The sequence below is a fragment of the Equus caballus genome, chromosome 21 (assembly GCF_041296265.1).
Source record: "Equus caballus isolate H_3958 breed thoroughbred chromosome 21, TB-T2T, whole genome shotgun sequence".
Classification (NCBI taxonomy): domain Eukaryota; kingdom Metazoa; phylum Chordata; class Mammalia; order Perissodactyla; family Equidae; genus Equus; species Equus caballus.
This window is the reverse complement of record NC_091704.1, coordinates 69,198,203-69,270,291: the sequence shown is the minus strand read 5'-3', so window position 1 is coordinate 69,270,291 and position 72,089 is coordinate 69,198,203. Positions and strand designations below refer to the sequence as shown.

The following is a 72,089-nucleotide window of genomic DNA, read 5'->3' as shown; positions in this document are numbered from 1 at the left end:
TGTGTCATGTAAATCAATAACGATTTTCATAAATATTATGCATATAATGAATGAAAAAATAATTAAATATATCTTTGAGCACAAAGAGAGGACTTGGTAACAGACTTTTATAAAAATCAACAGCCTGCTGCATCTTACGTTGTTTCGTAAATTCTGATTTTCAGTTATGATATCAGATTTTTCTCAAGTGTGACACGCCTTCATTTCTCAGTATCATATAGAACTTTTCTAATTTTCAAAGAATGCTCAGGAGAATCACTTCATTACTCCCTTCAAACTGAAGCCCGTCTTAAAGACTGATCATTATTTTGTAATAATAGAAGCCAAAGTGCCCTTAAACTTTTCTTTTTTTTTCTTTCTTTCTTTCTTTTTTTCTTTCTTTCCCTCCTTCATTCCTTCCTTCCTTCCTTCCTTCCTTCTTTCTTTCTTTCTCTTCCTCTCTCTCTCTTTCTCTCTTTCCTTCATTTTCTTTCCTTTAAGCAAGAATAATGTAAAAGGAGCCCAGATCAGAACCAGAGTCAGCCCTTCATTTTAGGCTGTAGTTGGAGAGGCCAGTGATATTATGGCAAATCCATGATGACAGCAGAATGCAGGTTCAATATCAAGTCTGCTTAATTAGTCAGTCTTGTAATCTAAAACCTTTCCAACTGAAGAAACACTAGTTCATTTTATTATGTTGGATAAGAGTTTCCAGGCCTTCTGCCAAGGCGGCGGCAAAGGAAAGACTGTATTTGGAAAAGACATGGGTATTATTTGCATATATTTGTCTCCATAGAGTAAAGGGTTTTTCTTTCATTTCTAGGAAAATATCTGACCGCTGTATTTAAGAGTTCTAAGCCTTGCCTCTTATATAGGGCAAAAGTTTAAGTGATGTTGGATTTGAAGTTACAACAAAAAAGACAGAGAGAGAGAGAGAGATTGAAGCATTAACGGCGCTTCATTAGGAGAAAAAGCAAACCACTACCGAGTCCCTCTCTGATTTACTTACTAGAAGAATGACCTTCAGGAACAAGAAGGTCTCCATTTATCTTTTGTATATTATCCATTAATCAAATTAATTTGAAAATCTTCTTTCATTTTCACAGCCAGACCTTTACTTTTTTGCACCATAACAGCAAAGACACATCACCATCTCTGCCGTTCACTCTGGCTGTCGGCTCCTCTGCTAACAGCCTGTGATGTTAGTAAATAAGGACAGTTTTATTTAGTCATATGGATTTTAAGGTCTTCTTAATCTTTCTGTCTTTCTCTTTCTTGGTTCTCATCAGTCACAGAAAGCACCAAGTATAGCTATTATCGGATACTCTATAATTTTACCCACACCTCAAAGACTAAAGTGTCTAAGCGTATCCTGGGATGTGTAAATCTCTGTGTTTTATTTTCCACAGTTCACCTTTCCTTTGCTGTTTTCTTGGTGGGTGAAAATCAACATGAATATGAGCTCCAACTATTGATCTGTGTATAATACCTGCATACAGTAACAATTAGCAAATAATCTTTTATGACTCTGTTTGTACTTCTATGGTCAAATAGATGTGTGTGTGTGTGTGAGTGTGTGTTAAAACTGGAGAATGCTATTTCTTTGTTACTTTCAAAGAAATGCTGATGGATTTCATAACTCTCAGATGGCAGAAACTAATATCTTGACTTGGTTAGTATATTAGAAAATCGTTAGCTAGTGATGCTTAGGATCTGACTTGTGAATTAATAAATTCTTCAGAATTCACATATTTTGAGTCCAATAGAGCAAAATGATTAAGAAAATGTTTTGGCTCATGAAATTTGGTACTAGTGGAAGACATGAAGTGGCTTAGAAGAAACAAATGAGATTCAAAAATCCATGTCTCATAAAACCTTTTATTTGATATAAATATATTAAGGGCCTGTCTTCATTTTGCATCAAAGAAATCCAAATTAATTTGAAATACAAAAGAAATGCATAAATTCTATAAACTTACATAGCAAATTTCACACGGAAAATTAAAATTTTAACACTTGCTCATGCTCATTTCCTAAAAAAATAAATCCTTGTTGTCTGAAGATTAGTGTGTCAATTGTGTGTATTCCCAGGATTCATTGACTCAGCATTCCCAGAGAGGAAAGGAGAGGATGGAGCAGGCAGATATGCCTTTGGGAAGATGCATCAGATCCCCGGGTCACACTTGCTGGAGCTTCCCTTTCTAATTTCCATTTCATTTGGAGTGTGTTCTGCTCTGAAACAAATGACCCTTGTTCCATTAAACTGCTATGAATTTTACAACAAGAAATAGCCTCCGACAGAGTCGTTTTTGACCCATCCATTCTGATCTCCACCCTGTCCAGTGGCATGGGCAGGCCACCAGCTTGCATCCACAGCCCATGGAACTCATGATCATGAATAATTCATACTAGGAGATATCTTCTTTCGGTGATTACAGTGGCATTATTTTGCTAAATGGATAATCATTATTTTAGAATAATTACACTGTTTGGATGCTTTTAATATGTAAATTCCTGGATAAATTATCTTCTACTATATTCATATACAATACTTGCTTTAAAACAAGCCACAAATAGGGTAGCAAACAAAAAAAAGATCATGAATCAACATAAAAATATAAAGCTGTGTTGCTTTCGTAATTTTAAATCCTTCTTCCCACAATATGCTGAGCTTTTGCTTTGGTAAAGGGTGTGAAAAGGTGCTTCAGATAAAGTGACGAATTTTCCAAGATGAAGACTTCTATAGAAAAGCTATCATAAATATATCTCCCCATTGTAAGATTTTTTTTCCTTTGTAAGAATTTAAAAAAAAATTTATACCTTTAATAATATTGATAATCATTATGCTTAATTTCACTTTGTTCCTCTTTGGCTAATCACCATCCGTATGCAATTATGATTAAACTTAAATGAAATATTGAGCCTGTTTTCCAAAATGTATTATTACAAGTTTGGTTCTAGCACAGACCTACAGTAACCCCTGCAAATAATTAAAACTTTATTCACCTCACTTTCTGTATCCAATTTGTCTGTGAGTACTTTTGGTATCCCAGAAGGACCTGGTGATTTATTACTAAATTTGTTTGAGATCTTCTGAGCTTTCAATAGGGAGCTCTTTTTACCTATGTTCCACTACTGCTTCCCCCTTGATTTCTTTTAAAAACACAATGATTCATGGGACCGGCCCAGTGGTGGCATAGTGGTTAAGTCCACGTGCTCCACTTCAGCGGCCAGTGATTTGTGGGTTTGGATCCCAGGCACAGACCTGCACACCACTCGTCAAGCCACACTGTGGTGGCATCCCACATGCCAAAAGTAGAGGAAGACTGGTATAGATGTCAGCTGGGAGACAATCTTCCGCACCAAAAAAAAATAAATAAAAACACAACGATTCAAGGTGTCGAAATACACATGAATTACTAATGACCTCCACAAACAGAATACAGTCGATTTTCATAGACAGTCACGAGATATTTAGTGTGCTTTGAGGTCCAAAGCACCATACCAGGAAAACACACAAGCAAATAAATAAATAAAACATCCACATAGATCTTGTTAGTCAAGTAATAATTTCAATGTTGGATCGTACTTTATTTCCAAAATTTCAAACCTTATTTCTAATTGCTAGTGGCAAAATGCATTTGGCTGGGATCAGTGCCTCTCAGGAGCTTCAGATGTGCATTTCTAGCTATATAACCAGTAGCTTAAACTCATGGTCTGGAAATGACCCCAGTGCAGATGCTGGTCTTCTCCGGCATCCTCCTCCTCCGTGAATGGCGCCACCATTTACCCAAATACTCAGGCAGAAATCTTGGATTTCTTTGTTCATCGCTCTCCCTCATCCTTCACCCTGGACGCCCGCAGGATGTCTTCTCCGTTGTTGAGATATATTCCCAGGATAATCACTGCTCTCTTTCTGTACTGCTAAGTCCTCAGCGAAGCCGCCAGCATCTGACAGAGCTAGCCAAGAGCCAAGCAGCCTCCTTGCTCCTTCCTACCTTTGCCCATCCTTTAGAATGATCTCTTCAAAATAGAAATCACATATTTTAATCATATATGCTTCAAACTCTATAACAGATTTCTATTCTATTAATTATAGAACCTGAGCTCTTTAGACACCTTGTCTACTAACGCACGCGTCCCTAGGCCGCCTGTGACTCTCTCCTTTCACTCTTTTTGTTCACTTCGCTACATCCTCACCTCATTGACATTATTTTTTCGTCTTGCTGCATGTGGCCCTTATTCTTGCTGTTTTCTCGATGTGGAAAGCTGATCCTTCGAGTTGTGAGACTTCTAACTGCTCATGATTCAAGTTTTTGATTACCTGTATTTTCCATAGAGAGGCCCCTGATCTCTCCTCAGTATCATTCTTAGAAAAAGCCATTGTATTTGGGTTTGAGGACTGATTTCCAGACTTTTGTTATAATTTATATACAAACATATGAATTGATGCAAAGACGCAGATTTTTTTTAACTCAATAATTATCATTTAACAAAATCATTGGTAATTTCCTTTTCTCATTTAAGAGGTTATCTCGGAAATCTTTTCATCTTGACACATAGAGTTGTATCTCTTTTTTTTATCTTAGCTGCTTAATAGTATTTTTCAGTTTTCTTTTTATTTGTTTCTTTTCTTTTAACTACGCTTTTTTTGAGGGACTTGCTGATGGGTTGAGAATAAGAGTTGAGGGAAATGGATAGATTTAAGATAACTCAGATTCATCTCTTGTGAAGCAGTTTGTTGAACCTCTCTTGCTTCAAAGGCCATTCTCTTGCATAACTTTTCTTGCACATGTACAGCTTTGCCCTACAGTAAATGTCAAAACGTGAAATGCTCCATCCTAAGATATACATATTATCTTTAAAATACACTGCTAACTTAACCTCTAAACTAGGTGAGCCCATCTACACTATCAGCAGCGAAGTATGAGACCCTTTGCCTGACTTTATGCATTGAAATTTTAAAATTTAGCCAATTTAGTGGAGTATATAGTTCTTTCCTACAACATGATGAACACACATGAAAAGCTTTTACCCTAAATGTCATTCACAAAATAAAATGTTCAACTTAATAATTTAGGTAACTGCCCAAGAAAAAATGACCACATAGTTTCTGCTCCTTTAAAAGTATTTTGGAACAACTCAACACAAAGAGGCCATCCATGAGCTGAGAGAAGTACTCACATGTGAAGCGGTGCAGCAGGTTACCAGACTTCTCATCTTTTTTGATCTGCCTTTTGACAAATGAGTCAGTTCTTTTAGTATAGTGCCTTTCTTCTTTGTTTGTATACCATGGAAAGCAAGATTCCATTGGGTGATCCATCTAACACTTAATTTGTATTTACCTAAAGTGCTTCCATCCCTTGTGATTTTGATCAAGTCCTAAAATAAAGATTATTGATTATGGAGTACATCAAGACCTTTCTTTTCTTCTTTATTTTTCTTTATTTGATTTTTCTAAGGTCTATCTATTGCTTTAAGGCTTTTGGAAATATACGCACGAAGATTCATCATTTAAAGTAAATGTGGCAAATACAATTCTCTCTGAATATAAGGCTCTGAAGGGCTCACTAGGGAATCTCAGTCATGAAGGCCGAGAACGTATAAATCTCTCTGAGGAGGGATAAAATGTCAAAGAAGATACTTTTTCAAAGTGAATATCAGGAGGACAGTTCTCCTAAATATAACCCAATGTGGAATAGTCAAAGTTGGGACATAATTCCTTTAAAACTGCCTCTGCATGATCAAAAAAGATACTCCAAGAGCTGAAGCATGGAGAACACTGCCAAGAAACCCAGTCCGGGCTGGAGTGTGGAGGCTGTTTTGTTCTTGGAAAACATGGAAGAGTCTGAAGCCATATGTACTTCTTATAAATGTAAGAACGGGATCAGAGGCTATGGATTGCAATGTATAATTTCCACCAATCTATAGGTTATGACATGTGAAGCCCAGGCTCAGCTGAATGTCTTGAGCTTTGCCTCTCTGCCACTATGGTTTATCAGGTGTACACCTGCAGAAAGTAGGAAGTATATCATGAAGTGGGAGATACTTGTGAGGAAGTGGGAGATATGAGTCAGGAAATGAGAGATACATGTAGGAAGTGAAAGATAGGTGTCAGGTAATGGGAGACACATTTCGTCTGCCAGTTCTTTTGGAGGGCCCTGTCAGGGGTACGAATCCAGATCTCCTGCACAGTGTTGACCTATCAAAGCAATCAAAGAGCCATCTGGAGCCTTTCCTATGTCATTCATTCCATTGCTGTAATTTGGAGGAAGAATCCAGATGATCGTAATGGTCCTGCCATTATATTTTCCCAGCAAATATAACATCGGTGCCCTTTAAATCATACATCTCTGAAGAACACCAGAGAAACACCAGAGAATTAACGGTTGGAGCATCAGCTAGCAGGGTCCGGAGGAAGTGAAGGCCCAAATCCAGAGGTTCTCAACTTCAGCACTATTAACATTTTGGACCAAGACATTCTTTGTTGTGGGAGCTGTCTTGTTTATTGTAGGATATTTAGCAGCACCCCTGGCCTCTATCCACAAGATGCCAGCAGTATTCCCTCAGTTGTGACAAACAGAAATATCTCCCAATGCTGCCAAATGTCTCCAGGGTGTGAGACCAAAATCGTCTTGTACTGAGACCCACCAACAGAGACAGTTAACTTCATGTTTATCTAAACTCTGTTTCTGACGTCAGAGCTAAAGCCAGCACGCTCCAAAAGTTACAGGCTGAAGAGTTTCTCAGGAACTTCAAGAAATGCTGGAAGTTAAATATGTTGTACTTCGATTCCATGAATCTTAATCATGGTGTCCCTTTCCTTAATTTTTGGAGTTACGATGTCTAAATTTAACACGTGGGTCATATATAGGTTCTAGACAGAACGACTCCTTAGATTAGGGCACACAGTGAGTGGAACGTTATCCACCAAATCACTCCTAAATAAATTGTGACTTGTGTCAGAACAAAGAACCAGTCTGGAAATCCTAAATAAAATAAAATTTTACAGTAAAAAGCCCAGCACATAATTCTTTTTAGCTTCTGCATCTTGTGAACGCTCTGAGTTACATCACCTTATGCCTGTTTGTCCCTATAGGAGATGGCCTAAGCGAGTAAGGGGGCTTCTGCTCTTGTTTCCCCTGTTGCTTATTTTTCTGGTTTCTGTTGTTTTAACATAAAATTGATGAGGGCATTACATGAGAGTTATTTTGGAAATCATTGAAAGTACAAACTAAATTTCAGCATTGTGTTCTCTTTCACAAATAGGACAAGCAAATCGGAAGAGGTACAAAAACCAATGTCACAGGAGATAAAAAGAACCACTCCTCATAAAGGGGAAAAAATGGTAAAATAAATAAATAAATAAAATGTTTGTGTTGAAAGTCAGAGACTAGGAAATGGAACTTCTGGGTAAAAGTGAAACATGGTCAGTCTCAGCCAAGGAAGAATTCAGGATTCATGAGGAAAATAATGAGCAATTGTTCACTTTCCACACAATATGGTTCATTCTATTCCTTAAAACAAAAGCATTTCAATTTCATTCACGAAAACATTCACAGAAAGAAACTTCTGAATGTTGTTTTTGGGAGAGGAAAGAACATCCCCTCAGGCTTCTTAAATCATCAACACTAGGTTCAGTGACCTGGAGGAAGAGCAAAGGGAGGTTCCTGTCACCACGCTCCAAGCACCTGACAAGCCAGCATCGAGAGCAAGGGGCATGGCCAACAGGGCACAGAAGAGCATCGGTTCTCTCGTCCCCGGCCTCCTCCTTCACTTTCTCCTGGTGCTGCCTTATCCTCCTCCCCCTCCTCCTCCTCCTCCTCCCCCTCCTCCTCCTCCTCCCCCTCCTCCTTCCCCTCCTCCTCCCCCTCCTCCTCCCCCTCCTCCCCCTCCTCCCCATCCTCCCCCTCTTCCTCCCCCTCCTCCTCCCCCTCCTCCCCCTCCTCCCCCTCCTCATCCTCCCCCTCCTCCTCCCCCTCCTCCTCCCCCTCCTCCTCCTCCTCCCCCCATCCTCCCCCTCCTCCTCCTCCCCCCTCCTCCTCCTCCACGTCCTCCTCCCCTCCCCCTCCTCCTCCTCCTCCTCCTCCCTCTCCTTCTCCTTCTTTGTTCTTCTTTGTTCCTCCCCTCCTTCCTCTTTCTCTTTCTTCTCTTCTTCCTGCTCTTCCTCTTTTTCTTTCAAATTCTCTTTGCTCCGTGGTGACGTGTGTATTATACTGTTTAAAATTTTTCTATTTAAAATCTGTGCTTCATTTAACTTAACACAGTGTATCACACCTGTTCTTACAGCCTGGCAGTGTGAGCTGGTGGAGTCAACTATACTCCATCCCAAATTACCTTTCAAGCACCAGTGGGCATGGGGATGCAGCCGATGTGAGGGAGGGCAGAGGACACCAGAAATGTCCTGTCATGGCTGATTCCCTGCTGGGGCAAGGACTAGGTAGATGTCTTCTTTATATCTCAGACACTCATTTCTTTTCGTATCCATAAAATGAAATAAAATTGTTGTTTCATACCTTCCGTAACCAGTGCAAAATTTAATTTATGTTTGTAAAGATGAAGGCTAAGATCTATGCTACTATTATAAGAATGACACTTTGTACTTTTGCAAATGTCCTATAAGTCATTATGGGAAAAGTATCATGGCCTTCCTTCTTTTTTTTTAAGGTTTTTTGTCATTGTTTTGGTGAGGAAGATTGGCCCTGAGCTAACATCTGTTGCCAATCTTCCTCTCTTTTTTTTCTCCCCAAAGCCCCCAGTACATAGTTGTATATACTGATTGTAAGTCACCCTACTTCTTCTATGTGGGATGCTGCCACAGCATGGCTTGATGAGTGGTATGTGGGTCTGCGCCCAGGATCCAAACTGGCAAACCCCAGGCTGCCAAAGTGGAGGGCATGAACTCAACAACTTGGCCACAGAGCTGGCCCCTATAGCCTTCATTTTTAAAATCTGTAAAAGCAAAATATTACAGTGATCTTTTTCCATGAAATGTCATACTAACAACCAATATTAAAACATAATATCTTACTACAAATACCAAAATAATAAATTAAAAAGAAATTAAGCCACTATATTACTTACCTACAATTTAATTTTTAAAATCCAATTCAGCTTTAGATGATTTTCTGAAGTTCACAGTATAATGTAGTCACAAAGAATGCCAGTTCTGAAGCCCAACTGCTTAGGTTCAAATCCTGTTCAATGCTCACCACATTTTTAGGGGAAGGTAACCAATCTCCCCATGCCTCAGTTTCCTCACACCCAACTTGGCACTAAGGGTAGTAATTACTTCAGATGGTTGGTGTGAGAATTAAATAAGTTGACATATTTGAAGCATTCAGGCTACTGCCTGACACACAGATGTTCAACACATGTCAGCTCTGATTTTTACTAGTGGGATTGCTGTTGGATTCATGGCACAGGAACAGGAGAGAGCCTCCATAGCAGCTAGGTACACTGGTGTCACTATTAGCAGTAACTAGTGCATATCTAAATGTCTATTGTATGCAGCCAGCCCTAAGCAAGCCACATGTTTTGTTTCCAACTCTATAGCCCTAAGAGGAAATCAGAGAAGAGACGGCACCCGCATGCAGGTCTTCATCACACCACACTGCTCCCACTCATATCTAAACACCGAGCTGCCTCTTTATAATTTACGTGCTGCTGAAACCCCTTGATCCAAAAAATACTTTGAATTTTTGCTTAGAAACATCTAGCTTAAAATTTGAACTGCCTTGAGTTTAGAAACTAAAATTCAGTGAATATATTGAGAAGCCCAATTTCAAGACATTCATCCCAATCATATTACAGAAGGGCGTTGTTCTCTCACACAACACAGAAAACAAATAGCAGCTGAGAATGAGTGGCCATCAACGCATTATCTCAGTGTCAATGACGGAGTGAATCTTTTACCTTGAGTTAGAGTTGAGACAAATTATCGTATCACATGGCAGTGACAAAGAAAAATGATTTTAAAGATAATGTAACAAAACCCAACTTGCTCATTTCATCTCCTCTGGCCCTTGCTTCTCTCTACGTATCTTAGACAACAGTTTCGTAGGCTCAATATTATTTATTTTGATAAAGTACAACTTTTTTTTTTAATTGATGGTTCAGCAGAAAGGCGATTTCTAGAATTCAGTGTCCTGCACATAATCCAGGAAACTCTTTGCATCCCTCACTGTGCCCTGACAGGTGGGCCTCCTGGGTTTTCTGGCCTGGCTGACCCTCTGAGCCTGGGGGAAGGTGAATTTGCCTAGCGGTGGATAAATATTCTACCCCTGCCTTACCAGGAGCTGCCCTGTTGCGATCATAGGATGCCCTGTTGAGATCATAGGACCTCTATCCCTTCACAATCTGACATGCCAAAATGCAGATCAATCCTTAAGTTAGTAAGTGAATTAATCACCTTGAACCTTTGACTGCAGAGCGGTGGTAAGAGCTGCTTCGCTGAAGAGTACAGCGGTGCTTTGCTGAGGGAATTATGGAAACATTAGGTGGGGATGGTCTCTGCAGCTCCTGTGAGTCAGATTCGGAGAACCTTTTGATCTTTCTCTCGTTAACACCCAGCACTCCCACTGCAACATGAGAGACAAGATTATAAAGACGAAAAATATGTTGTATGTGCCCAGAATATTTCATTTCAGAAAGAAAAGGGGAGAACTCTTCTTATATTTTCCTCTCTCTTCTGCTTTCTCATACAGTTTTTTTTGTTTGTTTTCATCGTAAAATAAATAACTTTATCACACATTTTATTTTTCTTACCTGGGATCTTAAAGCAGTTAGGTTCTATTGCTTATTTGCTCAAAGGTTCAGTATGACATAAGATTTTTAAGTTTTGATGGCATTGTCCTTTTTGTCGCCTTCTACTTATGGCAAACCTCAATAGAATCCTGAGTATGTCAAAAATGATATAGCTTCACAAAACACATATCCCTAGGGTTGAATGTAACCGTGATGTTCACTGCTCTCACGTATATAACCAAACGGACTGAACTGGGGTGGGCATAAGCAATCTTTGCTCGGACTTCATCTTAGAAGAGGGTTGAGCTAGTTTCTGCCCGTTATAGACTCCCAGACAATTCAGGGTATCTGAGCCACAGCTGAAAGAGGATTTGCAGGCCCCACAGAGTGGCCCATGAGCACACTGCAAATTTCAATAAAGGAGAGGGGACACATGCTCTGCGTTTCCACTCTTAGTAAAATTGTATGAAACAATTGTTTGGGAAGTTTATGCAATAGGAAGTGTGGGGGTTGAAAAGCGTCGTATTTATTTGGATTAGATACCACACATTTTTAATTTGCCCCAAGAAAAATTACATTGGAAAGAGAAGAAGATTTGGAATGATTCCTTTAATAGATCTAAAGGATAGCATTCATTTTTTTAAAGCTGAAGAGTACAGAAAGAACACTCTTCCACCTTATTTATTTTTAATTGAAGACGCCATACAAGCGTTTGCCAAATTATTCAAGTGAGAGCCATAATTAGGCAATGTGAGTGGGAAGAGAAAAGCAGCAAGTGCCAACAATGAAACATCTATTTATGGATATTACTGCACAGAATGAAAGCAAAACAGTTGTAGCTGTGTATTAAATTTAGAGTATCATCCCTAATAACATTCTCCATGTGTGAAACAGTTGGCAGGAAGTATCAACATAAGGACAAGTTCATGACGGTTGGATGGTTGAGAAACTAGTGCAAATAATTAAAGATTAAATAAACAAAAGAACCGAACATGAATAAAAAAATAGCACAGCCTACAAGACTTTTTAGTACAAAGTGAAGCGGTTCTGTCCTCAATTATCTTTTTTTATCATTGCTTTGACATAATTGTCAATAGCTCCTTTGCGAGCAAAGCCAGATTCTTTTTCTTTAATATGACCAATGAAAATAGATGAGTTTGGAAGCAATGTTTTATTGCTTAAGCCAATAAAGAGTCCTGGGCTTAATATGTTAAAACTAATTACTTGCAAATTTAAGCATAGTGGTTATGCCACAATCTTTTCAGATATAGGTGGGATATTTATGCCTTCTCTGAATCTTAACTGCAATATGAGCTCGTGAAAGCATCCGCATTGATATACCCGTTGGATGTTTGTTCCTGAGTTAATGTCACTTAAGTCTGTTGGTCATTTCATGCATTCAGAAGAAAGTTGGCTCAAGACAAGAATGTGACTGAACTCAAGAAAGAAATGGCAGAGATGTATCTACATTCAGTTCTATATTTTCTTGTTGGCATAGGTAAACTTTTCACAAGATAGGAGCACAAGAATCCCTTAGAAATTTTAAAAATATGTATATATTCTAACATTGCTGCAGGAAATTTTATCATGGGCTCCAACTTCCTCATAACCACATTCTCTGTCAAAAATTACCACAATGACCCATTGAGAAGGCCCTGGGTCTCCAGCACACGTGGACAACATGAACAGGAAAACTGAGAGGGGCGGAACAGGAACATCACGTGAACTGAACCATCAAAGAAACAGCTGAAGAATCGAAAGAGACTCTTGCCCATGTATGTGCAGGGCGACACAGAGGCTGTAAGGCTGCCTGTGCCTCGGGGGCTGCTTATTGTTTTCTCACATTTTCCCAGCTGTCTTGGGTTATCTTTCTCTTTATCTTTGCACAATTTTTTGTCCCAAATTGATACTCTCTTCCAAAATAAATAGGAAATAATCCTATAAAGCTTTCTTACCTCCTATTAAAAAACAACAAAATTTGGGAAACACATTTTCTGTCAGATACCTTTACAGAAAAATCAAATGCAAGTCTCCAGGCTCTGTTGTCCATATTTCCTTTCATGTTTTCCAAATTCACGAGTCATAGCTTAAAAGGTTCTGGTAAAACTTCGAAGAACGTGCAATGTCTCTTTCAGTCTGTGTGACACCAAAAGTCTTCTAAATAGTAGGGTCTCCTTCCAGTTGGCCCCTTTCGTCCTTCTCCACAGAAGCAGAGCAGTCGCTTTGAAGCACAAATCAGACGATGTCATTTCACTGCTTGAACCCCGCAAAACAGCTTCCCTTCACAGAGGATCTTCCCTAGAACAGCAAACCCCACGCAGTCTGGTCCTCGCCAAAAATTATGACGGCAAGCTGTACCCTCTACTCTGGTTCTCTGGTGACACAGGCCTTCTTTCTATCACTGGAATAGAGGTGGCCTGTTCCAGTCTTTTGGACTGTGCTCTCGTTCTCCTTCAGAGACCCTCCACCTACCCCTCCTCCCTCACCTCTGCCTGTGCTCCGCTCTCAGCTCACAAAGTTACTTTCCCTCATAGGCCTTCTGTGACCACCCAGTCAACTCTCTGCGTCTCATCCTTTCCACCCCACAATTTGGCGGTATCTGCTACTTTCCCCTTAGGTTGATATTTCTTTATCATCTTGTTTTCTTTCTCCTCCCCAAGAATGTAAGGTTCGTGAGAGCTCAGGCCTTCCCTGTCTTAGTCCTGCAGTAGGTCCTGTACCTGACACAGTGCCTGGTGCCCAGAGGGGACATGGAAAACCTTTGATGAGCGGATGAGTAGATGAAAAATACTGAAGTGAAGGAAAGAGACAGTATAAGAAGTGGCAATAGAGGGAAGAACAGAGAGTAGATTTGATGGGAGGAGGTTGGTTACAAGTGGGGACTCAGTTTGGATCTGGTCAACAAACTTGGACTTTCTGGTCGAGGTTTGGAGACAAGTTTGGCAGAGACGATCTCATTACAGTTTGAGAGAGAGGGCCTAAGGGGAGAGAGCGCAGCTGCTGCAGGTTGTGGGTCCTGCCCTTGGTGACCTAGGGTGGAAGAGGACTTTCCTGTGCCTCCATTTGCCAAAGACCAAACACCAAACAAGCGTCTGGGCAGAAAGCATGTGCCCAGTCAGAGGCGCCTTCTGTTCTACTTCAGTCTCTCTATGCAATTGATAAACACTGTTTTATACGTGATATGACATGCGCTGATCCAGAGCATGGATTTCTTCCAAGATGTCTTTGTTTTTAAAAGAATAACTAATGTACCCAATAAGTTCCCCTCCCCCAAAGAGCTTTGCAAAAGATTGCTGTAGTGTTTCAATTTTATCATCAAATGAATGACAACTTTTTATGCTACAGCTCTGTGTCAATACATGCTCCACCGCAACATTCGCTTTTCAGTTGTCTGTTTGCTATTTGCTTTGTTTTGTTTTTCTTGTCATTTTCTTTGACGAGATTCAGCATGAGAGAGAGGAAGTGACTATCCTCTGCTCCTGAGAAAGCATAAAAGAAGCTAAGATTCCAACACTCTTTAATGTGTGGCTGTTCCTCCTTTAAAAATCTTGGGCAACTGAAGTTTATGCAAAGACTGATCGTTAGATAGAGGAGATTACAATAGTCTTATTATTTTCCAAGTTAAAAAAAGAAATGAATGTACTGAAAGACAAGGCTGTTGAGATCCTTTTTGCAAAATATGCTACCATAATATTCCTGGTATAATGTTTTTTGGTAAGAGTTGACAATTCCTGGCATGTGAAACTAATAGGATAAATTAGAACATCTTTGATGGTGTTCTATTACTTAAGGTTGTCTTATGTAATTTGGAAGTTGCTAATGGAAATATTATTCAGTTTGGCATATCTTGCAGTATTTTGTGAAGACTGATACAGATAAAGCATACTAGAAAAGAAACTAAGCAATGTTATTTTTTAAATTATTATTATTTGCAGAGATCACAGGAGTTAGGCCACAGAACTCCAGCAGGCATTTCTTGGAGACCTTTCTGAAGACACAGGACGAAGAGAGTGTGGCTTTGTCCTTCCGCATATGGTAGCTGGAAGTATCCATTGTTCTTTGCCTGGGGTTCTTGTCCTCAATTTTAATTTCAGATTTGCATTTTTACTCTCCCTTGAAGTAAAGAATGGATTCATTGTTCATGTGGAAAAGAGGGAAATTTGAGAATATCCAATTTCAATAGTTGGTTTTGAAATTGGAAATCACATTTTAGTAGATGAATACAAACTAACATGGCAAAATATTGTGATTTGGGGGAAGACAGTGATTACTGCTTATTCACTGTGCAGTATTTTCCATATCCTACCAACTTTCCCTTGTGCTACAGATTTTATGAGTTGAATACACTGAGAGAAAACCTATATGTAGATTCCTGATTGTGATCTTATTACCCAAGTCCAATTTCCCTCTCAGAATGGCAGAAGAAAATAACTTTCAATGTGAAGATGGTGACTAGAGAATATTCTAACATTTCTCTTAAATATCCCTGAAGTAACCTCAGCAGACTAGGACACTTGCAGAAGTCTTCACGGAAAAAGGCAGAGTCCAGCAAAAGAAAATTATGTTTTTTAAAACCTTTGTTCTGTCTCAAATTAACTCTAGAAGAATAGACGAGATCTGATACAATCAGATAGACTCCTTCTTGAGCGTGAGGACATGGACCACCAGGAGGTGGGAGGTGTACATTGGAGATTACTCCAGTGGGCAATACATGCTTATTTAGTTCCCAGGGAAAAGTTGAGAAATGGTGTGCTTTTTGACAGATTGCTGGGTCTCCATATTCTAGGAGAGAAAAAGTTGAAGTGATGAAAGATCACAGAAGTGGTTGATTTTTTTTAAATGACAGTTAAAGAAAAAAGGGCAATAAAATAAGAATAAATAATTATTTGCAAATATGAAGAGATTATGTTGTTGGACAGGTCTCTAAGGGGACTCATTCACATCTTTAAATGGTGGGCGTGTCCTTCCGTCTTTAATCTAGAGCTTCTTTTAGAATAAAATTGGAACACTGGAAGTTAAGGAGTCTTGGAAACAGAGAGGGCTGTGAGAGGAGGACTGTTGGACAAGAACTCTGACCTTGTTGACAGATGCAACTTGGGGAATAAGTGTCCTGTCTCACTGTGCTCTATCTAGACTCCTTCTCTTTGTCTCTGTCTTTCTCATCTTCCTATGTTTTCCACTAACCACACCCAAAGACAGGCAGATAGTGTATTCCCCACAGGCCAGTTCCTGGGACACAGAACATAATGAAGGAATTGGAGGCTGGAGGTCAAGGTCAGTGGGGCAAATGGGGGATCACCAGCCCAACCCAGAACAATTTCTGCTGATATCTCATTGGGGCCCTCCTTTAGCAAGGGAATCCCGGATGGACAGTATTTTACCAGGAAACTTCGCCAGTATTAATTAAGTCAGATTCTGTTACATTTCAAGTGAAAGAGAAAATGGCTATTAGAAAATCAACTAGGAGTGTCTACTGCAAGATGATTTTATTGAAAAAGCTGTGAAACCCAGAGAAGACAAGAACAGAGATAAACATGGACAGAAAGTGTTCAGTTCTGGATCACCTAATGTGCTGACAAAGAATGGAGACAAAAGTTACAGAGTGATAAATTGAACAAGTGACATACAAATTATAACTTGATCAACCAAATAAACAAATTTTTGCCTTTGTCTACACTCTAGATATAAATCAAGTATGAATAAGGAAAATTAGTGTTTCTGTGGACAAAATAAAACATTAATTGATGAGAAAAACAATTGCCAATGCATCAAAACTAGTTTGGTGTAAGCGGATGGCATGGGTACAAATTTAAGTTTGCATAATTGAATATAAACTCTCTTAGCCTGGGATCTCTAAGAAACGGATGTGGGCACTGACACTTGATTAAGAAGTGCAGTTCCAGGGATTTCTGATTGAGGTCAGAGGGAAGTGACGCAAGGAGTTAGGGGTGAGGACACCAAGAGATTGAGTATGGGTCACTGTCCTGTGAAAAGAAACAGACTGTTAGCTGGCAAGTCCCTTGGAGGGAGGAATGGAGAGGACTTCATGGAGCTGACTGCCTCTTCTTACAACTCCTTTTGTTCAACATTTGTTTCATGGGGAGTCAGCTCTCCCACGATTCTGGGTTCCCTCAGCTGGCATCTTTGGCAGTCACTGGGGAAGTGAGCTATAGGCTCAGGGCATTGTCAGGGTAATCAGCTCCATACTGATGCACATGGTCCAGCAAGTGTGGAGGATTCAGGGGACTCTTGAGGTTAAGAAAATCTGAGAAGGCATACAAAACATGCCCAAAGTGTAAAATCTGAGGATGCAATAATTCAACTGGAAATTCCAATTTAAAAAATTCTCACCTCTTAAGTTTAAAGTTAATTTTGCCAACAGTATTGGTTTTTATTCTCATTTTTTTCCTAATGTTCTTTTAATTTTATTTGCTAGCAAGTGTGTAAATAACACATGTGTTGCTAGAAATAATTAATTTGTCTTGGTAAGGAATAACTTAGAAAAATTTAATTACACAAACTTCTGCATACTTTTACTCATGATTATTTTTGAGGGTAGTATAGACAGATTTAATTATGTTTCTAATTGACCTCTTCTCATCCTGTCATTTGTACTATAAATTTTGGTATTATTGCAAATGAGAGCTAGATTCATAAATTCCAGGTCCATTTCTTCCATGGCCTTCCTGATCATTATGATCTGTATCTTTATTCCCATCACCAGTGCTGATAAAAACTAAGAAAACATGTTTTATAAGGTCTTTTTCCAAGAGTGTTTTGATCTAAGAAAAAGTACAAATTTTATTTAAGCCTTTAGTTAATGTTCATGGTTCAAAAAACTCTGAAATATTACTCAGCCTGGATAAAACATTCCCCACTGAAGAATATGTTGGGTTGGTGGCTGCCTTGGAAATCAATTATTCAGAAATACTCTGTTCAGCCCAGCACCATTCAAAGTCATCCCTCGCACAGCCACCTGAAGGAATGATGACAATGCTGGAAATCAAGTAAAATGAAGGATTTTTAAAACCTCTATAGTGAAAAAAAACAGGTTCTTAGAGCCACAATGACCTTGGTGTAGGGCATTTTCTGGGGAATTGATGACTGCCTCGGACAATCAGCTCCCCCAGATGACCATTAATCCCCAGGCAATGCCCCTGTCTGCATTGCTCTTGGCTAATTCAATTATTTGCGGTTGTGGGCTTTACTTTGTGAATATTTTATTGTGCAGTCAGGCTCCCTGACTTTCCTCTCTCCCTGCTCAATTCTATTTCTCTGATATAGACCAGCCCAGGTTTGCATTCACCTCACACACTCAGAACCATATCTAATTCACAGAGAGAGAAATATATGTGCATTCATAAATGTAGATATAGTTATGTGGACATATTTGGGAAAATATTTATAAACAAATTCAAATAGACATAGGCTATCAATGTGAGTATATTCTGGTTTCATAAATCACTGTAGGTCATTTTATTAAACTGTGTTTTTATATCCAGATGAAGATTAGACTTGTGATTTTTATTATAAGGCAGAATCTGAAAATCACCATTTAGATAAGGTTGGATGTTACTAGTGAATAAACATTTGCAGTTTCTTAACATAAGACTGGAATTTAAACTTCAGAAGCAGAAAACTAAAATGTTTCAAGCGTGAATGGCCATTGGTGTGTTTGTGTGTGTGTGTGTGCCTATGTGTATGTACTCGGGTGTCTGGCCAACACCCATGTGGAGCACACTATGTGGAGCACGCTCCATTAAGGAGCGTGTCCATTTAGACTTGTGGGCAGATGCGCCCAGTAGCTAAGAGTGCCTTTGTGATCAGCGAGATCAGATTCAAATCTCAGCTTGATCGTGAGGCTAGCATGCTTCGAATAAGCTACCTCACCCCCTGTTGGGTACCCAAGGAGTACTACCTACGTTCCTAATGTTCTTGCGAGGGTTAAACGTGAAGCTATCACATGGTTCGCTCTTGTGGTTGGTGTGCAGATATATTCTAGGGAATGTGTTACTCTCAGAGTGGATATATGTGGATCTGCATATGCACAGCTTCTTATAACCACATTATTCCACTTGTAGTGTTTGTTTCTCTTCAAGCTGTTGTCCTAACAATAAAAGAGTTTATTGAATTATAAACCTCTAGCCTCATTAAAATACCAATCAAATCGAAGTATTTTAAAATTAATTACACATTTAAACAAGACGTTTTGAAATTTATTAATTTTATTATATTTTGTGAACACTGCCTATAATTTGTGTATAAATTTTATATAATCTAATTTTTATAAACACTGCCAGAGTCCTAGACGTGGAGACGTCCGTCTCTCAGTTAAGTATAATTAATAGATAAAGGACAGGGCTTTTCCCTTCTCTGTGTGAAAGCAACGTAAGACCACATTTTAGTATTTTCTTTCTTTTCCTATGATAACTTCCTAAATAATGATATGCATACGTTAGCACAAATTCCAAAGCAAGAGATCTATTTCTTTATAGATCTATTATGTTCAGCAACTAACTTTTCATATTAGGCGTGTAGATAGAATTTCTTGTAGGATAACAGAAGGAGAGGACTTTGCCCTGGCTTTCTTCAGATCCTAACCCGTTTATTCCATAATCCAGACCCATAAGGATGACCTCTTCCTCCTCTTCAAGGAAGAAGTGTAATCTCCTTGATGTACGTTAAACAAAGACCAAAACTAACAAAATCCAACACAATGTTGAATGCAAGGAATCTCTCTCCACTGAAATTTAAAATTTAGTATTTCATGTGCAGGAAATGTGATCAACATGCACTTACATCTTATAATAAGCATGCAAAATGAAACCTTGTAGAAGGAACTATTGTTAAGTATTTATATTACTCAGATATGTTAAATGGATTAGTGCAGATGTCACTAGATCGTTAAATCCGGCCATCCTTAAGTGAGCTAGTGCAGTCATCGTTTGATTTCAACAGGAACACCTAAGTCTTCTCTCACTCATAAAATTTGAGCATACGAGAAATTTCTGTTCAGGTTCTGATGGTTTAGGAAACAAAAAGGTTGCTTCTGTCTTTTTAATAGATCTGGGTTTAAATTATTATGGTTTCGTCCATGCTTTGAGATCTTTTTCCAGTTGAGGATGCTTTCTGAAAAAGAATTTCTCCTCAAAATTTTAGATGGAGACATTAAATTCACATCCCAGTAAATGGAATGTTAAACTGGAAGGATGAGACCTGCCTTCCATCTTGATGAACTGATCAATTCTTCCCTCTTTTTACATTAGATATGAGAAACTAAATTGAGTGCGAATCTTAAATTAGCACCAGCAAAAGCTACACATATGACTCCATCTGTATCCTGATAAGCAAGATATGAGTATACTACCTTCTGGGTCTCTAAATGCCATTAAGATGTGAATACTTGTTTAGGCTACTGATATCTACAATTTAATTGGTGCTAATCTCCTGCCAAGTACTGTAGATGGCTCTCTTGTTTGTGCATCAAATCATGCTGCAACAGGTATTATTATCATCATTTCCATATTAAAGGTATGGTCCTTGATTAAGGAGCAAGCACCCCAGAGCGTGCTCTTCTAACAGGATGGATGAAACACAGGGTGCACTACAATTTTTTTGCAGCAAGTGTACAGCCGTTATCTCTAATTTATAAACTAAGACCACAATTTAGATTACGCAGAATAAAGTTTCTGTTGACTCTAAGAGATTTTAGAGGAGCTTGGTATCTGTCATATCGAAAACATAATTAACATTTATAGAATGCAATAGAAAAATATAATACAGTTAATGAGACGTTTCTGAATTAAAATAAATCACATTTGGATGACAATTTTCAGTTGAAGATCACAAACAAGATATGAAGAATTCTCTGATGTTTTTGAGGGGTTTGGAACAGCATAGAAAACATTGAAAGTCGTCTTGACTATATTTGTTTATAGTTTCACACATTAAAATTTCCAAACTCCTAAATTCTCTCCTTTGTGGATAGCATGAGTGCATAAAATACTGTGTCAGGGTTTCCACTATAAATGTTATTTCTTGGGGATTTATAACTTTGGCCATAAAACGTGACCCCGGGCATTAACTATCTTTTCTCAACACAGAGGCTGACGTTTTTATGTGTAACTTTTCATATACATGCTGAAAAAAAGCCAGCAGTAGAGCTGTTTTTAGGCCGCATACAATAGCTGAAATCATACTAGTCTTGTGGTTTAAGATGCATACCTGAATTGCATTTACTGCAAGTCAGAAACCTTAGTAAAATGGCGGTTAATTGGGCTATAATAGGGTCTAATCATATTTTATTTGAAAACATTTATATGAACCCTACATTGGTCTGGGTGTTACTCTTTTTCTAGAGATGTGAGCCCTGGCTACCGGCTTTATCCCCCCTCTTACCCTCACTTCACACGTGACATAGCTCATTATCCACAAAAGTGCTTTGTGGCATTACCAGTTTATGAGAAAGGAAAACGTAGACATCTAGTACTTCCTATGAGAAATGAACATCGACTTTCACTGAAGAAAATGTAAATGGATTTACTTAATTGGACTTGGGGCATTGGAGCAATTAATAATAGATTGTGTCATAGTGAGGGCTTTGTTTGTATTTAAGGCAATAAATTACAAGTATTAAATGTATATTTATTCCAAGTTAAACTCATTTCTAATTGACATGTTACTTAGCCCAAGGCTTTTAAGATCTTTTAGTATAATTAAATTAATAGAAAGCTATAGATCACAGTATGATAAACAAACAGCCTAGACTTTAATATGACAGATATACAGAACAGGCCGTGTAAGTAGATCATTATTATCGGTTTAGGTTCAGCAAAAATACCACCAGAATGAAAAGGAAAAAAGAGGAGAAGCTGTGGCTGATGTGGGTGACAAGGGGCATCCATTCTTGTCCATGTCTGACCACCCAGCATCAGAAATCTCAAACTGGGTAGGATCTTCATTATGAAAATTTTTTGGCTGGATCTGTGCCTTATTTTAGAAGCTCTTAAAATCCTCATCAAACATTTACAGGATATTATGGTCACCCCAGGCTTTGGGCAGTCAAAAAACGTAATAGTATTTCATGTGTATAGTGCAGAATTAGCCACTTCTAGTTCTTATTGTTTTTCAAAATCTTGATTTATACGTATAGTCCTTAGTGCTAAATGCGTATAAGAAATACCATTGACAGAAGATGTAGTGCTGGCTTCCAGTTCTGTAACTTCATTCATTCAAAAGGCTCAATATGCTTTACAACAGTTTGGTTGCCTTGTTCGTTTGACATTATGCTGAACAGACAAAGGCAGCCTTCTTTGATAGGAAGAAAAATTGAGATTGAGGCCATGTCTACAGGCTGAGTTGTTTTATTTCAAATCAGAGTGATTTATTGTTGCCCATGATATGCAGATGCTAGAGTGTTTGCGTGGCATCAAGGTAACGTGTCCATGAATGTGTCCTAATGCCCACATCTCTGGCGCCCTATTGTCCTCAGATTTGTCACTTTATATGTCTCTTTTTTGTGCCAGACCAATCATTCCTCAGACTGGAGGCCTGTTATCAATACTTGTATCCCAGGTGGCCATATTGCGGTGCACATGGATCATGTGAGAGAAACATCTGTCTAAAGAAGGAATGCATTATCCTTGTGGCATTTCTTAATATTGAAATGATCCCTCTTCATGGAGCAGATAAAGCGTGGGGAGGAGCAGCAACCTCTTCAAGACAAAGCCCCACGTCTGCATAGCCATCCATCCTTGTGCAAGGTTCTATCACTGGGGTTTCTAAAGCAGTCACTTCTCAGGTGCAGTCAAACTTATAATAGGCCCTAAGAAGAAACCAGTAGGTGGGCTTGTCAAGATTAAACTTGAATATTTAGTGAACGCCTATGTATATTTTGGAGGTTATAGATACCAGTTTTCATTCTCCAAATGTTGTACAGACAGTGTTTTGCTGTGTAGACAACATTAAGTTTTGTTGCTTCTGTTTTTGATAGGCTAGATGCTTCAGTGGAGGTTCCAGCATGACTTGTAATCATAATCAGGTTTTTATTCATTTGGTGTCTAAGTGAGAATTAGGCAAAGAGCTGCTCAGTATCACCATCTCCCCGTGTGATGTGTGCAGTGTAGGATTATCTACACCACTGTGGCTTCCTAGCATTATTTTTTCTTGAATAAACGTTTTTTTTAGGAAGATTAGCCCTGAGCTAACATCTGCTGCCAATCTTCCTCTTTTTGCTGAGGAGGACTAGCCCTGAGCTAATAGGAGAGCACCTTGTGAGTCAAGGTGTTGAGGGCTGCACTTGACTCTTCAGAATGTTCAGAGAGATTGTCTCCAGGATCTCCCAGACAAGTCTTGGGTGCCTCTCTGCTGGCCCCCCTTCTTGCTCTGATTATTAACCTCCCAGAGGGGGCAGGAGGGGGGACCCGTTTGAATATCCTTAGAGAACTCGCTCTGATAATCTGTATGTTTCCACTGAAACCAGACAAAGCTATTTCCGCAGACAAGTTAACAGGTATGCTGTTTTAAACAGGTAACCCTCCTAACTTTGTACCAGCACAGAAAGAAGACCCCTGGAAGCAGTGTAAATGTTGTAATCAAGCTATATGTTAGCATGTCAGAAAGCTACTCCCCTGATCTTAATATAATGACTTTGCTTTGCTTTTTTTTGTGCTCTGCCTCAACAGGAAGGACTGAGTATCCAGCATGCCTTAGCTAGAAATGTTTTGCACTAGGAGGAGGCAATTGGACAAATCAGTATTAGTTTTAGACAACCTGGGATTTCATGCTACTGAACAAATAGAGGGTGCATAAGGAGCACGCACGTTATTAAAAGTTTTGTACAAGGAGCATATTTCCATAGACCAGGGTTATTGTAATTTTGTAAAGTGAAAAATTCAGAAAACTTTAATGTATGTTTTCTAAGGTCTATGCCATTCCGTGGAATAGAGTGGAACCTCAGTGTGAGGTTGCTAAATCTAGGCACCTGCAGTGAAGAAAATCATTACAGCTGTGGCAATGACTTAGTCAATGTCGTGGCTGACTTCACAATGGGGAGCCCAGCTTGGGCTGGAAGGGATGGGTATAGACTGTTCTAATGAAACAGGCCATTAAAATTCGACTAAGAATATAGGGCACAATCTTAGTTTCTAAAACCTTACATAACAATCAGGAGAATATTTAATTTACCTCTAAGACTTTTGAAAGTAAAATAGAAAAATTGATGTGAAGGACTGTCAGATCCATCAGTTATGTCAATGTATATGTTTGAATCTATTATTTCCTTGCTCTCTTTAATTTTGTGCCTGAGGGCTTTGAAACCATCTATTCTAGAGAATAACGCCTTTATCTGGGACTTAAATAGGTCATTTAACTTTATTGTTATTCTGCACAATGATTCTAAATCCGATCATCTCTGTGAAACCCTTAAAATACATTTCTAAGTCCAATAACTTAATTATGAATTCAAAAGCACAAAATGAAACTTTGTACAATTACACTACTTGCTGGATGCTACAATTTCTTTAGTTATCCCTCAATTAAAATTTCAGAATTGCTGTATATTGTACTGTATGTTTAAACTTGATTAATTTAAATGTGCCCAACTGTTGGTAAGATTGTACCTCAGTGAAACCACTATTGAAACCAGTATGGGGGCTCCTCAAAAAATTAAAAATAGAACTATCATATGACCCAGCTTATATATCCAAAGAAAATGAAAACAGGATCTTCAAGAGCTACTTGCCCCCATGTTCTTTGCAGCGTTGTTCACAGTAGTCAAGACATGGAAACAGTCTAAGTGTCTGTCAATAGATAAATGGATAAAGAAGAAGTTACATATATAATGGAATATTACTCAGCCACGAGGAAGAAGGCAATCCCACTGTTTACCATAACATGGATGGACCGTGAGGGCATTACGCTAAGTGAAATAAGCCAATCAGATAAAGACAAATACTGTATCATCTCATTCACATATGAAATCTAAAAAAGAGTTAAACTCCTAGAAACAGAGAGTAGAAAAGTGGTTGTCAGGGTCTGGGGGTGAGGAAAACAGGGAGAGGTTGGTAAAAGTTACAAACTTTCAGTTGTAAAATGAATAACATCTGAGGATCTAATGTACGACATGGTGACTTTAGTTGATAACACCATTTTGTACAGCTGAAATTTGCTAAGAGAGTACTACCTAAATGTTCTCACCAAAAAAAAAAAAAAAGATAAATATGTGAGGTGATGCGTATGTTAATTAACTGCATGGTGGGAATCTTTTCATAATATATACATATATCAAATCACTAGGATATACACTTCAAATATCTTAGAATTTTATATGTGAATTAGACCTCAATAAAGTTGAACAATAAATAAAATAGATGTACCTAAACCAATGTAATTATATGTTTTCTTCCCAGTATTTACTACCTGATACATTCATGTTATAAGTAATTATTGGACGATGAGGAGTTTACAAGAGCCATGACTTTGTGTTGACTGTCCTTCACAATATAAAGGTTAGAATCAATGACACATTTTAATTGTTTTTATTTAAGAAAAGCAAGTGGCATCCCACACTCCTGACCTACCCCCTAATATGGGGGCACTGTGACAATCAATCTAAAGAGAGATTCAAGGGCAATTAAATTGCATTGTAAGACTGTAGTCGCAGGCAAAGCCCAGATGGGCTTCAGTTAGTGAAATCCATTTATGCACTAAAATAGACTTGACTTGGCTTCCGAACAAAACTATGGCTGGGATGTTTGGATTGGAATAAGTAGTTTATGTGGGCTGCTTCTCAAATTTCCCTACTGGTCAAGGATGCCATCTGGAAGGCTGCCTAAATGGATGATCACTAGCCACAGGTATTAGACCTTTTCAACAAGAACCATAAATGACTTAAACAGTTGATAAAAGAAAAGAAGAGGAAAAAATGTGAATTAATTCTGTGTTCAATGGATTAATTGTCTCATTTATGTAACTTGTGGTTAGCCTCAGTAAGGATTCTTAACATTGTTGGATTTGTGCTTAATTCTGCAATATTCATCACAAAACAGCATAAGAAAATGAAATCTGAAGGCTTCTGGACGTTTTATTGGACATGTGATAAAGTTCCTTTGCCTTCCCTCTCTATTAAGAAAAGTACAAGGCTGGAATTCTTTCAGTAAGATGTGTCTGGAGGCATTAAAATTTTGTTGTTTTTCTTTGTGTTAATTTCTAAACCACACAATAATTGTTCCAGTCTGTGTCTTTGGTTGGTGAAGTTATTTTTTAAAGCTGTTTAAGTGTACTAAATTAATACAGAACTAAAACTGGTTTAGGTCAGACACGGCAGTTGGAAAGTTTTTTACTTCATTCTTAAACAACAATGTTGGATTTTTACTCATTATTTCAATCAGTGTAGCTAACTAATGGGACATACTATTTTTAAAAACTTTTTATTACAGACTAGATTTAGGAAAAGCTGCTAAGATAGTACAGAAAGTTTCTGTATATCCTTTACTCAGAACCTTCTAATGTTAGCATATTACATAATGATACCAGATTCGTCGAAACTAAGTCAATAATAATCATACAGCACTAATAACTAAACTATGGATTGAATTTGAGTTTTAACAGTTTTTTCACTAATGTTTTTTTCCTGTTCCGGTATCCATTCCAGGACCCTTTGCTGCCTTACTCATCATGGCTCCGTTGAGGTGCCTTGGCCACACAGTCTCCTCTTATTTTCATGACCTTGAGAGTTTCGAAGAGTACTGGAGTCATATTTTGCAGCACGTTCCTCAGTTTGGGTCAGTCTGATGTTTTCCTATCATTCGATTGGAGTTATGGATCTGGGGGAAGAAGACCACAGAGCTGAGCTGCCTTTTATCACCTCACATCAGGGGTTCATGGTAGCCACATGGCATCAACGGCTCTGTCAACCTTGACCACTTGGTTCAGACTGGACTTTCCAGACTGGACTGTTTGGAGGGGCGTCACTCAGTCTGTGCCCACTCAAGGGGAGGGAGATTAAATCACACTTTCTAGAGGATGGGTATCTGCATGTAGTATTTGGCATTCTTCTGTAAAAAAGATTTGTGACTTACTATTTTAAAAGAAATAACATTTTCATATAGAAAATGTTTCAATGATTTGCCACAGGCCAGCACAAACTTTTGGAACTCTGCTGTAATAATAATCCTTTGCAGATTCCAGCCTTGCCACACTAATAATTAAACAGGAAAGCCAGCCAGTGACAAATCTCCCAGAGATAAAGATATGATTTCTTCACTTTTCTACTTGTGTTTTGTCAATATAAAGCCAAGATAACTTTGAATAGAAACATCATTTCTGAGGAAAACACATAGGAAACATGGAAATCTCACTCGAGTAGGACAAGTGCCACTGTAAGATTATGCTCTGCAGTAACCAGCTGAGGCAGCCTGTGGTTTATTTGACTCTAGTGTGATAATTCTGCAAACAAATCTGTTAGTCTGGAAATTTTTTCCTCTGGGAAAATTTACTATCTATGAAGGTATAGGTTAAGCATCTAATGATGACAAATGACATTAAACTGTTAAACTTTTAAGTTTAGAGTAGTCAGGATGAACACTACTACGTGGTACAATTTGATAAAATTTTGCCTTAAATTTCTACCAGTCTGTTGAGAATACTACATTTTATGAGCTTTCCCTATGAAAAAATAATGGACTTTAAATTCTACTAATAAAAGATAAAAGCATGATATTTTATTACCTATCTATTGTTGCATAACAAATTATTGTACAATCCAGTGGCTTAGAACAAGACACATTCATGTCTTAGAGTGTTTGCAGGTGGAGGATCTGGGCGTGTCTCATCTGGGTCCTCTGCTCCGGTCCGTCATTGGCTGCCGTGAAGGTGTTGGCCAGGGTTCAGGACTCATATGAGACTCCACTGAGGAAGGCTCCGCTTCCAAGCTGACTTACATGGTTGTTGGCTGGATTTGTTTTCTTGTGAGTTGTTTGACTGAGGACAAGAGTCTAAGTTCCTTGCTAGCCATCGGCCAGAGGCCCCTCTTAGCTCCGTGCCATGTAGGCCTTTTCAATATTGCAGCTTCACCAAATTCAGCAAGGGAGAGAGTCTGCTAAAAAGATGGCTGTCACAATGTTTGCAGCCCAGTCACTAAATACATCCCCTCTACATGGCCGTACTCAACCAGGCAGAAGCAACTCAGCAGCGCACTTCCCACGCAAGGAGAGGGGAGCACGCAAGTCTGTGGATATCAGGGGGCAGACATCATTTAGGACCATCTTAGAAGCTGCCTACAACGAAAATACGTTTTTGTAAGAAATGTGTTTTATGCTTCATTAATAACTAAATTATACCTTACAATTATGAGTACCTCTTTTCTAAATAAACTTGATATTTAGAATTAAACTTATAAACTTAATAAAGAAGAGTGGCAAATTTATTAAGGATCATTAAGGTTCCTATACATTAATTACTATGTAGGAAATCTATTATAAATGAATACAACAATAATCTTGTTTCACTGGCCAGTGCAAGTAGCCCTTTCATGAAAGAAGGAAGCAACTTCACGGTTTCGGTTGTGCAATCCAGGGAAATCCAGCCATGGGAGAAATACCTGTGATTCAACAAAGAGAAGGGTAAGATTGAGAGGAGGAAAATGGACACCTGAGTATTTACAAAGTGTGACAAAGGACTAAACTTTCTAGTAGAGAAAATAAACTGGTCAGTAGTAATTAACTAACATCCCAACCCTGCCTGAAGTTACCTGGCAGCCCCTCTTAGTAAGAGCAGGATTTCTCCATGTTGGGCCCTGAAACTGCAGAAGATACTTCAGTTTTTATTCTACCTGAAGCTCTGTTTACTAAGACGTTAGGTCTGCATTTAAGAGACAAAAGAGAAAAGCTGTATCTGAGGTGTGTACTTCTCAGCTTTATAGCTTCCCTGCCATCAAAGATCTGTTAAGTTTAAAGAAAAAGAAGAAATACTTAGAGAAGATGCCTGAGAAGCTTGAAGTACAGTTATTCTTTGAATCTTCTAAAACTTGCTCTGGTTTTAAGTCAGTTTAGTATAGCTGGTTCACTAGATTAGACCATGTTGTCCTCTTGAGAAACAGTATCCATTATTAAATTTTGATTTGAGCGGAGCTCCTGGCGTTTATCATGAGACTAGACTAGATAGAGCTCTCAGAAAGTCGTCCTGTGTTGACTTTGAGGATGTTGTTGAGACTGTTGACCATGACATTATCCTGGGCTACCATCCTAATGATCTTAAGAAATCTTTTCTGGTCTTAGAATCAGGACTAGTCTGTTCCTCTTAAACATTTTGTCTATATTGTTGTTTGTTTTTTATTGTACAAACACCATGAAGGCATTGACCAACTTTTTCTTATTCTATTGGCGCCTAGAAATCTCAATAAATTTGTGGCCTATCCCTTGCAATTTATGGATACTTGTGTCATGCATTTTTATATTCGCCTTCTTCTTAACTCCCAAACTTGTCCTTTTCTAGTTTTTTTTCTTCTATTTTTTAAGGATTTAATTAAAATTTCCTTACTTTATGGTACCGTGCCCTTATAAACTAAGTTAATATCTTTTTGTAGTACATTGAGAAAACAAAATTACTTAATTTCAATTTTTAAGTCAGTGGATCTCCAATTGAGTGTATAAGATGGTACGTTGGGCATATAATGAAAATATTATCAATTTCTATTTATTTTCACACATAACAAGTTATATATATATATATTATTTGTAAAACTAAAAATGCACCTAAGCTTTAAAACCAGGACCCTTACTAGGCCTTGGCGTAAAGAACCAAATATCCCTTATTCTACATATAATATTCACAGGGAAAACTAGCAGCTGTAAAAAACAAGCAGAAAAAGATAATAATACTTAACGGATTGTGGTGGTTTAAAGATAGCTGTACATTCTTTGACATTCCTCTGATGGAGAAGAGGAATCATTTTCCCCACTCTTTGAATCTGAGCTGGTCTGGTGACCCATTGTAAACAAGCGGTGGAAGAGACCTTGTATGGTTTCTGAGAATGGTTCTAAGATGCCACAGTTTCCACCCTCACATTGGAACATTCCTTCTTGGATTCCAGCTGTCATGCTCTAAGGATGTCCAAGTATCTCGGTGGAGAGGCCCACATGGAGAATAACTAGCCCCCCAGCTGACAGCTCCAGCTGAGCTTCCAGCTGGTAGTGGTACCAACTGCTAGCCATGGGAATTGGGCAATTTTGGAACTTCTAGCCATGTCAATGGCCCAGCAAATGCCTTGTGAAGCAAATGTTCTCAATCAACCCAAAGAACCATGAAAAAAATCATTGTTAGAAATCGCTAAGTTTTAGTGTGGCTTTAATGAAACAATAGGTAACCAAAGCAATTGGCTTTACATTTTGTGTTATCCAATTCAATGGAATTTATAATAGCAATAAATATTAAGCCTTGTAGTGAAGAAATGTTTTTTAGGTACAATTGTAGTTGAAGAGGCTGCAATCTCATTCATTACTTTTTTTTCTTGTGAGGAAGATAGCCCTGAGCTAACACCTGTTGCTAATCTTCCTCTTTTTGCTTGAGGAAGATTGTCGATGAGCTAACATCCGTGACAATCTTCCTCTGTTTTGTGTGGGATGCTATCACAGCATGGTTTGACAAGCAGTGCTAGGTCCGTGCCCAGGATCCTGTGAACCCCGGGCCACCAAAGTGGAACACGTGAACTTAACCATGACGCCACCAAGCAGCCCCTCATTTATAACTTCTGGATAAAGAATAACAGTCAGTGAAAGGGCAGCAATTAGAGTGGACCAACTTAAATGTGATCAAGTCTTGCCTGTTCTGGTTTAATAATTATCACTTGGGTAGAAATTTCCTTTCTCTCACCAACAAATATTTCATACACGATGAGAACATGTCCTAAAAGTGACTCAAATATGAGAGCAGAGAGTTGAGGATTTGGATACAATAATATTTTACAGCCTCATGAAACATGCTTAAATCATTGCAGACAATATTTTGGAATTAATTTCTCTGACATTCAAAATAATAGATGCTCTTAATTTTCCTTTCTTTGCTTGCCGTAAACATTTTTATACATTCTTTATTATTTGTTTAATTTTCTTGAATGATTTCAAATTCCTTCATTCTACATCTTAATAAACATAAATTGTGCAATTTTATTCTAATGCTAAATTGCGATGTTTGTGTCTGAGGCTCAAGCCATCCTAGAAGTTCCCTATCCTCGGAAATTTTAATATCATTTGACGTCAGATGACCTTGATCGACTGAACCATGAGTGTTAAAATACGATCCATGCCTATTTACAGTGCCCCTGATATCAGGGGTCCGGAGATTGAGTGTGTTTTCTTTTGGTGAGCTCTCAGTGCCCTGTCATGGGTTGTCCAGTGGGTTTTAAGGCCTTCTTGGAGACACAGTTTTCACTGTCCCCTCTAACACACCACATGTATCAGAGAGGTCATGCTGAGCAGTGGGTTCAAGGAAAACAATCCCGGCATTCCCAAATAAAAAGCAGTTTCCCTATAGAATCTTAACATACCTTCTTATATTCTTCATGATTCAAAAATCTGAGGTCTGAGAAACAAAAAAACTGTTTGGCCGACTCGGTATGATACAGGTAAACTTCTTGACACAAACAGAGTAGAATTTTGCCATATCCCTTCCAGAGGCAGCAGAACCCCGGGGTTCACAGAATAGTAGGAAGCAATGAGTGGCGGGAGGGGTGGAGAAGCAGAACAATTCAGCTGGGTGCATTGCTGTACGTCGTACCCAGACAAGAGGAACTGACTAAGCAGGGCACATGGGAAGTTATGGTTTTTCTTGCACTGTTTAGGATGAAGCTGTTGGAAAAAATGAACGGAGAGAAAATTAAAATTGGGAAGCAGAGTATGGCAATTAGTGGTCATTGATTAGAAATTTAGAATTAGACCAGGGACTGAGCATAACTATCTGCCTTCAAAGTGTCATTTGATAAGAGGATTCAACAATTACTGCAATCAACAACTGCAATCAACAAACAACAGAGCCAAGAACAGAAGATAGAAGAATTTGGGGAAATTCTTTACTTTCTCAGGAGAATACAAGAGAGTGGATCTCTCTGTGACCTCCAGAAAGTAGCAAAGGAAGTCTTAAAAACAGATAGACAAACAAAGGGGGACATGGCAAGGTGAAAATTGATGATATTAAGAAATAGATTGCAAGAAAACTAAAAAATTCAGCAGCTGTAAAAAAAATCCACAAGTGCAGTGAATGAAAGAATTGATGCCTTGGAAAATTGAACCCATGACAAACTAGACACAGAAAGAATCTTCTATTTTTTATGGGAAAACATAAACACATCAGAATTCAGTATGAAACATCATAATTAACAGTGAAAAACTTGTGAAATTCTACTTCAAGTTAAGAGCAAGGAAACATTGCCTACTTTTAGCCAACATTTTTCTGGGGATCTTAGCCACCACAGTGCAAAAAAGAAAAGAACAGGCTATAGTTTGGAAAATAAGCCTTAAGATAGTCATTTTTATTCAGTTGGTCACTTGGACTTCTGAAGAGACTACTAAAAGAGCTTTTGGAAATTAGATGGTTTAATACCATGTCCAGATAGACAGTGATATCCACAAACAAGATCTGCATATCTGGAGAAGTGGCATATGTGTGGAAGTTAAAACCCTTGGATATCCAAAAATAACAAGCAGAGTGAAAAGTAGCTAGAAAGTATGGGGAGAAAGAAAGAGGGAACCACGCCAAAGAATCAAAGTGGAGAATTTTAAGAAGAGGGTTGCACAGAGGTCAAGAGAAAGATTTCACAGTTTGTGGAGGCCGTGAGAATGCTCCTCACAGAGTTCCAAGCACAGGGATGGTAGCTGGGATCTGAAGTCCATCCCCTTATTTGCACCAAGGCCACACTTCCCACAGGCTGCTGCTCGTTGTAGACGGATCCAGCAGTGAGGCTAAGGGTAAACCCTTTCCTGGAGCCAAGACCTTCCCTCAAAGCACTCTAGGCTGGCTCCAGCCACCTTTCCTTCCCTCTCTCCTCCTCCCGGGCTCAGGCCCACTCAGTGGTCTGACATCTCCCTTAGCTCCCTCTAAATCCCTCCTCCACTTCCTCTCACACACACAGTTCTTCTAATAAAATCCTGCCTCACTTATTCCTCTTGTGTTCGCTTGGTGCTTGCTTCTCAGAGGACCTGGAGATGCACGCAGTGACGATGTGTTCATGCTTCAAACTAATAAAAAAAAAGGATAAAATTCTAAAAAAATTATGAAAGGACCTAAAACTTTCACTGTGTTCAGTATTTTTGGTGTAGTAGAGCACAGCCGTAGGTGATGACTTGGAGAGGATGAGGTTGTGTTCATTTCCTGAAATGTTGGTGAAAAGCTCAGGGATTAGGTAGAGAGCTTATGGAGGAAACTGTTTTTCAATATGGTGCTGTGGTGGGCTTTTCTCCAGAATCACTGAGCTCCCCTTCCCAGAGGACACAGATGGTTGAATAAATCTCAGGCTGTAAGGCAAAGGGGTGAGGAAATTTAAGAGCACCATGCTTACATTATAAAATGTAGATAGAATCAGACAACAAATGCTCTTGAGGGTGAGGATGGGTCTGATGATGGCAGAGCTTCCAGGCTCAGCGATAGAGGAAACTGCTGCGGGAATGAAGGATATGTGGGGGGCGGCCACCATGGAGTGAACACTTCCAACAGTCCATGAAAATAACAAGGTCTAAGGGGTGGTGATGACTGCTCCCCAAAGAGGCAGGTGAAGATGGAGCTCTACGTGGAAAAGAGTGAGAAAATGAGGGACTTGCAGGAAGAGGGGGAAATTTCAGGGAAGCCTTGAAAAGTGGGTCAGCTTTTTCTGCCAAATATGGGAGCAGGAATTCTAACACGCGGGAGGAAGCAAGGAAATACAAGAATGGAGACAGGTTGTCTAGTGGACTGGGGTTAAGTTCTGTCCCTCACAATCACCCTCAGCCGTTGTGCCTATTGCTTTGGCTCTTCGAATTTAAGGAAGGTAACGTCAGCTGTTATAGGTAATTCAGTCTATTCTCACAGAGGATCACTCCTGACAATTTGGAGAAAATCAAATTCTACAACTTCTTATCCAAAGTTCTCATAAAGCTGAATTTCTGGCTTCTTCCTTTGTAGGAAAGGGAAGATGAAAGTAGAATTCCTTACTTACAAATAAAATACAAGTCTTTGAGACTTTTGTAAAAGGCATGCAAGAGAAAAATACACTTTGTTGGCACCATAATTTTATTCGTTAGATTTTTGTAAACATATTATTGGTACCTAAACAAACAAACTAAAGCCTTCAATATAGTATTAAAATGCAAAAAAAAAAAAAAATCAATCTTTCTGATTGCCTTCCAAAAGTATCTAAATTATTCTTAAAACAATAGACTCAACATTATAAATTTGATCATATTTTCTTTTGTTTTAAAATGTCATTAATATGAGTAGAGGTTTTCCTGCCTCTTTGAACCTGGGGTCAATGCGCTTTTGCTTCCTGAATGCAAATATGATCATCAATTTCATTAAAATTTATACAACATCGAAATTCAGGGCAGCCCAATTCCCTGTTGAAGAAAGAGGCTGCCAGAAACAAAATTAGAAATCCCTGACCTAAAGCACCATTAAAAAACTCATTTGTTTACATGAAAATTTTACTGGTCTTATAATTGTTTATAATCTCCTGATACAGAATTGATCTGTAAGCTCTCCTGTGTAACAGGCAGGATTTTGCCCCATTTGTCACAAGATAAACGTCTCCAAGATTACATCACCTCCATCATTTCTAGAACATTGGTGGAGTAGCTGATGCTGGAAAAGCAAATTGGGCTTCCATCTCTTTCCAGCAAATGGGTCGATCGGAAATGTTGGGTCTCAGGAGTGTTTTCTTTCCTCCAAAGTGGAAACCAGCTCCTGGTTCCCTCCACATTTCATGCAGACTGAATAGCCTGTGTTGTCTTTCCATTTGCTCTGCAGAGGTCTGGATTCTCTCCAGCGAGGTCGCTGTACGGGATTTGACCAGATCGTTATTGCCTTGTCTTCCATTTCAAGGGCAAAGTGAGGACTGGTGGGAGGGGAGAGGAGGCTGCCAAAGAGGAGTCAGTCTGCCAGTTCAGGGTACCAGCCTGTGCCTAGAGGAGATAACAGTACAAGCTCTGGGGGGCTAGAAGCTATTTTTAAAAGGAGTAACATGACTCCCTAGAATCAGAAAAACTGGATTGGCATCAAGAGAAAACATTGAAGGCAGTATCTTGATTTCCAAGAGCCACTTGCTGCCAGAGGTTTAGGCTGCTTTGCTTGAGATAGAAAGATAATCTCAAGTCTCCTTTGGAGAGGATGCTATCTGCTGGCCGATAAGGCTGAAAGGGTTCTGAGCCTTCATTTATTGTCATAACAATAGGTGGGTAAATATAAGGAGGAGAGCTATAAAAAAAGCGTCAGAGTGCTCTAATTGCCTCTTGACCTTCCTTCTCAGAAGTTGCTATGATAATGAAAGCCTACAGGAACCCGAGCTGGGTTTCTCCTGCAGAGCTCATGTGTGGGGCCAGCTCGGGGTCTCTTAGGTGTGAGTAAAGGATCATCTTATCTAATGCAAGAATCTCTGTTGCTGCCAATGCCATTAGGATACATAATTACTTCATCTTTCTTCCTGACTCTATATTAAATTCCCCTTTGATTGCTAACATACAAAATCACACAGTCCCTGATTTTCTGTTTTCCAGGAGAGGGATCTTGAGCTTACTCTGAATAAGATAAGAATATGCAGACTGCACCTTGTTGCAAACCTCCACATCTCCTTGCTCTCTTCCGGGTTGAGTGCTACCTAATACGTTCAGATCACCTTTTTTCTCTTTGGCCCAACCCACCTCTCCAGCCTCATCTTCAATTATTATTCAACATGAACCACCTTTCTGTCTACAGATAGGACAAGTGCTTTGAATGTGACCCTTAGAATGTCCCCTCCCCCAATTCCTCCTCCCCCTATGTACTTCATTACCAGGCAGTCATATTCTCCATTCAAGTCTGTGAAAGAGGAGCTCCCTCACTCTTACAGAGGATTTTACCTGCCCTTTAATCTGGGTTCCAGCCTGTCAAGAAGTTACAATTCCTGCACGAATCAGCTGCTGTATTAGCCAGTCTTTCTGGATTTGATTATACACACATTTGTTAAAAGTGTCTTTAAGTTATTCCTTTGAGTCCTGGATGAACATGTGACTACAACTGCTTCAAAAACAGAACCTTGTAGCAATTCACTAGGCATTCATGTATATCGATTTTGATCAGTTAGTATTCTTAGAGAACAGGTTCGTAACTAGCAACAATTCTCCTAACTCAACTCTAATTATCTCTTTTATTCCTTGCAGATTTCCAAAAGATGTGGTGAAAGACCATGTCATGTTTTGTAGATGGCAACACAATTGTGTCCACAGCACTACTTGATCTATGCTCTAGTGACCTCATGGACTAAGGTGAGAGTTTTTGGACAAGATCTATTTCCAGGGAATTCACATAAGTATTCAGGGACTTCTGCCAGTTTTCTAATTGCCCAAAATGACCTACCTAACAATTTGTTCTAGAAATTTTCTATGAATCAATGACAGGAATATCAGTCAATAAATCCTGTGATTTGCTTACTTTTGAAAACGGATATATTTGTTCATCTTAATTTTTCTTTGGCATTTCCATGTTTGAAGAGAAAATCCATTATCATATTACTTCAACCAGTTCTTTACATTAATTTTAAACAGCAGGAGATCTCTTGTGATTAGGATACTGATTTTCCTTGAATTCTTTTCCTTTCTAGAAAAAAAAATAGAGTAGGAGATCAGATCTTGTTTTATGACTTACGTTAATAGCAAATCATATTCCTGAAGAAATGGGTCTATGTGTTTATTTTTCCTCTTTCTCTATATTTAGATGAAAAATCAGCTAATTTTGTCCACTTGATTTTGAACTTTAGCCTCATGACGCTATTCCTCAGAGTGTGAGCCATGCTCCAGAGATAAATAACAGAGATAAATACTTATATTCCTGGGTTACCAGTGGTCTGTGTTCATAATATCATACTTTTATTTTCTCCGGAACCTTTCAAAATCTTGTTTTATCAGTTGGATGAATGTCATTGTCAATTTCACCCAACAGGTCTGTTCTTTCAAAAAAAAAATATGGGGAAAATGCAGCTTAAGAGCAAAATGTTCATCTATAAGTTATATTTTTCATGAATAGAATTTGAGGGATGCTGGGATCCCAAGGTGCCAGGCTCTGCTTCAACCAGAGCACCTCTGCCTCTTCTCTATCTTTATATTGGTTTTCATGTAATATAACTTTTAGAGAAAAAGTGTTCTTCTCAGATGCTGTCTTCTGACCCTACATCTATCATTTCAACTCACCGCCTGCCCCTCCTCTTTCCTCACTTTCTTGTTCTCCTCAGCACCAGTTACTAACACATATCTTCATTTGTCTTGCGTGTTGCCTTTCTTCCCACTACAACGTAAGTTCCAACATGGAGGCGTTTTGCCTGCTTTTCTCATTGCTGTATTCCCAGCACATTCAAGAGTGCCAGGCGTGTGGTGGGATTCAGGAAACATTTGTTACTTAGCAATATTGCAGTCTCTACCCACTGCCCTGCCTCTCCCAACACCCCAGCCCTGTCCTTGCACCCTCCATCCTTATACACATACAGAGGCAAGGGGGATGGCAGTGCTGGCAGTAACAGCCTCTCCCTGTCTGCTCACATAGCTTAAGGCAGCAGCCCATTGGTGGGAGAAAGAAGAAAGATAACTCACACAAAGTGCTTAGAAGCCCATGATATCCTGTACACAGAATCCTAAAGGTGCCGTACTCAATGAATAGAGTGTTTGTAATGCACTGATTTTTAGGTGGCTAGACTAAGAACTACATATTAGGGTTTACAGTACTAGGTCTGAATTAGGGGTGTTCAGCAAACTATTATCCTAAGTCCCTCTTGTGTAAAGGGAACAGTTACTCACCTCGAAGTCGACAGCCTCTAAGGCTGAGCCGTTCATGAACACGCTGGGCTGCTCTCCACCTCTTCGAAACGCTATCACGTTATATGGGAGCTCGGAGGCTGGTTTAATTAAAGTTATCTGAATAGCATACAGTATGCCAGATGTTCATAATAAATATAATGTAGCTTATGTAATGTTATGCCATCATGGAATATATTGGAATGGTTGTGATTATCCATTATTACCCATAATAAATCCAAATTTATTTCACTGTTTTTAGGCATTAAGCTTTTCTCAACCACTATAAATTAGCTTAGTATTTGAACTTTGCCTTTCGCTGAAGTTTTTCCAATAGAGATAATTAAAAAGCTCTTTTGGCAAAATTAGTTCACATTATTTCCATTAGAATTAAACACCCACAAGGGATCCTACAGTCTATGATATTGATGTTTATGATTGACATTTTAAAGGGCAAATGTCAATTAAACAACAAAAAACATTCCATTGTTTTCCTGTGGTGTACAAAGGTAAAGACTCTTAGTTTAATTTCATAAACTGTTTATCTCCACAGTCAAACCCTATGTTAAGATTTTTGAAGATAGAAGACTGCTTGGTATTTTCTGATTGAGAAGATGTTGACTGAATAAGCACTTCGTGTCAGGAGAACGTGCACCTCTTTTGCAACAGCGACCAGCACGCTCCATGTACCCTTGAGCAGAGAGTGCTCAAGTGGAGGGACAAAATGTCCTCGTGAGGAGGACATGGTAGTGACAGTCCTATTGGCAGAGTAGGCAGAGAGAGCAGCTGATTCTTCTTAAAGATATGTTTTCATAAAAAGCACACATACCTTTAGGTTTGTTTTGGCATTTGGGGCTCGACGGCCACTATGGGATGAAGACTGAAGTCCTCGCAGCCCCTGTAAATTCTCCTCTCCTGGATGCTGTGGGGAGCTCCATGACCCACTACCCCAGAGAGCCTAGCTTCTCTGACTGTGAGGCAGACAGGGATGACGTTCCATGTTGAGAATTAGCTGAATAATTCAGTGACCAAATTGTCAAGTTTGAGATGCCAGTTGGACATTTGAGTGTGAATGTGAGACATTTTGATATAAGAGTTTGCAGTTCAGGGGTATAAATTTGGGAGCATACAGGTGGTTTTTAAGCTATGAGCCAGGATGTGTTGATCATGACAATGAGTACATGGGGAAATCAAGTTGTGGCCAGTGAGCCGGAGGACAGAAGACAGACAGAGAGAGAGACAGAGAGACTAAGAGACCCTCATCTACATTTAAGTGAAAAGGGTGGAGTAGCACACGACTAGAAGGGCATTCTTCACCAGGTATACAAACTGGTAGAGGTGTACATTGGCACGCATGTCATTCAGCCAGACTTCTATCACAACCTTCTAACCTTGTAACCCAGGGGAAGGAGTTTGCAGACGTGAAGTGCTTTTTCTGTTCTTAAAGAAGATGCTTTATACTGTACTGTACTTTGCAATGACTTTTTTCCAAACACCTAGATGAGTTAAATGGAAGAAGTCTTTATTAACAGAAGTTATCAATCTTAAGTGAAGTAACTCATATCAACTTGTAATTCAACATCACTTTTGGTAATTTTTAGTCATTTTCTGAAGGAACACATCCTGGAACAGAAGCTAACTCCTGTGTGACTAAGCAGAAAATTATAGAACTGAGTTCTTAGCTGGCAGGTTCACATATAAATGTGTTTGACTGCAAACTGGCCAATCTTTCAGCCCACATTGAACAAAATAAACAAAACTACAAGAGACATACAAAGGAAATAGAATTGTGAACTTATTTTGATAAAAGCCATTTGGCCATGTGTAAAGATATTTGTGATAGGAAGGATAAATGATAGGAAGTCCATTTGAATCTAACGCTGACTCTGGCTGTGGAACGCTCGCTAGATGAGGCAAGAGGGCACGAGACAGCTCCCTCCAGGACGGAGCTCTATTCTGCTCATCCAGAATCTAAGCTGAAGGAGCCCAATGATTTGTAAGTCCAGGTCAACGCAAAACGGGCATTTTTACTCAAAAAATCAACTCCAGCAGGCAGTTCTTTCCCAGCTTAAAATTGGGGTGAACATCAAAAGAAAATTATAGTCATAAGTGATTATTTGGAATTTAACATGATTAGTAGCAGTATTTAAAATGTGTGGGTGGGTCCTTAAAGAGTTCACAGACATTTTTAGCAACCTTTATTTCTAAACTTAGAAGTATTAATATAGCTATATGTTAATAGCAATAATTAACAATGATTAATAGTTCTATATGATACCATATATGTACACATACACACAAGCTAGAGATTAAGCAAAGTAATTAGTGGTGGTCACAACATCAACATTTATGTCTATGGGCTACATCTTCTTTGGAAAGAGTAAGGTAAAGTAAAATGAAATTGTATTACTTTTAGATTGTCAGGTTTTAAAAGTATTTTAATTTTTATTCAGAGTCAGAATTATAGACAAAGGTATTTAATTTTTTAAATGATTTGTCCACTGTAATTGCCACAAAAATTACAAAGATTAAATATGATTGCTATTAAGTCTTTTGTGTGTCCAAAGAATGGTTAGATTTTGCTGAACTTGGGTGGAATCAGATGCCTGAAGATCCCAACTCAGAAGCACAATGCGCTCTGGTATCACGAATACGGCCCCAGGTCATACACAATAGCTCTCTTTGCCTCCTGAATTGGCTGTAACACATCAGCACAAACTTAGGGCTGAAAACAGCACAAACCTTATCTTATAGTTTTATAGGTCAGAATGCCAAAATGGGTCTCAGTGGGCTAACATCAGGGTGCTGCAGGGCTGCATTCCTTTTGGAGGCTCCAGGGGAGAAACTTTGCTTGATTTTCCAGCTTCTGAGGCTGCCTGCATTCCTTGGCTCATGTCCCCACATCACTCCATCTTCTGCTTCAGCCACCACATCTCCTTCTCTCACAACGACCCTCCTGCTTCTGCTACGTTTGTGATCACATTGCAATCATTCTACATTTTATAATCTACTATACAAATATAAAGTACAACATATGTGTTATATATATATAGTGATCAATATAATAATAGGTTACTATATTGTGTTGACATAGGCTATCCAGGATAATTTAATCTCAATATCTTTTGCTTAATCTTATCTGCAAAGTCCCTTTTGCCATGTAATGTAACACATTCACATTATTCTGTCTGTTACAATTCTCTTAAATTATCTTCATCTTCATAATTTTAACATTAAAATTTAGTGTAGCTCTTGGGATCTTTATTCCACCGAAGTTGTCATCTGTTAACAAAGTTACACAAATATTTAGATACAGGGAAAATAGCTACTTTGCAAATACAGAGCAATCTGAGATATGTGTTCTCTGATTCCATTTGGGACTTTAAATTTCCACTAAGCCAGCAGAGAACATATTGCGGCACCTTCACTGTGTGGCCATGGAAGTGTCTAGGTCACCACCACCATCATTCATTCGCTCAACATATCCTGATGGAGTGCCCACTCTTTGAGACAGGCTCTGCTCCAGGCTCCCAGTCCATACATGGAAAAACATCCTAGCAGAGGGAGGCTCATGATAGAAAATCAACAGAATCGAGAAGTACACTTTATAGTGATTTGTAGGAGTTGATAAGAGCTCTGGAAAAAAGCCAAAGCAGAGCATATCAAAGAATTTTGGGAATAAGGGGCTGGCCTGAGAGGAAGAGGAGAGCAATTTGCTGCTTGAAAAAGAGAGGCTGAAGTGTCCTCATTGAGAAGGGGACAGCTGGTCAACCATGTGACTTTGGAGACAACTAGAGGAAGTGTGTTCCGATCCACGGAACAGCCAGTCAAAGTCCCTTAGGCGGGTGTAAAGCCAATCAAGGAACCAGTGCAGCTGATGCAGAGCAAGGGTTGAGGAGGCGACACCAGAGATAAAATTTGGAAAGTGTCCCCTGTTGGTCACCTAGATCTGCTGTCCGCCCTCTCCATCCCGCCCACTGCCCACAGGCCCCATGGAAGCTCCCCTGCCCTCTGGTTTCTTTGTAGGTTCCTCTCTCTCAGCTCATGCCCTGCTGGCCACTGTCCTCTGCCTGCTCCCCTTCTGAAGGCCGTGGCCTCTCTTGAGTCAGTCCCCTCCACTGCCCTCGCCACCTAGCCGTCCTCCCAGGGGTGCTATGAGACTTCTGCTCCAAGCCTAGCACATTGCCCCATCTCCTGCAGTGTTCCTACTCAGCTACTCACACCTTTGGGGAAAAGTCCTTTGGTTAAACCCATCTCAAGATATTCCAGTCTGAATGTGGCCTCTGTATCCTGCTGGGACCTTGGTCTATACGGGTGACAGATCACATATGGCCTTGCAGGTCCTTATAGGATTTGAATTTTCCTCTGAGAGAAACTGGAGCCACATCCCTGTGAGCAGAGACTTGACAGGATCTAATCGACACTTAAAAAGAATGGGTCTGTGAGAAGAGCCTGAAGGACGGGACCTGTAGAAGGTGACGGCAAGGGTGGGGCAGGAGATGTGTTCAGATGCTGCTGCTCGAATGCAGCTTGAGGGGCCAGTGGCTGAGGACAGGGCAGCAGTGAGGGCTGAGGAGTGGTCAGGCTCTGATATACCTTACAGGGTCAAGACAGCAGGATTTAGGTGTGGGATGTAAGAGAAAGGAAGATGCTGGCAGGGTTTTTGACAGGGGGAACTACAGGGGGTACATGCCAGGGGTTGACATGGGAAAGAAGTGGGTGGAGCAGGCTTTTGGGGGGAGAGATGAAGGGTTCAGGTTTGGACACTGGAAGCTGAGAGAGCAAATATTCAGTTCAGATGTGGCCTTCCCTGTATGTCTCAGGTCTCACCACTGTAACTTTCTGCTCGCTGGCTCTGCGGCTGACATGCTAGCCTCCTGGAGCATCCTTGAATCCACAGAGGAGCCCAGGCTGGAGCCTAGAGGGCATCATTCTCTCTGCCTGAGAGGCTCGTTCCCAAGTGGCACTCTCCCTCTCTGCCTTCAAATTGTTGCTCAAATGGGCCTTCTCATCTAGGCTTTTTCTCTCCAGCCTGTTTAAAATTTCATTGTCCTTCAGATCTCCCTAGCCTCATCCCTTCTGAACCTGTCTTGTAACTGTTAGCACTGTCTAATATATGACATATATATATATATACATATGTTGGGTTTTTTTTTTTTTGCTGAAGAAGACTTGCCTTGAGCTAACATCCATGCCAATCTTCCTCTATCCTTTAGTATGTGAGCGGCCAGCACAGCATGACCACTAACAGAGTGGTGCAGGTCCACACCTAGGAACTAAACCTGGGCTGCCAACATGGCGAACTCTGAACTTAACCTCTAGGCCACCGGGCCTGGCCTAATATGTGACATATATTTTACTGATTTATTGTGCTTCTTCTCTGTCTCCTCCAGAAGGTAAGCTCCATGACAGCTGGATTATTTTGTTTTGTTTTCTTGTAATTTTCCTTCACTGCTTTATCTCTAACGACTGGACAAGTGGCCAGACACACAGGACATTCTCAATGAACATTTGTTGAAGGAAAGAAGAGATGAAAGCTATGGTTCTCTCGTTATTTACAGGCTTCTGAAAACTTAGGTACCTGTGAATTCCATCAATTAAGCACTCTGAGCTGAGTCCCACCTGAGCGTCGTCTGAAGCTGGGCATTGAGGATTGCAAAACAAACAAGACGTTGTCTCTACCCTCACGTATTTTGTATTGAGTCCAAAGATGTTGAATAAAAAGGATCCAGTGGGAATGCCTTTAATTTTTCTACATCCCTTTGATTCTTTCAAGCTTCATCTGCTGGCTAATATTGAAGCCATGTGCCTTCAGGAGAGAACTAAGACCTTCTCCAGATGTTCTTGTCAATTTTGGCGGCAATCGTATTTTTATCCAATTTGAACATATTTTTCCTGATTAATACAAGAAGCCCTAAGTAGAGGTTCTTAAAATTTACTTAACAGCTGCACAATCTTGTCAGATAAGATCATGAGCAGAATGCGCTTATTTCAGATAGAAAGATGGTATGCCTTCTTTCCCATTCACCTCTTGTATCGTTTTAGTTGAAGTTCAAAGCTTTGGATTTTAAATTCTTAGCTTCTCTCATCACTGGTGTGACTAGAATGTAGTCAGAAATGTGCCAAATGTGCTTACCAATCTAAGTTAGATGAACAAAAACTTTTATTGGTAATTTCATATGGGGTTTTGCATCAGGTAAAGAGGCTGATTGCAGCGTCTAGAGTCTAGGGTACCTGCTGAAGATTAGAAAGCATTGACCCCTCCATGGAATAGTCCTAAGCTTGACTTTGAACCATTTCCAAGCATTGCTGTGCCATACTTACTAACACAGGAAAACATTGGGGGAACACTTCCCAAGAAAGATCCCAGGGAATAAAGAATTGTTTGCAGATATTAAAAAGTAATTTTTAACCTAAATTATTCAAATTCGTATCAGTCTGCTTTACAATCAAAAGATGAAAGTTCATATTGAACTGATGATCACATATTCATTTACCAGCACAGTTAGGTTCTTCTTTCTCCTCGTGGGCACACACACCATTTACAGGAGAAACGACAGTAAGGAGGCGACTGGCAGTCACATTTGGGGCTGAGTTACCACATTGGCTGTCCCATTTCATAGCACAAAGAAACTGGGTGAACTTCTAGGAAGTTATTTCCAGAATAGCAACATTGCTCTGTTTCCTGTACCTCCTGTACTCTTCCATTCTTTGAGAGGTGAGCACCTGAGAGCAGTGAAGGACTTTAGTCATTCTGTCCTCAATCCCACATATGAAGTAGCTACATTTTTCCCATAAGATTAATGAGCTAAGTTCATGTAAAGGTCATGTATTCAGCAAAAACCTGGCAGAAAAATTGGGAACACATTTAACATTATTTGTCATTAAAAATTACGCTCTTTCCTGTTTTTTGATTGAAGAGTTCTGATTGTTGAGTTGTTTGCCAAGAAGCAGGACTCAAATGCTCTGAAGAGTTAAAAAAAAAAGAACAGGAAAAAATTCTGTTAAATGTGGATAAGTAGGAAGGGGAATGTAAAAATACAACACCTTTAGGAAATATTTCACATGCAGAAACTTGTGAGACCAACTAAGATAGGAAGCTATTATTGTCGCTGAAATAACAGATATATGTAAACAGACGGATTACTGCACCAATATGTAGTGGATTATACAAAGAAGTGCACAGTGAAACATCTGTGCGCATGCAAAATTATTGTAATATGAGTGAGACATATTCATGTTTTAAGTTTTGCTATTAATCTAATGACAGATAATATAAAGCAATTTAAACTAGGGAAGAGCAAAAAAATAAGAGGTTTACATAAATTGATGAGGTCTCCATTGACAGATTGCCATCAAAAGATAGTGGTGACAAGAATCCAAGATGTGTGGGGAAAAGACAAGGATTCATCAGGGCTGTGACCATTTCTCGCCAACTTCTGCTTAAGGACAACAGACAGGATCGTCAACCATTTGCTGAAAGTGCACTAATGCTATTCTGCATCATTCCCAAGGACCGCGTCCAGGAGGCTCCGTGGAACCCCATTTAAGGTCAAACATTGGAGATGACCACTGCGTCATGAAGGCTGAACATCGGTTTTCAAAATGTTCATTTTTCTGGTTTCTCAAACTGTTTATTGATGTGAAAAAAATAAAAAGTAATCTGCTTCTTTTTGTAATACCTAACTGAAAATAATGCTTAATAACTTATTAAAACAAATATGCAATCAAAACTAGAGCGGGAGTGAGAGCTGAGAGACACCATCTTCAGCTTGCATTTCCTGTGGCAATATTTGATCAGGGATTAGGTTATTTCCCAAAAAGTCATGGGTAGAGGAGTGGAGACAAGCTTTGCTTTTGGAGACAATTGGATTTACACTTTGCTGTCCCATAGCCTACCTGTTTAATTTTCCCTCTTCAGTCTCTTTATGCTGGCCTGTGGCAGAAGCCTGCCTTCGCCTCTTGCGGGGGGGCTACTTGGGAAATACATAGCTCGATCGTGGAATAATGTCTGCTTTCTTTTAGTTGTAGACCCTCTCGATTCTGTGAAGTCATCAGCTGATATTCCTTTGCAAATGAGCTGATTTTCCACAGTCTTTCTGTTGTAGGCTGAAGGGTGTCCCACAAAGGGGTGTGTGAAAGTTCGATCTTCCTGTACCTGTGAATGTGACCATATTTGGAAACAGGTCTTTGCAGATGTAATCAAGCTAAAATGAGGTCATACTGGATTAGGGTGGGGCCTACATCTGAAGACTGGCATCCTTAAAAGAAGGACATGTGAAGACATGGACACACAGAGAGACCTCCGTGTATTGACAGGGGCGGAAATTGGAGTGATGCAGCTGTAAGGCATGGAAGACCAAGGATTGTCAGCAGCCACCAGAGGCTGGAAGATGCATGAGGAAGTTCCTCCCACAAAGCATCCAGAAGGCGCCAACCCTGTAAGACTTTGATTTAGGACTTCTGGCCTCCAGAACAGTGAGAGTAAATTTCTACTGTTTCCAGACACCTAGTCTGTGGTACTTATAATAGTCACAGGAAATTCATACACTCTGCACCTTCACTGCTCCCCAAACTCACCCAGCAGCAGTGGGGGTCACAGTGGTTCACTGGCATCCCAAATGGAAACCATTCTCCCAGGAGGGGACACACCAAAATGCAAGGATGGAATTCGCTGAAGGAAAGGAACAAATTGATCGGTGGGGAGAAGGGAAAACATAATCCATAAATGTTTGCAAATCGGAAGATGTGCCTGTGAAATAATAATGGAGGGCAAACTAAACAAAGACTTCCTTCTAAGTTGGAAAATAAGCTTAAAAAATTGTACGTCAGATATGATTCCTACAAAATGTTATTTTTTATAATCGAACAACCAAGGAAGAAAATGGCGGAAAATTAGGATTTTTCTTGAACTAAAACCACAGATATTTTATTTCAGTATTTTTAATTATTACATAGAAATTACAGTAAAACTTTCTAGAAATTATATATGATGGATTACTTTCTACAGCTCTATTATAATGAAAGCGCAATTAATCCGAAACCTGTGACTAAAACATGAAAACTCAAGAACGTGTCAAATATTGTTAGAGAATAAAGCAGATTTTGTTAATTATATTCATGCTGTTTAAATATTATCCAATACTGAGCACAGCCTCTTAGTATTTCACAGTGCTTTTTTACAAATGAACTTAAATTGAAATAATATTGATGGCAGTCTCTTTGGCCTGAACTTGTAGTCAGAAATCTCTTTTCTAATTCCGATTTCCCCCCGATTAGTGTGCAAAGTGCAGGAATTCACAAGCATCTCCTCGCCTCAAATCCCATCTCTGTCAAAGAAGGAGAAGAAAGCGTCCTGCGTTATCTGCATTCTGCTTCTGACTTTGACAGAGATGTTGAGCGGATAAAGGGATCACACGTGTGAAATTCCTGCAGCTCCTCAGAAGTAATCTAATTTGCCTACTTAGAAGGTTTATTGAGAGGATAAAGGGAAGTCGAATTCTTGTGAAGTGTTGTGTGCATCCAGGAAGAAAGGAAGCGTGGGTATTCGGTTACTCCCCTCCTGTGTATTAATATGCAGGAGAGTTCACTTCGAGTGTCTCTGTCCTTATTTTGAAGTGATGAGAAAAGTCCTTCCTCTGTAAGATGTACAGTGCATCTTGTGATTGTGCCAAATAAGTTAATCCTCCAGTTACTGATGTCATTAAATTTCCATTTGAAACAGAGATGGTAAGACAGGCTTTAGCTGTGGATTTGATGGCGCTGTTATCTGTGCTATCTGAATTTGTTTGCCATATCCATCTAAAAATAGTAACAGTCAAAAGCATTTTTTTGTTGCAAAGCTGTTAAAAATTGGACTAAGGTTCCCTGCTGGAGTTCTCCTCTGGGTGATGCGGGTGTCTGCATTGGACTGGCCCCTGGCCATCTCTCCATGCCCCAGCACTTGCTATGTCCAGAGTAAAGGCAGCCCCCTCTTTGGCTTCTGGGTCACATCCCAACTTGGCCTGATGCTGAGTCCATGGCTGCTTCTGGATCAATCTGAGGCTGATGTCCACAGCTCTGCCAATTTGTCCTCTTTCTGTTTTTATTTAGTCCACTCCAGAAACTCTTCTCACGTATCCCTCCTTCTGTGCATTGTCTAAAGTCCTGCCCAGCCTCTGAGCAGCTAATGGTGCCTCCAATCACTCTGTTGCATGACTGCTCTGTCTGATTCAGCTTGAGTCCACCCCTGCCACATAGGGTCACTCAGGTGACACTGGACTGCCTGACCCAGCCCACCCCAGGCAGCAGTCCTGGTGGGCACACCCCATTCCCCTTGGACCACACCACTTGGTTGGATCTTGGCCTAGGTATCATTCTAGGCTGCAGCCAACTCCTTGTTTTAAATAGTTCTGGAAATTTGTTACAGAGACAAGAACATGGAGGTGATCATAAAGAATGGGGCAACATTGGTAAAAAGCAGCCTCTTCTTTCCTTTCTGCCACAGAATCAAGACACACACTTCATCATTCTTCTCTAGCACTTTGATTATACAAATCAACATGTAATAAAAATGGCAGAGCACTTTCCACACTCTTGGGAAGCTACCAATGTAAACTTTATTCATTGGAAGCCACATTTAATGGGAAATAAAACATGAAAAATAATTATTGAAGTAGCAAGTAATAGAATATATATAGCACTTACCTGTAAACATTGGAAAAATTCCATATTCCCAAAAAAGTTTCTTCTTAGTTTTACTGTACTTAAATATTACTAAATGAAGTATAAGTTGAAAATGATATTTTATTGATAGAAAAGAGCATACACACACATACCCAAAACTTCAAATATTTTGGAAAAACAATTAAAACAGTAAACCTGGAAAGAACTACTTAGATAAGGCAGTGACACCCAATTTGTGGCACAGGCTGCTCAGTAGTCACGTCAGGGCTAGCCCGAGGGAAGACTAAAAAAAACCAAAACTTGCTTTTGTTGCCTCCACCTCCCTAATCAAATCTTCTTTCCTCAGTCCAATTCTGTTGTTTTATTTTTTCTTTCAGCTATTATCAGCTAATTGTTTCTCAAAAGCTAACATAATTAATCTCTTCCTATTTCCTTCTCTTTTTGTTAAATTTTAGGTCATTCTTCTGGGATTTACTCCAGGGACTATTGGCTATAAAATTTTGCTGGAGCTCACCCTGCTGGATATAATGTTGGCTCCTTCTCAGTTCTATCAAGTCTTGTAAGAGACTCTTGGTGGTAGAGTAACACAGGGGTTTGAGCAGGCCCTTCGTGGTCAGACAGACCTCGCTCCAAATTCATATCTGCAACATACCGGTTGGTAAGCATGAGCCAGTTGCTTAAATGATATATGCTTTCACTTTCTCACCTGTAAATTGAGTATAATAATGTCTAATTTAGACAGCTTTTAATAATAATTAAGTGAGGAAGGATATATAAAATATTTAAGAAAGTACTTGAGATACATAAGCCTTCAGCAAAAGTATTATTATCAGTACTGTCTTGTTGTGGTATATATTTCTCATTCAAATTACAGTTAATTGTCTCTCTGTGCAGAGGATTTTTATTAGACTGTAAAAACTCTTTGAAAACAAGGCTCATGGCTTGCTCACCTTTTTGTATGCTTAAGCATGTGCTCATGCCTTTTGAGTACATGTATGTGTAACATGGAATGACGTGATGATAAGAGAACTACCCCGCTGAAGAAATAAGTACATCAAGACCTGCCTACCTACCTCTAAGAAACTCTTGATCCCTGACTTAGAACCATAAAGCTATAATACACCAAAGCATGCCCTGGGTGCTCCCTGGCAAGAATGATAACTATTGTCTGTCTATAGCATATGAGCTGTATTACTTGAGCCAACAACTAAATAAAAAAGTAATTAAGTCAAGCTTTGGGATCCTAAACGGATTCAAATATTTTTACCAATTTTTATTCTTTTCTGGAAGTTCTATTGTTTGTTTCAGACTTGCCATTCAGAATTCCTAATTCGGAGCCCCCTCCCACTAATCACCATGCATCATGAGTACAGGCATGAACAAATGAGGGTAACTGAGAGAGGATACATAGTTGAGAAATAGTAGCATCAAGAAAATGGGATTGATCCCTGGTGAGGAGCATGTCCCCCAAAATCTGTTAGTTGTGTCTCTATATCTACCTCTCCCTGGAACTCAGTGGCGTAAACACTAATCATTGTTCTTCACTCACATGTTTGGGTGTTGCTCATATAGGCTGGGCTCAGCTAGTTGGATCTTCTGTAGAGCATGCGGGTCTGACATTTCTCTGCAAGTTTGGCTCAGGTCTGCTCCAAATATGTTCTTCTTGGGCACAAGCTGAAGAGGTGGTATATATCCAGGGGATGCTTTTCTTATGAAGATGCCATTTTCTTGTGTTGCCTTTAGTAACATCTTATTGACCCAAGCAAGCCACTTGGCTGGGCATCAAATCAAAGGGAGAGGAAGCATCCTCCATCCAATGTGTTAATCCTCACCATATTAATCCTTTGTGTTAAACCAACCAAAGCACATGGCAATATAAATGGAATGTGGGGGTTGGAAGGTAGGAAGGGCGACTATTCCTGAACAATAACCTAGTTTACCATATGTCCAAAAAGTCTAATGAATTGTTAGAAAGTTCAGCTTTGAGCATCAGGAAATGCAAGAAACATACTTGTAAACCAAACAGCGACTTTCATTAGCAAGAGAAAGAATGTCTATGACAAATTTAGACTAAAGTCTTACTCCTTTGGGGTTTTTACATATATCTTGAAGACACTGAATTCTATTCTTCATAATATAAAAAAGTTATAATTCCATATGGTCTCTATTTTTTTTCCATTTCAATTTGTAACTCTTTTTAAAAAAAATTTGAAAAGAAGATTATGTTTAATGGACTTGAGTTTTAAGTAAAGAGATTAAGTACTTGGTAGCTAAATATTGAAGCAATTCATTTGAATCTTGATTGAGACATTTTGAAGGAGAGTAGGGAGTTGTATACCACAAGGTTGGATTAATGTAAATTGATTCGTCCAAGGTTATTTGTTTAGATAATGGAGGTAATAGAAGGAGGGCCTAAGGTCTCAGGGAACCGGTGCTCTGAGACATCCCATCCTGTCATCCTGTTCAAAGCAAGTTCACATCAGGGCAACTCCATTTAGGCAGGGAAAATTCAATTAGCATCACTCTGTGGACTGAAGACTCCCAGTGGGATCAGGGTAGAAATAGGTAGATCTCGTTGTCTTAACAAACTATATGCTAACACGTGACTTTTTTGGCCCAGTCTTGAGCTCCCTCCTGTGTGTGTGTTTTATGGAGTATTAATATAGTAATATTAATGACTCAGAGTGAGTTATATTTTTATCATGTCTTATTCATATTTTTTGCATATGCCGCTTTCTACTTAGAAAATATAATTAATTATGTTTTCAATGATAGTCTCTCTTTCAGCATCTCTTAGTATATGGATCATTGTTTCATGGATTCAGATATGGGTCAAATCATGTTTTCCCAAACCTAATGATGAACTCAAAGGTCTGTTGTCATTGTGTGATTCTGACACGGATAATAGCCCTGCTATCATCTGCTACATACACGTAATATCAATCCTGAAGCAAAAAATTAAAAGTATATACATGTGTTTTTCAATATGGATGTTTCCTTGCAAATGGAAATCAACTCCCTATATTTTAAAATAGTTTCTGCAAGTGCATAAAAGAAAACACAAAATATACAAGAGAGAAGTATGTTTCTTTCCCTGTAATCCTTGTTTTTGGAGACCACAGAAGGTCTTTTTTCCCTCCTCAGAGTAACAAATAGAATCATTGATTAAAACTTCACAAATAAATAAAACCTCTAACAAATAGTATTCTGGAGACTTTTCATTTCGTTACTTTGACTCACTATAAGTCACAATGAAATAACACTGAGTGACAATCTGAGACTTACTCTAAGGGAAATAAATAACACAGACAATCAAAATGCTTTCAACATGATTATGGAAGCATGCCCTAATCTTGCAATGGAGGAACATGAGCACACACGGCCTGACATGGCCAGGATGCTCACAGCCCTCACTGTGGAAGAGGGCCACTGTTGTCCCTAAGCAGGTTCTTATCACCCATGAGGATTCCTGGTGGTTTACAGGGCCATCCAACCTCTCCTGTGACTGTCACCCTTCATTCAGGTGGATCAAAACCCAGATGGCAATTGGTCGGTTAAGTATAAGGAAAGGCCAAAGTCCACCACCCATCTTGAATATTTATGAACTATTTCCAAGGATTCTAAGTATAAACTCCAAGTCCTGTCAAGATTAAAATTATAGAAAGTTACAAGAATGATCAGAGTCATCAACAACACTGTTCCAGGTGATGTCTTGATGAAATTGCTCTTGTGCCAGAAGTGTCTCCCTTTCCAGGTGCTTCTCTGACTTAGGAGGAAGGAACATCATAACTGTCAATTCAAAGGCAGTGGCTGGAAGTGGTCATATTTTCACCACCAACAGAAAAAATATTTCCTTCAATTTCTTATCATGTGCTGTAGTTTACTGTCAACTGCCAAATACAAACACTGGTTTATCCCTCCTAAAACAGTGGTAACATCACAATTTGCCCGGTCATGCTGCACAGGGCACGGACTTCCTGGCACTTTGTGAGTGCATGCATGGGTGTGTGTTTGCAGGGGGCTGTCTCAGCTTTGCTTCTGAATTGCACATCTGGCCACTCTGCACAGAGTGTGTACTCCTTGACACTTGTAGCTGCTCATCCACACCAGGAGCTCTTGGCAACAATCTCCTTGATGTCCTGCCTCTGCCCTCCATGACATGGAGTAAAGAGAATTTGGCAGGACACCCTGTCTCTAAGCCTTTCCCTTAATTTCTCAAAGCATCACCTATAAGGGATTACGGGTGATGAGAATTTGCTGAAGTCCCAAGTGTGACTGATAGGAATTATTGCATTATGTTTATTAGATTTCTGGGATCTAAAACTGCCCTTATGCATGACTATTTTTATCCCCAAAGCTGGACAAGGCCTGGTCTGTTGATACTTCTTGACCATGACCTCTTTCTTTATACCTCCACAGAACAAATTTTAATCTTCCTTTAGGAAAGTGGCTTGATCTTAAACTATAATCTTTTGTTCTAGCATGCTATTGAAGGTCCCTAGGAACTGACTAACTCATTGACTAATTTGTATTCAACAACGTATTGTGTCAGTGCGGCTAAGTGGACTGGTAATGAACTAGAGGAGGAAGCAGCATAGAGGAGAATTGAAGATGATTCCTAGAACATGGGCTTGAGCCGTCGAGTGGGTGGTGGCATCATTTACTGAGATGAGAAGAATGCAGCACTGTTTTCTCTGAAAATCTGAGTTCTTCAAGGGAAAATAAAATTGAATGAACTATAAGGAGAGGATTCCAACTGGGGTTTGAGCTTCTAAGAGTAGCACAATATAATACAGTATGAAATAGAATGTTTGGCGATATTTCTGCCTCTTTCCTGATCATCTTAGTTCAAGAATAAAGATCTTTGAGCCAGCCTTGATGGCCTAGTGGCTAAAATTCAATGTGCTCCACTTCATTGGCTGGGGTTGCGTTCTGGGTGTGGAAACACACCTCCAGTCTGTCAGTAGTCATACTGTGGTGGCAGCTCACATAGAGGAACTAGAAGGGCTTACAACTGGAACATACAACTACGGACTGGGGCTTTGAGGAGGAAAACAGGAAGATTGACAACAGACGTTCGCTCAGGGTGAATCTTTCCCAGCAACAAAAAAAAAAAAAAAAAAGAAAGAAAGAAAAGGCTAAGTCTTTCTTCTCATCCTTACTGTTGGGGAGAACAGTGGAGCCGAGGTTCCTATAAGAAAATGCTACCCTTCCTCCTGGCAGGCCACTCTGCTTGTGGAGGGCGCTGTCCATCCGCTCCACTTTAAAAACAAAAGAGTAAAGATCTCTGAAGAAGGAGCTTGTCCAGATACTCAAATTTCCCAAGGACAAAAGTTAATTATTTTAAACAGTATATCTTTATATTAAAGTGGTAAAACCTTCCTCTTATTGACCATTCTTGGCAATAAAGAAACTAGGTAAATCATTTAAAATGACAGCTTCTTCTTTTGTACCTTAAGTCAAACGATATTCTTGTTTATGTATTTTTTTCCATAATTTTCTCAGCAAGGTAGGATAAAAGTTAATTTTTCCTTATTTTCATGCAATCCCCAGGGGTCAAAGATGGGCAAGGCTGTTGATATTACAATCATACTTATGGAAGGAGTCACAGTAGGTCTCTTGACAAGTGTCCCTCTATTGATTTTCCAAAGCTCAAGTCTTGGCCGATAACTTAGATACTTATGCTCCACCAACAGCAACTGAGTGCGTGTGAGGAGTGCCCAAGCTAACTGAGCTGGGGTCTGTGAAATATCCCTAACTTCCCTTCTTTCAAATCCTGTAGCTTCCTAGGGTATAAAACAGTTATGATTAACCGAAGGAAATTAAAATCTACTCCAAGTATGAGAGGGGAGACCCAGCTTCACAGAAGCACCTGGACACCAGGTACTTGAACATTAAGTAAGTTATGCGACTCTTGGGAACACAACCCCTAAGAGTGCTCGTAGGGTAAGTCTGTTTTAAATACCACACTACATTCTCAGATGTTTAACAAGCATCCTTTATTGCATTTAAAGCATGGGTATAAATAGGTCTCAAACCAAAGCATGCCATGTTTGAATTGTTAGGTAAATAACAGCACAAACCATTAATTGGAAAGTAATTTTTGTCTTTCTCCATTGTGTTCTTGAAGGACCAAAGACTGTGATAAGATCTGCCTGGTGCCTAAGGATTTGAAGGGTAAATAACCAGACAGACAGTTAGCATTTTGGACTTACTGGGCACTGCCATCACACAGATGCTTCATTTACTTAACCCTCTTTCCCTTTTTCTGTTTTTATAATTATGTTTTTTTTTTTCAGGAAGATTAGCCCTGAGCTAACTACTGCCAATCCTCCTCTTTTTTTGCGGAGGAAGACTGGCCCTGAGCTAATATCCATGCCCATTTTCCTCTACTTTATACGTGGGACGCCTACCACAGCATGGCTTTCGCCAAGTGGTGCCATGATCTCACCCGGGATCTGAACCGGGGAACCCCGGGCCGCAGAGAAGCGGAACATGCAAACTTAACCACTGCGCCACCGGGCCAGCCCTCATGTTGATTTTAAACTCAACAATTCTTTAAGGGAACAAAATAGCCAAAAATAGTACAAATATTACAGTTAATAAGCATCATATTGAACACATTAGGCTTAAGGAGAAAAACAATGCTGAACAAAATTCCACTGTTTGAATAAAATATTTAAATAACAAATTGATCAATGATCTTATTGCTAATGAACTTAATGGATGAACTTTGGCTGTTTTAACTGTTAATATAAAAATTGAGTCAACTGCTTACTTAAGTTCTTTGCTGTGAGTATATTACCTTAGAAAGGATTCATTCACTAGTTCACTGCTTTCCAGTGGATTTAGATTATCCCTATTAAAACACGGTAAGTGATAACCATGTAAATTAATTGTAGTAAACTAGTACGTACCGTCTTTTCTTTTACAATTATGACTATACTCCAGAGATCATGTCGCCTGGGCTTTCAAACAAGTTGGCAGCATTTTCATACATTATCCACATATTTCTATTACAGAAGGGTTTGCAATCGGTTGTAAAATGTTCATTTGGTTTGATGGCCCAGCCCATATGGTGTGGTGAACTTTGCAATGCAACCTGGATTGCTTCCGTTGACTTCCATTGCCAAAGATAATCCTGTATGGTAAAAATAAATGACTCCAGAACACATTCCATGAAGCTTTAAAGGTAAAATTCATAAACAATTCTAAATATAAGAGAAGTAGGTCACATTCTACTTTTCAGCAATCTTGAGTTCCCATTCTCCTCTAATTTGCTTCACCAAGCTTGGAAAAAGTTCTTTACTCATTTAGTATATGAGTAATTATTATTCTAATGGTATGAGCAGTGCAAAACTCTAGCTATAAAGGTACAGTTGCCCAATATTCAGCTATTACAGGCTTTATTACCCATCTTCTGGAGGCCAAAAATAAGGAAAATGGAGGTTATAGATGACTGGGCCACAGATTCCTGGAGTAGTTGAAGCAGCCTATGGAATTAACCAGTGGTCCTTGAGGAACACAACCGCCTCCGCCTTGTGCTGCCCATTCTAATTCTTGCTCATCTTGTCTCCTGGATGGGGCCTTGAAGGTTGGGGCACAATCCATCAGTCCTTCACAGATGGGTCCATAGTATGAAGTTCAGGTACCTGGAATTTTTTAAAAAGAAATCCTTCAAGGAAAAGATAGATAACACTTTCTTCTGAGATAGCAATGTCTTATGCTGTTGGAAATAATGACTTTTTTTTTCTTTTTAAATTTTATTTATTTTTTACTTTATTGAGGTTTAATTGACAAATGAAATTATATATATATTTAAAGTGGACACCATGATGTTTTGATGTACATGGAGAAATGATCACCACAATTAAGCTAATTAATACATCCATCAACTCACATAGATGTGTGTGTATGTGGTAAGAACACTTAAGATCTACTCTCCTAGCAAATTTCCAGTACACAATGTGTTGTTGTTAACTATAGTCACCACGGTATACATCACCTCCCCAGAACTTATTCATCTTATAACTGAAACTGTGTACCTTATGACTAACATCTCCCCATTTTCTCCAGCTTCCATACCTGCACCATTCTACTCACTGGTTCTAAGAGTCCAACTATTTTAGATTCCATGTAATAGTGAGGTCATGAAGTGTTTATTGTTCTGTCTCCAGCTTATTTCACTTAGTATAATGTCCTCCAGGTTGATCGATGTTGTCACAAATGCAAGATTTCCTTCTTTTTTAAGGCTGGATAATATTCCATTTTGCATGTATACCACATTTGCTTTATTCATTTATCCATCTATGGACGTTTAGGTTGTTTTCATGTCTTGGCTATTGTAAATAGTGCTGCAAAGAGAGTGGGAGTGCAGATGTCTCTTCAAGATACTGGTTTCATTTTCTTTGGATATATAGCCAGAAGTGGGATTGCTGGATCATATGGTAGTTCTATTTTTAGCTTTTTGAGGAACCCTCATACTGTTTTCCACAATGGCTGTACCAATTTACATTCCAACCAATGGTGTACAAGGGTTCCCTTTTCTCCACATCCTCTCCAACACTTGTCACATTTTGTACTTTCGGTAATCACCATTCTAACAGGTGTGAATGATATCTCATTGTGGTTTTGATTTGTATTTCCTTGATGATTAGTGATGTTGAGCATCTTTTCAAATACCTGTTGGCCTTTTGTATGTCTTCCCTTGAGAAATGTCTTTTCAGATCCTTAGACCATTTTTTGATCAGGCGTTTTGCTTTGTTGCTATTGAGTTGTTGAATTCCTTATATATTTTGGATATTAACTCCTTATCATATATATTGTTTGCAAATATTTCCCCCTATTCTGTAGGCCACTTTTTCACTCTGTTGATTGTTTATTTGGCTATACAGAAGTTTTTTAGTTTTATGTAATCTCATTTGTCTTTTTTTGCTTTTATTGCCTGTGATTTTGGTGTCATATCCGAAAAATCATTGCTCAAACCAATGTCAAGAAGCTTTCTCCCTAATTTCATTTAAAGTAGCAATAAAAATAATAAAATAATTAGGAATAAACTTAACCAAAAAGGTCAAAGAGTTGTATACTGAAAATTATAAAACATTGATGAAGGGAATATAAAAAGACACGGATAAATGCCCCATGCTCAGGGACTGGAAAAATTAATATTGTTAAAATGTCCATACTACTCAAAGTGATCTGTAGATTAAATGCAATCTCTCTCAAAATCAGAATAGTATTCTTTACAGAAACAGAAAAATACATCCTAAAATTCATATGGGACCACAAAGCCCTCAAAAATCAAAAGCAAACAAAGCTGGAGGTATCCCACTTCTTGATTTCATATGGCAGCTTCGTATGGTACTAGCACAAAAACAGACATGCAGATCAATGGCACAGAACAGAATCCAGAAATAAATTCACACATTTACAGTCAACTGATCTTCTATAAGGGTGGCAAGAAGACACAATGGGGAAAGGATAGTCAATTCAACAAACAGTGTATGGAAAACTGGACATCCACATGCACAAGAATGAAATTGAACTCTTATCTGACACTATATACAAAAATCAACTCAAAATGGATTAAAGACAAATGAAATGAGTAAAGCATAAAACCACTAGAGATAGTGATCATAATGCTTTGCATATGCTAACTCAATCAAAGCTCATACCAACAGTGTCAGTTAAGTACTGTTTTTGGTACCATCTACAAGAGTGGAAACTGAGGTGCAGAAGGTTGGGTAATTTGTCTAAGATCATGCAGTGTGTGTTGAAGTCATGACTTGCACTTGAGTGATCTGGAGACAGACTACGTACTTGGTCTCTCAAGTGTAGACACTAAAAGAATAAAGATATGAAAAATCAACTTTCAGGAAATGCAGAAAGCACTCTGGAGCTTAAAAGTAATTTTCTTAATATTTTGTCTTTGGTAATGGTTGAAAATTGGCTTTTACACAAGAATGAGGTTATACTCCCACCTTGTGATAGTCAATGCAAGCATAGATATTTGTAGCTGTGTACTGCTAGTGTGTAGACTTCATCATGCATATCCTGATTGTGATTGATTAGAGCAACATGAGAGATTTGAATGTGACCCTTGGTCTAAGCAGGCATTTAAGTATTTGGATGGCAGCCAAAATATCTTCTAAATTTTAGAACCTGTTGAACAGGCAAGTATGAGCTGTCATAATAAGACTTTCTAGGTCATTTCATAAACACTTGTTTTGAAATTTATAGAGGAGTAGAGAATAATTAAAATCCAATTTATTACTAGGTTTAATAAGCAGTATTGTCAGTGAATATTAGCCCTATGAAATTAGCATAAAGAATCTGAAAATGCTTTCCTCTGACCATACAATGTGCATGGTAATAATCTGTGATTTGAAGAATGTCGTGATGGCTCTTCATTTAGAAGCAGAACATCCATGTAATGAAACAGTGTGATGATCATAAAGTGTGAAGGTTAAGATGATTGGACTTCTGGTGTGTAGGTTGATTTAACAGGTTTCATTAGCATTTCCCAGGAGTAGCACTAATTTGAGCTCAAATCTTTTACCAGCTGTCAGAATATTTCCTTGCAAGTTGTGTAGGGCACCCTCCCTATATGCCTCCTTTCACTTTTTTTCTTACAATAACCGCCACTCTGGCTGAATCCAAGATTTACCAAGCCCAGTGCTGTGTCTCAGTTGCTGGCATGCAGACACGCATCGGGGAGAGCCCCATGGTGCCAGCTGGTTTTCAGTCTCCAACATTTAAGAGGACACTCAAGACCAGCCAGGGCCTCTTGTAGCAGTTGTTCATCTGTTTATCCAAAAGTTATGCGTTTGTTTCCTGTTGTGTACACCTAGCAAGGGATGAGCAGGTAAGAGCAAGAATCCAAGGAAATTATATGAACTGGTTAAATATAAATATTTAAACATTAAAATCCCTTAGTCATCAAAAAGGCAATAGGATGAGCTTATAAAAAAAGGAGTTCACACACACACTCACATACTCTCATGCACACACACTCACTTACAGACACTCATTCATCCAGGGAAGCACAGAGAGCTGTCCTGTTCTGTTCCTTTACTCTTTGAATACACTAGGACTCTGCAGAGACTCCATAATTGAGTTATAGCCGTCACCCATATATTAGATTCCAGCCTGAGCCATGGCAAGTCTAAGTAATAGATTGAAAAATACAATTATTGCTTACCTACAGAATTCCTTTGCTTGAGAGGTAAGGCATATATATCAGAAAAGTTGTTGTGTTTTTTTCCCCAGGCCTATTCAATAAATGAACGTTACACCAGGATTCTTACACAGAGTCTCTCTGAAATGGGTTTTGTATTGATTTTTGTAACTACCCTGTTAGATGACGTTATCCCTTAGTGTGTCAGGTTTAGACCAGTCCGCCCGGAGCAGGTCATTGAGGTGATAACTGTCATTTGGAGGGACAGAAAAGCAATCATAGCTTTTTCATTACTTACTGTTTTCCCCCTGCGAGTGTGGGATCATTTGACATATTATGGCTTCTGTGATTTAAGCTGCATTCTGAAATTAAGTGCTGGAATATCATGCTGTGGGTTTAGAAAAATCAACTGGATGTCAAAGAACTGTAGGCCCTGTGGGTCACAGTAACCACGATCCCCTCATGACACTCACCTCAAATTTTAAGAAAGATGCGTTGTTAACCATATAAATAAAAATATACCTATCCCCGAAAAGCACTGCATGCAGAGTAGAACCAATCCAGTAAATTATGATTTCCTTAGTGTTTTTTAAAAATTTTATAACCATTGCTAGGGAAAATACTAGAAACTACAAAACCAGTTTTAACATAAACGTAGATTGAAAGCACAAGCATTTTTAAAATTCTAATATGTAATGGCAACATTAATATTTAAATTGTATATATTTCATGTAAGACCAGTTTTTTTCTAGTAATTGTAGTTAGACAGTCGAACCTAAAAACATGAGGGGAGCCAAAATAAAAAATTTAAACATGGAACATACTAACAACCATTTCTAAGAGCAACTGAAAAGAATCAAGGTGTTAAAAAAAAACAAACAAGCAGTCTATAAGGGCTATATCCACTTGGAGTGGTGCGGCCAGTTTCTTCAGACTCCATATTGTGAGCATGTCACGCGTCCACCCCAGCCCCACCCCGTGTTTGCTGCGGGCATCTGGCTGATGGCCATGTATACTACTGAGGCAGAGGGTGCCTCCCATGGGCCACCATCTCAGGACTTTCTGTGGTATTCCCTTGGGACTTCCCATGGTTCATTTTCCAGAGCCCTGCATCATTCTCCTTCGATTCTATCCACTGGGTTTATTCCAACAAGTAAGAGTATTTTATTAATTACTGTTCTCAAACTCGCACTATCTCTAGCAACATCTCTGACTAAATATGCTCAAGTCATTCCCAACTCGAATTTTGCAAAATAATTCACTCCCTCAATCCCACTTAACTTTCCAGTGGTGGCTCTCATTCATTTCTCTACTTTTTTCTTTCCATGTCTTGGTCTTTTCCTAGTCCTTATTTCACTGTAATCTTGTTCTTCCTTTAACTTTGACCACCCCTCCCTTGGATCTTGAAAGGATGTAAAAATATCCTTCTTGTTAAATTAAACAGGAATTGCCAGTTCTCATTCACTTAACTTTTCTCTGGAATTGTGCCTATTTCTTTCCCCTTGAACTTTCTCCTTCCATCACATTGCTAAGACTATGTTCTCCTGTTTCTTTTCCTACTTCTCTGAGCATTCTTTAACAAAAATATTGCACATATTCTCTAATTTTGTCTTGAATAATGTATTAGTTGTCTATTGATACACAAAATGTTACTCCCAAATTTAGCAGCCTAAAATATCATACATGTATTACCTCACACATTATAGGTCAGGAATCAGAGCATAACTCAACCGGGTCCTCTCTCTCAGAGTTTCCCACAAGGCCGCAATCAAGATGTTGGCTGAAGCTGAGGCCTCATCTGAAGGTTTCACTGGGGAAGGATCTGTTTCCAAACTGAAATGGCTATTGGCAGAATTCAGTTCCTCACTGGCTGTTGGACTGAAAGCCCCCACTTCTAGATGGCTATTGGTTGAAGGCCACCCTTAGTTCTTTGAGACATTGGTCTCCCCAGCATGGTGGCATGCTTTATCAAAGTATGTAAGCCAAGAAGGCAAGAGGGCCAGTCTGCCAGCAAGAAGATAGTGACTGTATTTTGTTACTCAGATATATGACATTCCCTCCATGTTTCTATCTTCTATTGGTTAGAAGCCAGTTAAACATGTGGAGGGCATTATACAAGCATGTGAATAAAAGGAGGTAGAGATTCTTGGGGGCCATATTAGAAGCCATTTGTGACAAATATTACTTTTTCTGCTGTTCTGGTTTAAATGTTCTTTTTACTCACTGCATTCACTCATGTGTTCAGCTATAACCTGTATTCTCTGTTAAATCATAATTTATCGTTCACTTAAATATCATCATGAGTTTGACCCTCTTTTTCTAAATTCATGCCAGAACCTCTCCAAATGCAATATTTTCATGACTGAATGTGTCATCAGCTTACTCTCTCATACCTTCCTCTCTGCCACCACACAATTCACACTCTCCTCTTGTTCCGGCCGCTATATTCACCATCTCTGTGACTTTCCAGCCAGTTGTAAACATCATCCTCGATGACTCTGTCTTTGTCATCTTCTTACTATCATCAGCAACCTGGAAATTCTAATTTGAAAGCACCTGTAAGCTTCCTCTCCCCCCAGACATCCATCAGCAGTCTCTTGGTTTAGATCATACACACTTTTGCCAAGTGTGCTCAGATGTCCCCCTACTGTGTCTCTAGTTTCCACTCCCATGTTATTGTTTCACTACCAATGTCACTCTAAAAGGCAAATGTCATCACATTTGTTCCTGCTTGAGAATTCTTCACTACCAGACCATATCATCTTGAGGGTGAGGGCCAGACACCTTGAAAATGGTCACAGGACCTCCCTGGCCTGTGGTCTACCTACGTTTCTGGCTTCATCTTCCCTCAACCCCCATCTCCAGCTGAGAGGAACTACTCGCTCTTTTCCAAAAGTTGGGTGTAGTTTTTCATATTTGCACACACATTTTTCACTGCCTGGAACAGTTATGCCTTCTTAACTGCCTTTACACATCTCCAGGGTCATCTCTAAGGGCTCTTCCTGTGTGATACACGCATTCCTTGCCATTAAACCCTGGCCTTGCCTTTATCAGGGCATTTACAGAACTGCATCACAAACTACAGGTAAAAATGGGTTTGCTTTATTTGCTTGCTACACGTTGATGCACTTGTGGACAGGTTACACCTTTGATTTATTTCTCCATCCCAAACATCGAGCACAGTGCCCTATACATCTAATAGTCTAAAAACATAGGCATTAAATGAGTGAATGCTCTCACACATGTCCCGTGCACACCACCCACACTCTAAAATCCCATGGCCTCCCATTACCTACTCGGGAGGACCATTCTGCCAAGCTTGTCAGATGAATTTTGCTTGCTGAAATTGACATGTGTCGGAATAAAATAATAATCAGAAATAAGAAAAAATCTTGACAGGAATAAAGTATAGATGCAAAACTCCAATTTGACTATCTATATATTTTCCCCTCAGATGATCATATGGTTTAGCATTTAGATTATTTTTAAAAGCAAGACAAGATGTACCAGTTCCTTTTTGAACAGACAGAACATAACCAATAAGGAGGAAGCAATCAAAATATTGGTTAAACTCCAATGTTGAGATTTTAGGCCATATTCTATAAGTGATTCCAACCACATGTCCTTGAATTTCCACTATTTATAAACTGAATTGGATAAAATAATTGTTGGTGAAATTTTCATGCAGAAAATCTTTTAAAGGTCTAGCTCTTGTAGAAATTTTGAAAGATAGAAATTATAATTTTGTTTAGGGCTTATCAAGCAATGAATTTGAACCTTCTGTTATTTTAGAAGGATGTGATTATGAACGGTTTTAGAATATTTTTTAGTTGCGAATCTAAGGCATCTTACCAGCTGTACTTAGTGAATGCCCATTTTTAACGGCTGAACTGTAGATAGAGACACAGAAAGCCAATGTCACAAACATTTGTTTCAGCTGAGTATTGAGGCCTGTATATTAGAAACATTCTCTATTCTGTCCTGGGAATTTACTGATGTTCCCTTTTTCCTTCTAACAGATGATCTCAGCCATGCAGTTATATATAAACAGATGATTTCTGAAGCTTTATTATTTTTTATTATTTATTTTTATTATTTTTTCTTTCAAGCATATTGTATCACATGGCTTATTTTCCATATAGTGAATATATGCTTTTTCAAATGTTTCAATTGAATTAACAAAAGTATGCATTTTAGCATAATAAGTATCTCCATCAGAACTTGATTTCAAAAGTGTATCTAAGAAACTTAGAATCTGCATTTATTAAGTTTAATGAAAACACGGTAGATTCGCATTCAACTTTTTCAAAATATGCCCTGATCCATAACTTATGATGGCCTTTGAATAGAGATCATCTTTCCAGGCACAGACAGGGCTCCCAGTCGAAACTAGAGGAAGCGTGCCTCTCGGTAGGATTCTGCACATGCAGTCTTCCATCTTTCACTTAAGCCAGCAGCCGGGCTCTCTTTGTGGATTTTCTTAATCAGTTCATCTCCATTGAGGAATGTAAAAGGACTTTAAAGTAGCTTTACTTGGACTGCAAAACTGGGCAAGAAAAGATTATAGCAAATCTTCTCAGTGCTTCTATTATATTTCAACTGTTTTTTTAAAAAAAAAAAAAAAAAAGAGTAGGGTGAAGGGAGAACTCTAAGTAGCACTTAGGAGAGCCTTCAAATTTGGCACAGGATGTAAATTTTTGCTTTAGCCACAAATGAAATTAGAAAGGCAAACAGTAAATTTCTCTTAATTTTTGAAAATTATCAGAACGCACATGAAAACTGATTTCCCAGAGCCTATTTAATGTAGTGAGCAGGAAAGGAGAACTAATTTTAATGAAGTTTGTTAACTGAATCAGGTCTTTTGGAATGGTGGAGTGAGGAGCTCAGCAAATTCTCTGCCCTTAAGTCAATAATAATATTGGGAAAATTGTCAAAAAAAAACATCATTTCGGGACTCTGGACATTGGCCAAATGTATGCAAAAATTCATAAGCACTTATTCAAGAAAAGCTATCCAACATTAGGTAAGAACAGTGGAAGTCTGTAGTGTTTCCACCTGCGGATGCTCCCATTCCATCCTCAATCTATTAGTGCAGGATTTTTCAATAACTACACTAGCTGTGACCTCAACAGTTTTGTGTCTGGTGGGAACTGACTTGATGTAAAATACAGCACAGAAAACTCTGTGTTCAATGTAGTCACTGGAAACAGCCACTGTCTCAGTGGCAATCAAAAGGGAAAACCAGTATTGCAGATAATCTGAGGTTGTGACCCCGATTGGGGTAAGGAACAGAGCAGCAGACTAACCAGAAATTTAGTAGGGAGATACAGGGAATGAGACAGCCATAGGGAGCATTTAAAAGCTTATAAGCTATATGTCCACATACCTCTTGTTGTCTGGAAGAATCCAGGGGAAAGTAAAAGCCAAGGCAGACTTTTAAACAGCCTAATTTGAAAGTGCTCTCCAAAGGACACACAGGTCCATCAGCAAATCACGTAAGTCTTGTGGGCTGAAGGTGTTTGAACAAATTCTCTGACAAATCATTGGCTGAACACTGAACTATGCTGATGTAACATGACCCCAAAACTAAATTAAAACCAAAATCAAAAACAAAAACAAGAAATAAAATACTCAGTAGAGACACCAGTGGCTGCACACTGCTGGAGAGAGGGATTTCACAGAATATAACCAGGTAAGTAATTAATCAAATAAAAAAATCAGCAAAAACAATGATTTCCAGGGTGGATGAGGGTAGATTCCAGGGTGAGAGAAGAATGCAGAATTATGACACTACTACCTAAAGTATCTAATTTTCAAAAAAAAAATTAAATAAATAGAAAAGTTATGAGACCTGAAAAGAAACAGGAAAAGTTTAGTCAATAGAAATTTTCTCTGAGGGAGTCCAAATGTCAGAAAGACTTTAAAACAGATTATAAATATGCACTTTAAAAAGAAAAGCCATGCTTAAGGAATTAAATAAAATTTATAACAATGACTCATCAAACAGAAAATGTTAATCAAAGAATATATATCATAAAAACAATGACACCATATTGTGGAGTTTAAATGTACAATAAATTTGAGATGTCAGAAGAAAACGATCAATGAAATTTGTGATATATCAATAAAAATTATCTAATCTGAAAAGCAGGAAGAAAGCATGGAGCAAAACGAATAGGGTCTCAGGGATCTGAGTGGAACCATCAACTGTCAAGATATACATAATGGGAATCCCACAAGGAGAGGAGTGAGAGAAAGGGACAAAGGAATATATGAAGCAATGATACCAGGAAAAGAATCTCAACAACCTCCAAGTGGAGATCCACACCCAGATACATCAGAGTCAAACTATTGAAAACTGAAGGCAAACAGAAAATCTTGAAATCAGCATAAGAGCAACTCATCAACAGGAGAGCAATGATGCCATGAACAGCTAACTTCTCATCAGAAACAAAGGAGGCTGAAAGGCAGTGGGATGATACAGTCAAGTACTAAAAGGAAAAAAAAAATAAATTGTCAAACAAAAATTCTATATCCACAAATTCCAGTTTTAGCTCAGACATGTAAAGAGTTTACAAGAAGAAAGAGTTGAACAAAATGAATATCAAAAGAGACTGAGGTTGCAGGGCAAATAACCAAAAGATCTGGTGACAGGGGCAAATTGCTTCCATTCCAGCTGGGATCTGCTCACTTGGAGTAAAAATTGCTGTTGGGATCAGTTAAATGCTAATTCAGATGAACTGCTGAGGCTGAGTGTAGACTAATAAAGGAGGGAGAGACTCCAGGGGACCTCAGTCTTAGTGGGACACCAACATTTCCATGGGTTTTAATAAAAAGAGTTCCACCAGGTTCTCATGGTGAAGATACCAGAAAGATCCTTGTGGCCCTGATAGTGGGAGGAAGGGAGGAGTATTCATTTTGAAATACACAAAGACCGTTCTCCATGACAAAGGCCTACTCTGTAGGGAATAAGACTTGACCAGAACCTTATCACATCAGGTGACAGTGAGTTCCTACCACTCCAGCCTCTAGCCTTCCTTTCTCACTAAAGAGGGAAAAACAGTCAACAGAGGCCAGAATTCAAGGATTCAAGCATCCTCCCTCTCCTCTCCCTCTGGAATTCCCATTATGTGTATCTTGCTATGGTTGATGGTGCCACTCAGATCCCTGAAGGAAATTGATTGGGAATGTTGCAGCCTGGAAACAGAGTAAGACATGGAGGAAAAAAGGCTCTGCCAACAGAGAAACCCTTGTGAGGTTCCAACCTAAAGCCACATACTGAAGGGCTATTTACTCAGTTCTTATTGCATGAGTATGTCTGGCATTCAACCAAAAATTACAAGGGATATATAAAGGCAATGTTGACCTAAAAATAAAACAGCCAGTTATTGTACCAGCAAAATGGGTGTATTCAGGAATAGCAAACAAATTCAATTTGGGACAAGCAAGCTCTAGCAAAAGCCATAAATAACTCTAGCAAGCAAAGGAGAGGAATATTATTTTATAGAGAAAAAGGAGGAAGTTGGGAGGAGTTGTTTTCAATAAAATTCCATTGGTGGAAAGCAAGAGTTCAGGGTAGTGATGGTTTCTCATTGGCTGAGTTGCTGGGGCAGTTGATATATTGATGGTGATGCAATGTACATCTCTTCCAGCTGGGGTCTGTAACTGATGCTTCTTCCTGTTGAGGACTTCTTTCTGTTGAGGTCTGTCATCAACAATTCTTCCAGTTATTGATATGGAGTGGTAATGCATGAGGGCTCCCCTTTCTGGGTTCCTGACTCCATTTTAAATGAAGTTTTCCTTTATTAATTTTCACAGCAAGAAAAAGACACAGTCTGAAGAGACAAAGCAATCATAAGAACCAGACCCAGAAATGACACACACATCAGAATACTCAGATAGGAAATTTAGAATGACTATGATTAATGTTAAGGACTCTAATGGAAAAGGGACACAATACAAAAGAACAGATAGCAGTGTAAGCAGAGATGCAGTGATCTAAGCATGATCAAGAAGAACTGTAGAAATCAAAAACACCACAACACAAATGAAGAATGTCTTGATGAATTCATCATTAGACTGGATCTGACTGAGAAAAGAAATAGTAAAGCTGAAGATATGTCAAAAGAAACTCCCCAAACTGAAATGCAAAGAGAAAAAGGAATGCAAAACTCACACGCATATAACATTCAAGAATCATAGGGTCACTTAAAAATGTGTAGTAAATGTGTAATTGCAATGCCATAAGAAAAGAGGCAGTGGGATGGAAGAAATATTGTGAGTAATAATGGCTTAACGTCTAATGTTAAGACAGACACCAAAGCACAAATGGAAAAAGCTCAGAGAATACTGAGTAGGATAAATACCATAACAGCTATACTTAGGCATATCTTATTCAAACCACAGAAAAGTGAAGACAAAGACAAAATCTTGAAAGAAGCAGAAATGGGGAGAACACCTTACCTATGGAGGAACAAAGATAAGAATTACAGTAGACTTCTTGTCAGAAATCATGTAAGCAAGGAGAGAGTGAAATAAAATACTAAAGCTTTGAGAGAAAAAAGCAATTAAAATTTTACATTCAAAGTAATTATCCTTCAAAGTTAAGAGATCGAAACTATCTGAGAAAAACAAAAATCTAGAGAACTAATTACCAGCAGACCTGACATCCAAGAAATGTTAAAGGAGTTTTTTAGGCTAAAGGAAAATGATATGGATGAAAAACTTGAATCTACATTTAAAAGGGAAGAGTGCCGAGAAGGAATAAAGACAACAAAAAATATGCTATTTGTCTTATTAATTTATTTGAAAATTAAAGTTTGTTTTCAGTAGTAATAGAAATGTATTGGTTTACTGCAGCATATGGATAAGTAAAATGGGAAAGGATAGTCTTTTCAACAAATCTTGCTGGAATAATTAGACATCCATATGCAAAAGAAATAAACAATAAACTTAGACACTGATCATGTATTTTTACAAATATTAACTCTAAATGGATCACAGACCTGACTATAAAATGCAAAACTACAAAACTCGTAGAATGCATAAGAGAAAAGCTAGGGGATCTAGCATTTGTGACGAATTTTTAGATGTAACATTGAAAGTACTAACCAGGAAAGGAAAAAACAATAGGCTAGACTTTATTAAAATCAAATTCTTCTGCTCTACCAAAGACATTGTTAGGAGGATGAAAAGGCAAGCCAAGGATTGGGAGAAAATATTTTTAAAACACAAATTTGTAAAGGACTTGCATCCAAAATATCAAAAGAACTCTTAAAACTCAACAGTAAGTAATAACAAATAATACAATTAAAAAGTGAGCAAATGATCTGAACAGATACCTCAGCACAGTAGTTACAGTGATAGAAAATAAATGTTTGAAAGATGCTCAACATCATTTGTCATTAATGGAATGCAAATTAAAACAACAATGAAATACTCCTACATGACTTATTAGAATGGTTAAATTTATAAAATGAAAAGATCCAATACAAATTGTTGGTGTGAACTCTCATTCGCCATTGACGGGAATGCAAAATAGTGCAGCCACTTTGAAAGATGGTTTGATAGTTTCTTACAAAGGAAACATACACTTACCACGTGATCTCGCAACTCTGCTCCTTGATATTAACTCACTTGATTCAAAAAATAATTTCCTCACAAAAACTTACTCAAGAATGTTCATAGCAGCTTCATTTATAATCACCCCAAACTGGAAGCAACCAAGATATCCCTCAACTTGAATGAATAAATGAACTGTGGCACATCCATAGAATGGATATTATTCAGCACTCAAAAGAAACAGGCTATCAAGTCACAACGTGGATGAATCTTAAATGGATTTTGATAAGTGAAAGAATCCAATATGATAAGGCTACATATTGTTTGATTTCAATTATATAATATTCTGAAAGAAGTCAAACTATAAAGATAATGATTATAATAATAAAAGCATTGTTTTCCTAGAGTTCCGGGGAGAGGAGGACGGTTGAACAGGTGAAGCGGGGGGTATTTTTAGGATGGTGAGAGTATTCTGTACAATGCTGTTATGGCTTATACATGGGACTATGCATATGTCAAATTCCAAGAACTTGACAGCAAAAAAGTGAATCGGAGTGCATGAAAATTAAAAAAAAAAAATCTTTAAGTATTGTGGAATCCCAGCATGGGATGTGACAAGGCAAATTCACTGAAAGAGGTAAGCAAAAATGTAATGGCCTAAGTTAACTTTGAAAATCAGCGGTCTGTAAAACTAAAGGCAAAAGAAACTGTACAGCAGCACTTCCTTCTAGTTTATGAACTCTTGTTTTTTCCCCCTCACAGAGGTACGGGTTAACAATTATGATAGCACTGTAGGAGTGTACTGGGAATGAAGAAATAAGCATAGATGGCAGATGATGACAGCCAGGTTTCTCACTGTGGGAGCTTGAGGTTATGAGAAGAAAGAGGAGCAGGCTGGAATGATCCGTGTGGTAACTGATCAAAGTTGGACATCAATGTGAATGTGTGTTTCACTTAACATAGGCATGGATGGTTGCACATAGACATGTTGTACATTTATGTATGTACATGGGTTAGTACACACACAAATATCAGTCCTGTGTCTGCTGAGAGGTCCTAGAAGCTACAAAACCCCAGTAGCCACAAACACACCTAACTCCCAGCCCTTGGATTCTAATACGCTTCTTGAATAAAAAGAACTAGGACTTGTCAGAGAAGTGGCTGAGTGGAGGCCTAGGGAAGAAGATGAAAGAGAGAGAGGGAGAGAGGTTGAAGCATCTTATGGTGCCAGAAAGGATGGAATTGCTAAAACAAACAGAACCCATGACAATGGGAGTATATCAAAAGGACACAGGACCCAACTAAAAGAGGTTCCACTGGCCAAAACTGAAATAATTTGAGCAATAAAATAAACAATGTGGTTTTCCTAAAACCCAAAGTATGAAATCAACATTTATGAGTTCTATCTTAGTCAGCTCAAGCTGCTATAATAGACTACTATGGACTGGATGGATTGGACAGTAGACATTTATTTTCTTATAGTTCTGGAGGCTGCAAGTCTAAGATCAGTGTGCCAGCGTGGGTGGGATCTGGTAAGAGCCAACACTCAGGTTGCACACAACCACCTTCTCATTGTATCCTCGCACAGTGGAGAGCAGAGAGAAGAAATAAGCTCTCTCCTTACTCTTATAGGGCACTAATCCCATTGATGAGGGCTTCACCCTCATGACTTCATCTAATCTTAGTTAGCTCCCAAAGGCCTCACCTCTTAATACCATCACATCAAAGAGTAGGGTTTCAATATATGAATTTTGGGGGGACACAAATCTTCAGTCCATAGCAAGTTGAAACCAATATAAATAAGCGATGGAGTAAGTAAATATGTGTGGTAGAATAAACGAATCTCCTGTGCTGAAGAATTCCAAATAATTTATGTGGATACTTTGCCCTCCAGAAGGTGGATGGTAGCTTCACATTCCTTAATGGTGGGCTGTGCATAGTGACTTCCTTCCAAAAATTACAGTGCAGAGAGGAGGAAATCAGAGTAATTTTACAGTGGGGAAAACTGACGAGCATCACCCTAACCAGGTGATCAAGGTTGACATGAAGAGTGATGCCATGCCAAAAGCATGTACCTCTGATATGCTGCGATAAGAGTGGCTCTTGACTTCTGTGGTCTTTCTCCCAAAACACGTGACCCCAGGCTAATTGTGAGCAAATCATCAGACAAATCTCAACTGAGGAACACTCTGCAAGATACCTGAATGGTACTCCTCAAAACTGTCATCAAAAACAAGCAAAGTCTGAGAATCTGTCACAGCAAGAAGAGCCCAAGGAAATACGACAGCTCAACGTGATGAGTTATCCTGGTGAGGATCCTGGAACAGAAAGAAGCCATTTCTTACTGTTTGGGGCAGGGGGTTAAATGAAGAATATGTGTTGTGAGTGGTGAGGGGGAGGTTTTCGGGTGGGTGGACTGGGTGGTGGAAAATAAAAATAACCCTATGTTAAATTAATTGAGTTCAACAGGCATTTTACATAAAAAGTGCATATATCAATTGGTTACTATAAAGCATTTTACTTATCAGAAGTTATCTTCCTTTTTTGTCCTTATCCTTGTGAAAATCATACTCCTGGACATCTCGGTGTTGCTCATACGTAGTGTGAATAATTCATATGTCGTCAAGTCAAAGGAGCTTGTCTTTATGTTTTGACCTTTTAACTCTAGCTCTGGTTTCTTGCTGACTAAAGATAAAGAGGAAAAGTTTGAGTAATATAAAGGTATGCTTAAATGCCCTTCTTTCAGACCTCATCCACCCACAGATTTATTTTCATGCCAGCACTATTTCTGTCCTTACCCATAGTCTCAAATACCAAGAGTTCTATTCAGAGGGTGAGGGTAAGTAATGCTGGTGTGTCAATCAGTTATTTACCACTTATTAAGGATTAGAGCTGCATTTTCCATTTTCATTGAATCAATTTTAATGAAATAGCATGGTGTTCTTAAAACATTTGTCAATTTG

General features: G+C 38.9%; 2 long non-coding RNA genes across 2 annotated transcripts; both read right to left on the bottom strand.

The window, feature by feature from the left end:
- Positions 1-43,144: 43,144 nt before the first annotated feature.
- On the bottom strand, positions 43,145-45,896 carry LOC138919761 (uncharacterized). The gene is made up of 2 exons (XR_011430286.1): positions 45,624-45,896; positions 43,145-44,690 (listed from the first exon to the last, which is right to left on the bottom strand). It is a non-coding gene; the product is annotated as an uncharacterized lncRNA (long non-coding RNA).
- An 8,475-nt stretch (positions 45,897-54,371) lies between these two features.
- On the bottom strand, positions 54,372-56,485 carry LOC111769642 (uncharacterized). The gene is made up of 3 exons (XR_011430285.1): positions 56,435-56,485; positions 55,307-56,041; positions 54,372-54,551 (listed from the first exon to the last, which is right to left on the bottom strand). It is a non-coding gene; the product is annotated as an uncharacterized lncRNA (long non-coding RNA).
- Positions 56,486-72,089: the final 15,604 nt, after the last annotated feature.